At 40.7% G+C, this 60,948-nt stretch overlaps 1 long non-coding RNA gene across 1 annotated transcript; it reads left to right on the forward strand.

Moving 5' to 3' along the window:
• The first annotated feature begins 38,300 nt into the window (after nt 1–38,300).
• On the forward strand, nt 38,301–48,216 carry LOC142176533 (uncharacterized). The gene is made up of 2 exons (XR_012705193.1): nt 38,301–44,268; nt 47,936–48,216. It is a non-coding gene; the product is annotated as an uncharacterized LOC142176533 (long non-coding RNA).
• Nucleotides 48,217–60,948: the final 12,732 nt, after the last annotated feature.

Below are 60,948 nucleotides of genomic sequence, written 5' to 3' on the forward strand. Positions count from 1 at the left end.
TAAGTGTTAAAACAGAGTAAATATGGCTGAGTACGAAAACAATGAAATATAACATGGCTGAGTTCAAGTATAAAGTCAAAACAGTGAGAAAATACCAAAAAAATCCCTGAAGAGTTCAAATAGTTGGTACGAAACACAAATATGGCACTCAACCCAAATAATGATGATAGCAAATAGATTTCAGTCAAATACGCGGTAAAATCAACAATCGGGATGGACCAAGTCACAATCCCCAATAGTGCACGACCCCACTGTCGACGCCCCCTTTTTCTACCGGTCGAAATCGGGTATACGACATTGGGAGGACAACTCTATCCCCTTTAGAGAATTGGGTTTTGGAATTTGGAAGAGTCGCCACCTATTGATTATCGTGCATTAGGACACTTTAAGAAAGAATTGAGATGAAGAACCAGAGTTTGGGTAAGGGCTAGAAATTATCTCGAGGGGAAGGTGTTAGGCACCCCTCAAGATCCACTGGTGTGGTCCCGGCCATGTTACAATTGTGACTTTACAAGTAAACAATCAAGGCTCAAATAAGTACTTGCATACAATATTGCAATTAGGTTGAAAACTTTTGAAGGTAAGTAGAGAGGGCAGAAATTTATGAAAAAGGATTTGAATAGTTTTACAAGAAAAGATGAAAGCAAATAAAGGGAAGGGGGTCCTAGGTTTATGATTAATATGGATCACTTCAATGTAATATCCAACAATCACTCCTCAGAAAAGGGGTCGCACGTGATATTAGCGCATCGGTCATCATCTCCATATTCTACCCATCCCACCCCGTTAAGGTATTAAAGCGCGGAAGGTTTCGTTACTTATTGCATGCTAGTACCCGTCCCAATCCTATCAGTCCCGGAGGTATTTAGGACTACTAATCCTAAAGGGAAAGGGATTTGGGTCCTTTTGAGGGCTTTCAAAGGAAAAAAAACTAGGCGTCAATCAAAACACATAATGCAAGTAAAAGGGGAAGCAGATAAGCAAGTAAGGCTCAAGTAAACCTCTTTAAGTCAGACAAGCCATAGAGTTTAGCATGTCTTGCATGTATTGGTTTGGTCTTTAAAATTAAAGTGATAAGCAGACTGGTTCAACACATACTTTTAGACAGGAAGTCCGCATTAGGCTCGCTCGAATGCAGTTCTTAAGGACTAGTCTACTTTCAACTATGTGTTGGATAGAACTAACGATTTCGAAAAGCGAACTGGTTATGAAGAGTTACCAAATTTTTATCAGAGTGAAATGAGTTTCAGAAAAAGAAAATGTATTGTTTTGAAAAAGATTCAAAAGAAAAGAAAGGAGCTTTAGAAGACATGCAGACTAGTTGGAAAAAAAAAGAGTTTCACGAACCTTATCAGAAAAAAGTGAGTTTCAGAAAATGCCAGTTTGGTTTAGAAAATGTTTGTTAACTGACGAGGTTCAGAAAATCATAGAAGACTGCCATTTTTACCAAAGTATATATTAATTTAAACGGTTGGTGCTGTTTTGAACAAATGAGATAGTTCCGACTCGAAGTTCCTATAGGCATGCTTTTTATACGTTAACTGATTTTAACACTTTTTTAACAGGAGTCTTACAAACATGGTATCTATATGCAACTTTATAATTAAGCCTATAGTTTGCCTAATGATATCATTATGTGCAGAAATGTAAACCCCTATGAGTACGGTATCTATATGCATAGTTGCAGAAAGTTTAGAAGTTAAATCCTATATGCATGGTCTCTACGTGTGAAATTGCACAGTGTAGAAATTAAACTAATATACATGATTTCTACCCTTTTGTGCATGAAAAGTAACCCCCTCCCATTTTCACTAAAATCCCATGAATTTATACAAATTATTATAGACCAGTGAAAAATAAGACAGAAGTTAAAAATGCATCAGAAATTACAACTACATCCGAGCAACCTGATTCAGACTTAGTATCTAACAATATGAGACTGAACCACTTCTGAGATCTAGATTTCCAAAGTCTTCTCTTATCTAGGGTGTTTTAGAGATCCAAGGAGTTTCAGGAACTCCAGGCAGTGCTTACACCCAAGATGTTAATTAGAAAGAGTTACAGTGCAGTATGGAAGAGCCAGCCCTCAGGTGTCCAAGTTCAGAGGGAGCTCATGGATACCAAAGCAAGGCTCACAAGAGAAGGGCAGAACTTAGGTTCTAAGAATGAGTGTAAGTGCAAGAGAGGGGATTGGGGAATGCCATGGCAGGCTGGTGGTCATGCCTAGCCACAAGGTAGGCTGGCACACCTCTGACCAAGCCTGTTCAGCCAACAAATAAGAGCACAAACCTATTGAAGGCCAGACTATAGTCTGGGCAGTGATTAGGACACTGCTAGACCAATGTCTCAAGCTCATAATACATATAAGGGGGAAAAGGAATGGGAATTGAAAGAGTTTAGGACTCAGGGAGTCCAGTCCATATACATGAACAACAATGTCAAGGGTTGTCATGTTTTCTGAACCATAACTCAGCAGACAAAGGGTTCAGGGATGGGGATTCATATAGGAGCAAGAATAACAAGCTTGCAGAAAGCAGTAAAATAAACAAAGAAAAGACTGAAGCATAAACACATAAGAGAGGGGGCAGAATTTAAACAAGAAGAGACATACCGATTGCAGAAAAGTAAGCACAAAGAAAAGCAGGATACTTGCAGCCAAAACACAATCAGAGAAGAGAGCTTATGAGTTCAGAGAAAACTCGAATGCATTTTTTTAGAAAACCTAAGTGTATTTGAGAGAAGAAGTGGTGACTTATGTTGTGTGTTCGAACTTGTTTTTTTGAAAGAGAAGATGTACATATATTTATAGTTTTGAAAACGAGTAAAGAATAAGGTGACAAATAAGGTTTCAACACAAACATGGAAATAAACACAGTCAGAATCAATTAACACAGGTATTCCCCTTTAATCAAGGGATTACTGCTCAAACGGACACTAACAAGGTTAATATAAGGAAAGAAGATCAATTTGTAAGCAGAATGATTGTTACCATAAAAGGAGCAGTAAAACCATATAGTAAGGGATTAAGTCTAAATACAAGAATGTACTTATTTTGGAAAGGATCTGGTAAGGCCAAACAAAGAGAGAGAATCAATTAACCCTTAAAGAGAGGAAAAGTTTTGAAAATCAATCACGAATTTGAAAATCAATCACAGAAGGGACTCAGTATATAAATGAAGTGCACAAGTAATAAGCATGTGAGGCCAAGCTATGGCGAGAAGGAACAACATACAGTAATAGCATAGAGCAAGCATTCATAGCATGATAGTCACGTAGGTCAGGTTTCAGTGATTTAGTAGTAGAGGAAAAGATCAGAAGCATGCGAAGAATCAAGTAAAAACCTTTCTGAAAACATAGTCAAGTTTGACAGATAGTCGGAACTCAGAACAAAAAGGAATCATATAAGTAAGAGAGATGCTGAAACAAAAAGAGTCAGGCTGAGCAACTTCAGACAAACGAATTGCACGAATAAACTCAAGGGACTCGAATAGGCCCCAAAGAACTAGGGTTTTCGAAAATTAGTCGAGTTTAGAGGCGATAAAAAAGTGAAACTAACAAGCGAATTCAGAATCTCAAATAAACCCCAAAAATTAGGGTTTTCAACGCTAATCAGGTGTAAACAAGGTAAATCAAACTAATACAAACAAACAGACTAAGAAACTCAAACATAATTCCAAAAATTAGGGTTTTCAACACTAACTCAAATAGAAAAACAACACAAGCAAAACACAGCAAAACATGTCGAGAATCAGAGAAGAGATTCGAAATAACTTAACATGAAACCCTAGTTGAAGAATAAAGAGTTTTGAAAGCAAAATTAAAGAAACTTCGAGAAAAAATGCTTAGAAAGTTCAAAACACACATATATCCGGAGCAGATCTGAAATAAAATCGGAGGAACCTTAGAGATTAGGGTTTCATAAGAAACCCAGGTGATGAGGAAGGCTTTGAAAACCATCGATCTAAGCAGGAGAGTCGAAGGTCGAACTCGGAAAGCCATGGCTGGCCGGACAAAGGTTGAAGACGACCGGAGAACAGTCATCAAGCAAAGGCTTGGTCGAAACCTTTCAAGATCTGGTCATAGGACCTCAGAAACGAGCACGTAGAAGCCATGAGAGGCTGGTATAGGCCTCCGATGAGCCTGAGAAGCCATGGATTAGGGTTTCAGTGAGAGGCGGGGACTAGGGTTTGAGGTGAATTAAGAGAGAGTTGACAGAAAGAAGGGATTTAAAGGCGGCATCTCTAAAAGAATTAGGTAGGGTTCAGGGTCGTTTGGAGTAAAAAAGGAAAGAAGCAACAGTGGCCGTTGTTCTAAATGATCAACGGCCGGGATTAAAAGGTGTTATGGGCTGGGTCGGTTGAATAGGTGCTGGGTCGGGTTAGAGTGGTAATTGGGCTGGTCCGAATTTGAGTTTGAAATTGGGTCAATTTTAGGCTAAAATCGAAATGTAATGGGGCTACAATTGAAACGAACTGAGGCCAAAATTTAAATAGCCAGTTTTCCCTTTTTATTTTATACAAATAGTAAAAAAATGATTTTGAAAGCAAATTAAAAGCATTGGATCCGTTAATAGTATATATATATTAATTAAAAAATATTGGAACCAGTTTCGTAATTATAAAATGCTATTAAATCTTAAAGTAGGCTAAAATTGCAATTATATGCAATTTAGCTTTTAAAATACCAAATTAATTTGTAAAAGATATATGAAAAGTAACCTACCTATATTTTGGTATAAATATGAGAATAAAATAAGTTATTCACCCAAGTGATAATTTTGGGAATAATTATTGAGCAATAAATCAATTTAAAAATCTTTTAAAAAATTGGAAAAATACTAAAATACTTGGGCATACTTATATATGTATGTATATGATATTTTGAAAGTATTTTGTATAGAAATACATAGGGAAATATTGGGTATCAACAACTTCCCCTCTTTACCCGAGGAGGATGAAAGAGTTGTCGGGTAAAGATATGATGGCCAATTTTGACCGGAAGTGGCAATTTGAAAGGAGTTTTGACCGAGCTCTGGTCTTTGAGCTGCCTACATATCCCTAGTCTTACAGGAATCAGGCCATATGTAGTTCAGGAACCATTGACGGAATATGCCGATGGAGATTTGAAACGGACGAACGCGATATTTAGATTGAGAGAGGTTTCTGAAAATCGATAGGCTGCGGGAACCGGAGCGAGATAGCTCCTGATGAGACGGCCGTTGCTAGTCGGTTTACCTGCAAATGAGCAATACGAACATATATTGTGCATAAATTTAAACATGATGCAAATTCCTATTGGACCATGAATGCTATCTTTGGACGGTTAGGATGACGTCCTTGGACCATGACGTCCTAGGCTATGAAGAGTGTAAATAAAACTTCGCAGGCCATGAAATGATGTTCTCGGGCCATGTAGATGATGCCTCCGAACTATGATGCCTTTGAATAATGATATGCAAAAGATAAAATGGGGTCCTCGGGCCATGGCATGGCATTCTCGGGCTATGCAAATGGTGCCTCCGAACAATGACGCCTTTGGACAATTTGGCGATCTTTCAGCCCATGAAATATAGAAGGTGGCGATCTTTCAGCCCATGAAATGTAGGATTTGGCGATATTTTAGCCGATGCAAGACGTAAATAAAAGGTGGCGATATTTCAGCCATGCGAGAGAGATAAGGTGGCGATCTTTCAGCCGATGCAAGAAAATAAAGTGGCGATATTTCAGCCATGCAGGATGGAGACAGAGCTTAGTCTCGGAAGGAAGAAAGGTAGCCTTATGCAATGTAGGAAATGCAGATGGAGGTAGAGCTTAACCTCGGAAGGCAGAAAGGTAGCCTTATGCAAAATGCAGATAGAGACAGAGCTTAGTCTTGAAAGGCAGAAAAGTAGCCTTATGCAGATGATGATGGAGGTAGAGCTTAACCTCGGAAGGCAGAAAAGTAGCCTTATGCAAAATGCAGGGCTTAGTCTCGAAAGGCAGATAAGGTAGCCTTATTCAATGCAAGGAAATGCAAGATGGAGACAATGCTTAGTCTCGGAAGGCAGAAAGGTAGCCTTATGCAATGCATAGAAATGCAGGATGGAGACAATGCTTAGTCTCGGAAGGCAGAAAGGTAGCCTTATGCAATGCAGAGAAATGCAGGATGGAGACAATGCTTAGTCTCGGAAGGCAGAAAGGTAGCCTTATGCAAATGATGAGAAATGCAGCATGGAGACAATGCTTAGTCTCGGAAGGCAGAAAGGTAGCCTTATGCAATGCAAAGATATGCAGATGGAGGTAGAGCTTAACCTCGGAGGGCAGAAAAGTAGCCTTATGCAATGCACGAATGTAAAAGGACGATTAGTAGTAAGATCTCTTAGCTGATAGCCGATTATGACAATATGACTGCTGGGGAGATTGTGTACGGATGGCAATTGCGAGCACGTGATGGTTCTGAGAAGTTGCATTCTTGGGAAAGTGTGAGTGCATAAATATCTAATGATATTGCGAATAGTACCTGCATCCAAAGAAAAATCGTGAGTTCTGTAAGCGAAAAAGGTAAGTTCGTCTTCCTCGGGCTCTTGACGTTGTGTGTCATTAGGGTAGCGTCGCTAAACAACAACAATCCGGATAATAGTTATGCATGATTTAGTAAATATAACGTAAGTATATAATCGAAAATAGTTTTCTTTAGACGAACCAACGACTGCGACATGGTTCCAGACATTGCAACCTCTTTCGCTCTGGAATTTTGAGGGTCCTCCTCAAAATTCTGCCCCAGTTTGCTGAGCGGACATTTCTAGCGGTTGTGCTGCATGACTAACAAAAATCATCTTCGGAATTTTGAGGGTCCTCCTCAAAATTCTGCCCCAATTTACTGGGCTGGCGCTTCTGGCGATGCATTGACTAAAATCAACTTCGGAATTTTGAGGGTCCTTCTCAAAATTCTGCCCCAGTTCCAATAGTGGGGGGGAATGGAATTTTTATTAAATTGTGATCGAACCCATAGGGCTGCCTACGTATCCCCTCTTAAACGGGAATCAGGTCAGGCGTAGTTCAAATTACATCATAAAGGGAATCATAAATGGTTACACATAGTATCATTTCACTGCATCTGAATTGATTGGCTTCGGCCAGACTTCTCCATCCATTTCTGCAAGAATAAGGGCTCCTCCAGTTAGAACCCGGTGAACCATGTACGGACCCTGCCAATTGGGAAAGAACTTCCCCTTGGCTTTATATTGATGTGGGAATATTTTCTTCAACACCAGCTGCCCCGGTGTAAACCTCCTTGGTTTAACTCTTTTGTTGAAGGCTCTGGACATTCTGTTCTGATACAACTGACCGTGGCAAACTGCATTCATCCTTTTCCCATCTATAAGGGCTAAGTGCTCGTAGCTACCTATTACCCATTCTGCATCATCCAACTCTACTTCTTGTATGATCCTTAAGGAGGGAATTTCTACCTCGACGGGGATGACCGCCTCTGTACCATAAACCAGCATGTAAGGAGTTGCTCCGATCGATGTGCGGACTGTGGTGTGATATCCCAATAAGGCGAATGATAAATTCTCATGCCATTGTTTGTGCCTTTCGAACATCTTCCTTAGTATATTCTTGATATTCTTGTTGGCTGCCTCCACAGCTCCATTCATCTGAGGCCTGTAGGCTATAGAGTTCTTGTGTTTAATCTTGAATGTATCACGCATTGCTTTTATCAAGTCGCTGTTGAGATTGGAAGCATTATCGGTGATCATTGATTCCGAAATTCCGAACCGACAAATAATGCGGTCGCGGACGAAATCCGCCACAACCTTCTTAGTGATCGCCTTGTATGATGTTGCTTCGACCCATTTGGTAAAATAATCGATTGCCACTAATATGAACTTGTGCCCATTTGATGCGGCAGGCTCGATAGGTCCGATAGCATCCATTCCCCAAGCGGCGAATGGCTATGGTGAGCTTGTTGCAGTAAGCTCATTTGGAGGCACCTTTATCATATCTGCGTGTATCTGACAGTGATGGCATTTGCGAACATACTGGATACAGTCTGTTTCCATAGTCATCCAAAAATACCCTGCTCGGAGTATCTTCTTTGCTAAGACAAAACCATTCATGTGCAGCCCGCAGGTCCCTGCATGCACTTCGTCTAATAGCCTGGATGCTTCTTTTGCTTCGACACACCTTAGTAAACCCAAATCGGGAGTCCTCCTATATAGGATTCCTCCACTGTGAAAGAAGTTACTGGATAACCTACGAAGTGTGCGCTTCTGAATAGCGTTGACAAGTTCTGGATATTCCCCTGTTGTCAAGTACTCCTTGATGTCATGGAACCATGGCTTTCCATCCGCTTCTTCCTCAACGTGGGCGCAATAAGCTGGCTGATCATGAATCTTTATTAGGATGGGATCAATGAAATTTGTATCTGGATGCTGGATCATGGACGATAAAGTAGCTAATACATCAGCAAACTCGTTCTGGACTCCGGGGACGTGCTGAAATTCTGTCTTTGTGAACCTTTTCCTCAACTCTTGTATGTGATGCAAGTAGGGAAGTATCTTAGAGTTCTTGGTTGCCCACTCTTCTCGAACCTGATGTATGAGCAAGTCTGAATCCCCGATCACTAGCAACTCCTGAACGTTCATGTCAATGGCCATTTTGAGCCCCAAGATGCAGGCTTCATATTCGGCCATATTATTGGTGCAAGGGAACTTGAGCTTGGCGGATACCGGGTAGTGCTGGCCGGTTTCTGATACTAGGACTGCTCCTATGCCAACTCCTTTAAAATTTGAAGCTCCGTCGAAAAACAACCTCCAACCATCATAGGATTCTGCAATATCTTCTCCTATGAAAGATACCTCTTCATCGGAAAAATACGTTTTTAGGGGCTCGTATTCTCCGTCCACGGGATTCTCGGCGAGATGATCCGCCAAGGCTTGCCCTTTGATTGCTTTCTAGATCACATAAACAATGTCGAATTCACTTAGCAGGTTTTGCCAATTGGCGAGCTTGCCAGTGGGCATGGGTTTTTGGAAGATATACTTCAAATGGTCCATTCTGGATATGAGATAAGTAGTGTAAGCATAGAAGTAATGCCTCAACTTCTGCGCGACCCAAGTCAGAGCACAACAAGTGCATTTTAAAAGAGAATACCAGGCCTCGTACGGTGTGAACTTCTTACTGAGATAGTAGATGGCTTGCTCCTTTCTCCCTATTTCATCATGTTGTCCCAGAACACAACCGAATGCTCCATCCAATACCACAAGGTAAAGCAATAGGGGTCTTCCTGGCTCAGGCGGAACAGACCGGCGGCGTTGACAGGTATTCCTTAATTCTATCAAAAGCTTTCTGACAATCGTCAGTCCACTTGGTGGCAGCGTTCTTTTTCAACATTTTAAAGATAGGTTCACAAATGACTGTGGACTGAGCTATGAACCGGCTGATATAGTTGAGTCTCCCCAGGAAACTCATCACGTCCTTCTTGTTCTTTGGCGGCGGTAATTCTTGGATAGTTTTGACCTTTGACAGATCCAATTCTATTCCTCGACGACTCACGATGAAACCCAATAATTTACCAGCAGGAACCCCGAATGCATACTTGGCGGGATTCAGTTTCAGATTGTACCTCCTTAGTCTGTTGAAGAACTTTCTTAGGTCTTCCATGTGATCCCTGGCTTTCTTGGATTTGATGATGACTTCATCCACATATACCTCGATCTCCTTGTGTAACATGTCATTAAAGATGGTAGTCATGGCTCTCATGTAGGTGGCACCAGCATTCTTCAAACCGAATGGCATCATTTTGTAACAGTACATTCCCCATGGCGTGATGAAAGCCGTTTTTTCTGCATCTTCCTCATCTATCCATATCTGATGATACCCAGCGAAACAATCAACAAAAGATTGCAACTCATGTTTGGCGCAGTTGTCGATAAGAATGTGTATGTTAGGCAAGGGGAAGTCGTCTTTGGGACTGGCCCGATTAAGATCCCGGTAGTCAACACAAACTCTAACTTTCCCATCCTTTTTTGGCACTGGCACGATGTTGGCTAACCATGTCGGATACTCTACTACCCTGAGAACCTTGGCTTTGACTTGCTTGGTAACCTCTTCTTTGATTTTCAAACTCATGTCGGGTTTGAATTTCCTGAGCTTCTGCTTTACCGGCGGGCATGTTGGATCTGTTGGCAGTTTGTGAGCTACAATGGATGTGTTGAGACCACTCATATCATCATATGACCAGGCGAATATGCCTTCATATTCCTTTAAGAACTCTGTGTACTCTTTCTTTTCTGATGGTGACAGGTGAATACTGATGCGCGTTTCTTTGACATTCTCTGTATCTCCCAGATTAACGACCTCAGTTTCGTCCAAGTTAGACTTAGGCCTATTTTCAAAATTCTCAACCCCTCTGACGACCTCTTCTGGTATATCATCCTCTTTTGAATCTGTATCTGTTTGTTGCGTTGTCTCGTTGCAAGTCACAATCGTTGGTTCATTGTCAAGGCAAGTAATAGTAATGCTGTGTAAAATAAAGTGAATGATAGAAAAAATAATAAGAGCGAGATATATAATAAACTGAAATGCTTCGATTGAATTCATAATTGTTTTGAATATCAGAGCTCTTTTCAAAATTAAAGACAATGCGGAAATAAAATCAGCTAGTAAAAAGTAAAAATGTGATGCATGGTGCTTTTGTTTACCCTTGCTACCCCGAAGCTTTCCGGGCCCTGGTGGTTCTGATTGACCAATTGCTGAGGCGTTCTCCTTGGTTCACAACTTGTATAGAAGGGTCTTCCTCCCCTTCCTCCTCGAAAATAACACAGCAGTCCATATCATCGTCTTCCAGAAACAGATTCCTTGTTCCGAATAGGACTCGGAGAAGGAGGAGGTGGAGGGCCCTTGGATCTCGTACTGTATGATGATGGTTCCAGAATGCACGAACTAAGCTTTGGGGAGGGGAATAATAAAAGAAAGAAAAATAAAAAAGGTAACAAGTTAGTGCGGGTTATGAAGAAAAAAGGTTGCAATATTTAAACACATTGTGCAAGAATATAAATCGCATCCTAATTTGGGTGCCTCGTTGTGCCCGAGGTAGGCCTAGCGACAAATTAATTTGGAGAACTTATAATGCTAAATGCCTCATTTTATTGATAAAAATAAGACGAATCCCAAAACGACACTAAAATAGCGGAAAGTAAAAATGTCACTAATGGCCATTGGCCTTATTACATTAAAAGCGAAAAAGAAAGACTCCTAACTACTTGGTCCCAGAAGGACCTTCTTCAGGTTGAATGTTCTCGTTGATCAAGTCCTCCAGCTCGCGCAGATTTTCCAGTAAAAATGCTATCGCCAGACGTTCTCCTTTGCCTTCCTCAACATTTTGACAGTCGACGACTCTTTTCCTCACTTTCCCTTCCAATTCAAGCAAGCTGTACTCCAGATATTCTAGCTTCTCACTAGCCCTGGTGACTCTCTCTTTCCATTCGTTGATTTGGTTGCTCGATGGGAGGTTTCTCCACCAAGTCTGCAAGAGTGAAGGTATGTTTACCATTTCGAAGTCAGGAACTTTGTCATTCATTTTCTGCAAAACAAAAGGGTTAAGACCTCACCCCCACCGGACTCGACTATTTAATACCAATAATCAGCATAAAAAACATTTAATTCTCCAAATAAATGTACAGAATATGGTGGTGTCCGTTTGGGTTTCAAGGAAACCCAGTGGACTTCGGACAAGGCTATCTTAATGAGTCATTATGTGGACAGCATAACTGACTCGGCTAGGTTTGACCATGATGCATGCACAGTTAAACAGAGTGAGGTTTCTATTAGGGTATTAGACAGGTACCCTTGAGCGGACAACTCAAGAGGGAAAGGCACGGAACCGTCGACTGCACCGCTGATCGACTGGTTTTACCGCAAATACGCCTTTGCCAAATTTAAAGGGTGATAATATTGGAAGAGCGCAACCACTCATTATAAGCGTCGCTATGGTATTTGTTTGGCACGAGTGGAATATGATGTTGAAGATGCAGTTTACAAGAATGAAACAAATTGACATGTATTTCCATGTTCATAAGATAAATGATCACAATAATTGCAGTAATCATAACAGTATTGAAATAAAGCAGTAAAGGAAAGCAGTTAAAGGAAAGAAAAGACATGAAGAGCCAAGTCAGTTTCGTAGTGAAAGAATAAAATACAGTAAATAAAGCAATTAATGAGATGGTAAAGTCACAAGCAACATGCAATAGTAAAAGCCTAAAGATCTCCCCAGCAAAGTCGCCATGTTGTCGACGCCCCCTTTTTCTACGGGTCGAAATCGGGTATATGACATTGGGAGGACAACTCTATTCCCTTTAGAGAATTGGGTTTTGGAATTTTGAAGAGTCGCCACCTAATGATTATAGTGCATTAGAACACTTTAAGAAAGAATTGAGATGAAGAACCAGAGTTTGGGTAAGGGCTAGATATTATCTCGAGTGGAAGGTGTTAGGCACCCCTCAAGATCCACTGGTGTGGTCCCGGCCATGTTACAATTGTGACTTTACAAGTAAACAATCAAGGCTCAAATAAAGACTTGCATACGATATTGCAATTAGGTTGAAAACTTTTGAAGGTGAGTAAAGAGGGCAGAAATTTGTGAAAAAGGATTTGAATAGTTTTACAAGAAGAGATGAAAGCAAATAAAGGGAAGGGGGTCCTAGGTTTATAATTAATATGGATAACTTCAATGCAATATCCAGCAATCACTCCTCAGAAGAGGGGTCACACGTGATATTAGCGCATCGGTCATCATCTCCATATTCTACCCATCCCACCCCGTTAAGGTATTAAAGCGCGGAAAGTTTCGTTACTTATTGTATGCTAGTACCCGTCCCAATCATATCAGTCCCGGAGGCATTTAGGACTACTAATCCTAAAGGGAAAGGGATTTGGGGCCTTTTGAGGGCTTTCAAAGGACAAAACACTAGGCGTCAATCAAAACACATAATGCAAGTAAAAGAGGAAGCAGATAAGCAAGTAAGGCTCAAGTAAACCTCCTTAAGTCAGACAAGCCATAGAGTTTAGCATGTCTTGCATGTACTGGTTTGGTCTTTAAAATTAAAGCGATAAGTGGACTGGTTCAACATATACTTTTACACAGGAAGTCCGCATTAGGCTCGCTCGAATGCAGTTCTTAAGGACTAGTCTACTTTCAGCTATGTAATGGATAGAACTAACGATTTCGAAAAGCGAACTGGTTATGAAGAGTTACCAGTTTTTTATCAGAGTGAAACGAGTTTCAGAAAAAGAATGTACTGTTTTGAAAAAGATTCAAAAGAAAAGAAAGGAGCTTCAGAAGACATGCAGACTAGTTGAAAAAAAAAGAGTTTCACGAACCTTATCAGAAAAAAGTGAGTTTCAGAAAATGCCAGTTTGGTTTAGAAAATGTTTGTTAACTGACGAGGTTCAGAAAATCACAGAAGACTACCATTTTTACCAAAGTATATATTAATTTAAACGGTTGGTGTTGTTTTGAACAAATGAGACAGTTCCGACTCGAAGTTCCTATAGGCATGCTTTCTATATGTTAACTGATTTTAACACCTTTTTAACAGGAGTCTTACAAACATGGTATCTATATGCAACTTTATAATTAAGCCTACAGTTTGCCTAATGGTATCATTATGTGCAGAAATGTAAACCCCTATGAGCACGGTATCTATATGCATAGTTGCAGAAAGTTTAGAAGTTAAATCCTATAGGCATGGTCTCTACGTGTGAAATTGCGCAGTGTAGAAATTAAACCTATAGACATGATTTCTACCCTTTTGTGCATGAAAAGTAACCCCCTCCCCTTTTCACTAAAATCCCATGAGTTTATACAAATTATTACAGACCAGTGAAAAATAAGACAGAAGTTAAAAATGCATCAGAAATTACAGTTACATCCGAGCAGCCTGATTCAGACTTAGTATCTAACAATATGAGATTGAACCACTTCCGAGATCCATATTTCCAAAGCCTTCTCTTATCTAGGGTGTTTCAGAGATCCAAGCAGTTTCAGGAACTCCAGGTAGTGCTTACACCCAAGATGTTAATTAGAAAGAGTTACAGTGCAGTGTGGAAGAGCCAGCCCTTAGGTGTCCAAGTTCAGAGGGAGCTCATGAATCCCAAAGCAAGGCTCGCAAGAGAGGAGCAGAACTTAGGTTCTAAGAATGAGTGTAAGTGCAAGAGAGGGGATTGGGGAATGCCATGGTAGGCTGGTGGTCATGCCTAGCCACAAGGTAGGCTGGCACACCCCTGACCAAGCCTGTTCAGCTAACAAATAAGAGCACAGACCTATTGAAGGTCAGACTATGGTCTGGGCAGTGATTAAGACATTGCCAGACCAATGTCTCAAGCTCAGAATACATATAAGGGGGGAAAGGAATGGGAATTGAAAGAGTTTAGGACTCAGGGAGTCCAGACCATATACATGAACAACAATGTCAAGGGTTGTCATGTTTTCTGAACCATAACTCAGCAGACAAAGGGTTCAGGGATGGGGATTCATATAGGAGCAGGAATAACAAGCTTGTAGAAAGCAGTAAAATAAACAAAGAAAAGACTAAAGCATAAACACATAAGAGAGGGGGCAAAATTTAAACAAGAAGAGACATATCAGTTGCAGAAAAGTAAGCACAGAGAAAAGGAGGATACTTGCAGCCAAAACACAATCAGAGAAGAGAGCTTATGAGTTTAGAGAAAACTCGAATGCTTTTTTTTAGAAAACGTAAGTGTATTTGAGAGAAGAAGTGGTGACTTATGTTGTGTGTTCGAACTTGTTTTTTGAAAGAGAAGAGGTACAGGTATTTATAGTTTTGAAAACGAGTAGAGAATAAGGTGACAAATAAGGTTTCAACACAAACATGGAAATAAACACAGTCAGAATCAATTAACACAGGTATACCCCTTTAATCAAGGGATTACTGCTCAAATGGACACTAACAGGATTAATATAAGGAAAGAAGATCAATTTGTAAGCAGAATGATTGTTACAATAAAAGGAGCAGTAAAACCATAGAGTAAGGGATTAAATCTAAATACAGGAATGTACTTATTTTGGAAAGGATCTGGTAAGGCCAAACAAAGAGAGAGAATCAATTAACCCTTAACGGGCGAGTAAAAAATCAGAATTTCATAAGGAAAAGTTTTGAAAATCAATCACGAGTTTGAAAATCAATCACAGAAGGGACTCAGTATATAAATGAAGTGCACAAGTAATAAGCATGTGAGGCCAAGCTATGGCGAGAAGGAACAGCATACAGTAATAGCATAGAGCAAGCATTCATAGCATGATAGTCACGTAGGTCAGGTTTCAGTGATTTAGTAGTAGAGGAAAAGATCAGAAGCATGTGAAGAATCAAGTAAAAACCTTTCTGAAAACACAGTTGAGTTTGATAGATAGTCGGAACTCAGAACAAAAAGGAATCACATAAGGAAGAGAGATGCTGAAACAAAAAGAGTCAGGCTGAGCAACTTCAGACAGACGAATTGCACGAATAAACTCAAGGGACTCGAATAGGCCCCAAAGAACTAGGGTTTTCGAAAATTAGTCGAGTTTAGAGGTGATAAACAAGTGAAACAAACAAACGAATTCAGAATCTCAAATAAACCCCAAATATTAGGGTTTTCAGTGCTAATCAGGTGTAAACAAGGTAAATCAAACTAATACAAACAAACAGACTAAGAAACTCAAACAAAATTCCAAAAATTAGGGTTTTCAACATGCTAACTCAAATAGAAAAACAACACAAGCAAAACACAGCAAAACATGTCGAGAATCAGAGAAGAGATTCGAAATAACTTAACATGAAACCCTAGTTGATGAATAAAGAGTTTTGAAAGCAAAATTAAAGAAACTTCGAGAAAAAATGCTTAGCAAGTTCAAAACACACATAGATCCGGAGCAGATCTGAAATAAAATCGGAGGAACCTTAGAGATTAGGGTTTCATAAGAAACCCGGGTGATGAGGAAGGCTTTGAAAACCATCGATCTAAGCATGAGAGTCGAAGGTCGAACTCGGATAGCCATGGCTGGCCGGACAAAGGTTGAAAACGACTGGAGAACAGTCATCAAGCAAAGGCTTGGTTGAAACCTTTCAAGATCTGGTCATAGGACCTCAGAAATGAGCACGTAGAAGCCATGAGAGGCTGGTATAGGCCTCCGATGAGCCTGGGAAGCCATGGATTAGGGTTTCAATGAGAGGTGGCGGCTAGGGTTTGAGGTGAGTTGAGAGAAAGTTGAGAGAAAGAAGGGATTCAAAGGCGGCATCTCTGAAAGAATGAGGTAGGGTTCAGGGTCGTTTGGATTAAAAAAGGTAAGAAGCAACGGTGGCCATTGATCTAAATGATCAACGACCGGGATTAAAAGGGGTTATGGGATGGGTCGGTTGAATAGGTGTTGGGTTGGGTTAGAGTGGTAATTGGGCTGGTCCGAATTTGAGTTTGAAATTGGGTCAATTTTAGGCTAAAATAGAAATGTAATGGGGCTACAATTGAAATGAACTGAGGCCAAAATTTAAATAGCCAGTTTTCCCTTTTTATTTTATACAAATTGTAAAAAATAATTTTGAAAGCAAATTAAAAGCACTGGATCCGTTAATAGTATATAAATATTATTTAAAAAATATTGGAACCAGTTTCATAATTATAAAATGCTATTAAATCTTAAAGCAGGCTAAAATTGCAATTATATGCAATTTAGCTTTTAAAATACCAAATTAATTTGTAAAAAATATATGAAAAGTAACCTACCTATATTTTGGTATAAATATGAGAATAAAATAAGTTATTCACCAAAGTGATAATTTTGGGAATAATTATTGAGCAATACATCAATTTAAAAATCTTTTAAAAAATTGGAAAAATACTAAAACACTTGGGCATACTTATATATGTATGTATATGATATTTTGAAAGTATTTTGTATAGAAATACATAGGGAAAAATTGGGTATCAACACCCACGCTCGTCATCAAACGTGTGCCCTCACCCCAATATAGCACTACGATGTGCAATCTGGGGTTTCAACCCCTCAGAACATCATTTACAATCATTACTCACCACGAACCGGTCAAATCTCTAGCTCGTGATGCCTTTGCCCCTCGAATCGGCCTCCACGCGCGTCGAATCTATCCAAAAATTAGAAAAAGGACGTCAAAATATGCTAAGGGAATGAAGCCCAAGCAAAACAATAAAAATATAACACAAATCCCAAAATTACCGAAACCCGACCCCGGGCCCACGTCTCCAAATTCGATAATTTTTATATCAATAGATTTTTTATCTCTCCACGAGTTCATACATATCAAAAGTTCTAAAATCCGACCTCAAATGGTCCTTCAAATCCTCAATCAAAGGTCTAAATTTTTAAGCCCTAGTTCTTCAATTTTTGGCTTAATTTCCATGATTTTCTAGGTGTAATTCACATTAGAATCGAGTTTTAAGTTCAAGAATCTTACCTCCAAGTGATTCCCCTTGAATCCCTCTTTAATCCCCTTCGAAAAGCTCCAAAAACGACCAACAATGGAAGAAAATAATCCCACATTCGCGGACAAGACGACCTTTTAAACCTTCTGCCCAGGCCTAAATTCCTTCTTCGCGAACACGGTCAAAGCCTCGCGTTTGCGAAAAACAAAATAACTTTGACCAAAATCCTCTTATGCGAATGCAACAAGACCCTCGCGAATGCGATGATTCCTCTAACTTACCCTTCGCGAACGCACACCCTCTCCCGCGAACGTGATGCACGAGCATCTAGCCCTTCGCGAACGCGGAGCCTCCGTCGCGAACGTGAAGGCTAAAATTCCACCGAATTCCACTGACTCTTTGCGAACGCGATGGTCCACTCGCGAACGCGAAGAGTAAAAACCTACAACAGCTGAACCTGCAATTTCTACAACTCCAAACTTCACGAAAAGGTTTGATTGACCACCCGAAACGCACCCGAGGCCCCCGGGACCTCAACCAAAGGCACAAACATATCCCAATACCTTATCCAAACTTGTTCCAATCTTCAAAACACCTCAAACAACATCAAATCAACCAAACACATCAGATTCAAGCCTAACTTTCAAAAATCTTCCGAATTCCGCTTTTGATCAAAAACCCAACCAAACCACATCCGAATGACCTAAAATTTTGCACACACATCCCAAATGACACAACGGGACTATTTCAACTCTTGGAATTCCATTCCGACCCCTATATCAAAATCTTGCCTACCAACCGGAAATCGCCAAAATATCAACTTCACTAATTCAAGCCTAAATCTACTCCGAACCTCCAAAACTCATTCCGATCACGCTCCTAAGTCCCAAATCACCTCCCGAAGCTAACCGAACCATCGTAACTTACATCCGAGGCCTCTAACACATAAGTAAATATCTAGTTGACTTTTCCAACTTAAACTTCCTTAAAAGAGACTAAGTGTCTCAAACCTTACCAAAATCATCCAGGATTCGATCCGACCAACCCGATACCACATAACACGGATAACAAAGCATAACGAAGCAGAAAGGGGGAAAACAGAGCGGTAATTCATGAGACGACTTGTGGGATCGTCACAAAAAAGCCAAGGAATTTTGCTCCAAGCAGACGGAGGGTATCCATTGTGAAGAGGAAATAACCCAACGAGAGTTTTGTACTTGACAAGGCACTAAAAAAGAGTGGAAGGCATATTAGTGATATCAATGCCAAAGCCAAAAAGAATGTTGTGCATGATTTTATTTTTCATTCTCAAGTTGAAAGCGTTGTACTTGGCATTTTCACGGATTGGGAGGCCCTCTTTCATCTACCCAAACACATATACCATTCGATACCCTTTTGAGCATGTACTGATTTCTTTAACCTCCTTCTTTTGGAATCAAGTTAGAGTCATACGGAAAAAGTTCATGACCCCATAGGTTTATTTTAGAAAGTTCATTCCAAAAGAAAAATTCAAAAAAAGTAGAGAAAAATAGAGATAAAGAAAAAAAAAGAAAAAAAGAAAAAGGCAAATAGTAACAAAAAGTAGTCATGTGAACTACGTTTGACCTGATTCTTGTCACCACAAGATACGTAGGCAGCCTTACAGTTTGGTCATACCAAATAAAATGTTTCATAATCCCATGAAGTCGAGAGTAGTACAGTCTTTCGTAGAAATTCCATCTCAAAAAGAAAAAGAAAAGAAAAAAAAGAGAATCAAATTCTCTTGTTTTAGAAATTGGGGCAAAGTTTAAAATAGATTCCAAAAGTTGTAAATAAATTAACCATGTTATCTTAGTTGTTTTGAGCCTTTATGACATCCTTTCTTTCTAACCCTGTCCAAAAGCCATATTATAGTCCGAAAAAAGACCTCCCGGATAATCTTTGAGAGTGTCGAGCTAGACATGTCGGGAGCATATGATGTTTTTACTATGGTCAATGCCTTGTCATATACAGAATCAGAGGAAATAAAAAGAAAAGAACAAAAATGAGAGTGTCTTATCGGTGAAAACCTTCACAGGCACCATAAGGCGATGGTAAGTTGAGAGGAAGAACAAAATGGGAGAGGCCTGATGGTGAAAACCCTTTGAGCACTACAAGTCGGGTAAGGACCGTGAATCAGATAGGATAATCGGAGCATGGAAGCCCAGTTTCACGGCTAAAAGGTACAACAAGAGTCGAACATTAGACTTGCTTGACAGATTAGGCCACTTAATCCAAAAGTTCATGTCATGGTCACTGGAGTTGGTATCCACATCTGATAAGTTTCTACTTTCTAGTTTTCTTATTAGGAATCATCTCTTTCCATTGTCTTTTACTCTATTCATTTTGTCTTGTTTACTTCCTCTTCCTGAGTCTATTTGGTCAGAACAAGTGAGAAATGACTTCAAAATTTGCCACCAACTTTTCAACTGCACAAAACAGGATCTGGCTAGCACATCAAAGTGACATAAGTCAGGAAAGAACAACATATGCAGTGAGTTGGTAACAATCAACATGCTTTAGGATTCATGAGAAATACAAAGGTTTGGTATATGTCAATTCATGAACAATGCAACAGATAGAGGGTGTTGGGTCTGAACAGATCAAAGGTATTTTCTGTGATAAGTTTGACAGAGAAAGTGGTTAACCAATAACAAGCAAGGTCTTCCAAGAGGAAATCAAAGTTATCATAGCAAGTGAAGGAGAAATAGACCTCAAGGTCAAGGCCAGTTGTTGATACCCAATTTTTCCATATATATTTTCAATATGCAAAATAACTTCAAAATACCATATATATGCATATATAAGCATGTCCAAGGATTTTATTATTTTTCAACAATTTTAAAGGTTTTTAATTGATTTATTTCCTCCTTTGTTTATCCATAAAATCCCAATAATTATTTCCAAAATTTACTATCTTGATAATTCATCTATTGGATTTTTATATTTATGCCAAAATACGGCTAAAGTAATTTTTACAATTTCATTTAGTATTTTTAAAGCTAAATTGAACATAATTGCAATATTAACCATTTTAAGACTTAATTGTGTTTTATATTCATAAAATTGAGTCTTGTATTTATTGTTAATTATGTACTGAAAATCATTTTAGCCCTTTCAATTTAGTTTTCAGAAACTATTTACTATTTTACAAATTTAAAAGGGAAAACTAACTATTTAAATAACAGCCCCTTTTGCATTTCAATTATAACCTAAATTGAACCCCAATTCCCCAGCCTAATTTTAATTTAAACCCGACCCTTACCCAATTAAATCCTACCCAAATCCAGATCCCCACCTACCCCTTTTAATCTAGGCCGTTGATCATTCAGATCAACGGCCACCATTTCGCCTTACCTTTTTTAACCCAAAACTACCCCCAACCTAATTCATTTGTTACCTACTCGCTGCCCTTGAATCCTCTCTCCTCTCAAACTCTCTCTGAAACCTAAGGCTAAACCTAGCCGCCACCACCCAAATCCACCCTAAACCCTTTTGATTCGCACTCAACCCATGGGCTCCCATGGTTGTTTGAAACATATATTGATCTCTTACATCTCCTGTGTGCCTATTTTCGTGATTTCATGGAAAGATCTCGAAGAGATCTAACCCAGATCCTGCTCGACTTCTATCTTTGGTATTTTCCGGCCATCCATGGCCGATCGAGTCAGATCCATGGCTTTTCCGGCTAGATCGGTAACTTTTCGAAGTTTTTCTCACTTTTCTGGGTTCTCTGAATCCCTAACCTATTAAGATGTTTCGATTTTCTTTTAGACCTACCTTATATTTGTGTATGCTATGAACCTCTTAAGTGTTTTCCTCAAAAGATTTCCGATTTTTTCCAAGCGACTCTCCGTCTTCAAAAATTAGGGTTTCTTAAACTCTTTCTTTTAAAAAAATCTCTTCTCTGATTTTTAGTGTTGTTTTATGATTTTACTGTGTTGAAACAATTTATTTACGCTTTTCTTCTATATGATTTAACATGTTGAAAACCCTATGCATCTTTGATTTTATCCGAGGTTTTGGAACTGCCTTTATTTGTTCTGTATGAATACTGGGTTCGATTAAATTTTTTGTGTTTGAATCCTTTTCCTTGTTTGACTTATTCTGATTTCTTACCATCTTTTAAACTCGACTATTGTTAAAACCCTAATTTCTTAAAAGGTTTTCTCATTTATTACTGTGAGTTCTTTACTTGTTTCTGACTCTCTTTACCTGTTAGGCTGGTTTCTTCACTTTGGTTCTACGTGTGAGCCATGACTGCTTGACCGTGTTGATTACCATGCTTTGAATAGTCCCTAGCCTATTCATGTCACTCATGTATGTTTATGTTCATCTAGTTTGCTCCTTTTTGTTAATATGTTTGACCCTACATGTCTAATACGCATGTTCATTCCCTTCTATTTATATGTTGAAGTGCAGAATCATGACCACTTCTTGATTGATCTTGATTTCCTTAAGTGACGGTTTAACTGCAAGGTTTTCTTATAAACCCTAATTTTACTCGTTTGTTTAAGTTGATTGATTATTTCCTTTATTTGCTGTGATATTTCACCCTGCTGAATCCTTTTCCAAAATTAAGTATATTTTGTACTTAGACTCAATTGTTTACCCTATACCTTTACTACCCCTTTTATGGCAAGAATCAATCTTTCTCAAACTGATTTGTTTTCTTAATTGTCCTTGTTAGTATTTATTTGAACAGTAATCCCTTGATTAAAGGGAAGTACTTGTATTAATGGGATTCTGATTGTGATTATTGCCATATTTGTGTCAAACCTTTACTTGTTACCTTATTTTCTACTCGTTTTCAAAGCTATAAATACCCTAATGCTTTCATTAACAACACGAACAATTGAGTTCAGAACACACACTTACACACTAAAAAATCTCTCTTTCTCTACTACTACTTGTGCTAATGCTTTGTCTAGTCGACCAAAAGCCAAGGCTAGACTGTGGAATCCTACTTGCCTTATCTTTCTGCACTTTGCTTCTTTAACTGGTATGTCCTAGTTTAATTTCAAAGCTTCAACAACAACGTGCTTCTTTATTTGTTTCAGTTTCCCTCATTTTTTCTGCTTGTGGTCCTGTGAAGTTACATTACCAGCATGCTATAATATTTCCACTTCCTTTTAGATTAATGCATGTGTGTCTCCAAGCATGCCCTATCAATCACTTGTTGTATACTTATCATCCCAAGCCCCTTATCTCTTTAATGTGTTTATGTTCTTTCTGACTAGCCTGTGATCATGCCAGTATCAGCTATTGTTGTGCATGTCCTACTAGTCCTAAGACCCTTGATGGGGTTATATGTTGCAGTCAATGTCTGTGTATCCCAAGTCTCTTGACCCCTTTGTGTGACTACTGATTTTGTATGTGATCCCATCTTAGGAGTTTTGAGTTTTATTTACTACTACAACTGATTTCAATCACCTCTGTTACTGACTGCTTTCAAAATAGACTATCAATCCAGCTTTTTTAGAACAAATCCCTTTCAACATGTGTTCTGAACTTTCACTATACTCTTAGAATCTAGGTTCTGCCCCTCTTGTGTGAGCCTTGATTTGGGACTCATGAGCTCCCTCTAAACCTGGACACATAAGGGTCGGCTATTCCACACTACACTTACTCTGTTTGATTATGCAAATCTGGGTGTGAGCACTGCCCGGAATCCCTTGAGGTCCTTAGGAAACTCTGACACACCCATGCATGAGAAGGTTTTGGGACAACATTTGGCATTTGAGGTGATTTATTCCATAACTCAGAGAGGAAGTGAGAATCAGGCTTCCTATGGTTGTAACTTCTTATTTTTGCAATTCTTATGTAATTCAATCATTTGGTCTGTAATAATTTGTAAACAAGTATAGGGTTGGCTGGTGAAAAGAGATGGGGAAATATGCATGCTATATTTATTAAAGGGTAGAAAACATGTTCCTAGGTTTACATTCCTACTTGCTCAATAGAAATCATGCGTAGGACTCATTTCATGCATTAGAGACCACGCTCCTTAGGACTTACACTTACTGTTTTCAGCATGTCCATTTCACTAACATATCACTTATAAAATCTTGCATTAATACTGGTGTCTCTGCAATCATGTTCCTACTGCCATGTACACTTAGAGATCTCGTTTAGGCTAAACAACACTAACAAACATATCATCTCTGCATATTCTAGGAATCATGTTTAGACGCTATAATATTTGTGCATATAGAAATCCTGCTTAAGATTCTGCATACACATCATTCTGCATCTCTGTACATTAGATACCATGTCTTTAGGATTTCATGCATAAAAGGGAATAAAATAATTTTACTCAGTCCTTTATGACCAACTGGCAATAATTCTATGTGTTGAACACCTAGGACAACATGCTTTAGGTAATAAAAGTAATCTCCATACTATCTTAATAATTTGGAACAACTGTTGCACCTCGTTTTGCGCCTAGGCAAGCCTTAGGTAATAATGATAAAAGTGGAATTGCATTTGTTTAATTATCAACTGCTACAACCAACAGGTATTCCTGATTCAGACTTCTTATCTAAGTCATGTAATAAATTTGGTTCTGCTTCAACAACTTAGACATCCTTCCTTAGGATTTTAAATTCAGACCTTAATTGTGTATAAGTCATGCTGTTTACGTGCATTATTTGTGGAGGTATAACTGAGCCTTCTATCTGCTTACATGTTTCCCCCTAATTACAGTCTTATATTTTGTATGTCGCTTTAGCATTTTTACCTTTAAACCTGAGGTCTGCCTAGAACCTCCTTCTTTTAGGAATATGAGTCCTAAAATTCCTTTAGGGCTAATAGGAAGGGACGGATAGTAGCATGCAATAAGAGTCGAGACCAATCATCGCTCTAATTACCTTTACGGGGTGGGAAAGAGTAGATATGGATATGATGACTGGTGCGCTAATACCACGTGTAGCCCCTCTTTTGAGGAGTGTTATACCGGGTATTGCATCGATGTGATTCATATTACAAACAAACCTAGGACACCCCCTCCCCCCTTTTCTTACATTCATAAGTATGCTTTAGATTGTAATTCTTTTCAAAATTTAGCCTTTCAATAATTATTTTCAATCTTTTGTGTATTTAAACTTAAATCCTCTATATTTGAGCCAATACTTGTCTATTTGTACAAATTCATAAAAACTGTCTGGCCGGGAACCACACTAGTGGATCCTGAGGGGTGCCTAACACCTTCCCCTTGGGATAATTTCAAGCCCTTACTTTATCTCTGATTACCAAACATAGTTAGAAATGAACCTTATAGGTGTCCTAATTCGCCTTAAATCATTAGGTGGTGACTCTTCAAAAATGAAAACCCCATTCCCAAAAGGAATGAGTTGTCCCATACCGAATGTCATAAACCCGATTTTCCGATGTGAAGAGGAAAAAAAAGGGCGCGACACCAGTGGCATACGTCAGGAAAGAACAGCAAGCGCACTAAGTTGGTAACAATCGACATGCTATGGGATTCATGTGAAATACAAAGGTTCGGTATATGTCAATTCATGAACAATGCAACAGATAGAGGGTGTTGGGTTTGAACGGATCAAAGGTATTTTTTGTGATGAGGTTGACAGAGAAAGTGGTTAACCAATAACAAGCAAGGTCTTCCAAGCGCAAATCAAAGTTATCATGGCAAGTGAAGGAGCAATAGACCTCAAGACCAAGGCCACAAACCAACTACCATATTTATAAACTCATAAGTTTTCTTTGTTTGAAACAGGGATGAAAATTGTGTCCAAATCAAAGCTTGAAAGTTTGATTTTTTCAAGTGTCGTGCCCAAATTTTGTCAGCACAAAGGCGGTTTGAGAAGGGGGAAGAAAAATTTGTTGGATCTGCAGGAACCCTCTATGAGGAAAAGTATGGTTCACAGGCAAGGAATTTTGTTCGTTCTGCAGAGTTCCTCCATGTCACGACCCTAAACACGGACCCGGTCGTGATGGCGCCTCTCGTGAAGACAAGGCCAATCGACACACTCCCAATTCATTTTTAAGCAATTAAATAATAAAACTATGTCTTTAACATCATAATAATAATCCCAAAATAAGGTGAATAATACAGTTTGCGGAACTAGACATAACCCGGCATCGGGGTGTCACCAGTCATGAGCATCTATCATAAAAACTACAAGTCTAAAAGAGTTTACGCAACTATTACATAAGCAAAACAGAAGAAAATAAGATAGAGGGAGAAGCACTGGGCTGCGAACGCCGGGCAGCTACCTAGTGAATCTCCGGAATCTGCTGGAAGCTCTCTCAACCCTCACAAGTAGGACCTGAAGTGCCTGAATCTGCACACGGGATGTAGGGAGTAAAGTGAGTACTCAACTCAGTTAGTAATAATAATAATAAATGAAGACTGGGTGATAAGAAAACACATAAAGGCACATTGACGACTATAAAGAAGTAGTCAAATCCAGTAAAAATAGTGAAACCATGTAAAGTCACCGTAGTTCAGTTTAAAACTTCTTTAAAATACCCTTTTAACAGTTAAGCAAGTAATTGACGGGCAGCTAGAAAGGAAAAACACATAAAGAACCGTCCCTCGGGCACAGTACCAACAGAATCAGCCCATCGGGCAACACATGAAAACAATACCAGCCCCTCGGGTTATATCTCATATCACAATGGGTGCCCGTGCTCACTGGGGTGTACAGACTCCGGGAGGGTCCCCTTACGGCCCAAGTGCAATAACAAGCCATCTCGTGGCATAATCATTAGGCTCTCGGCCTCATATCAACAAGCCACCTCGTGACGTACAAATCTCAGGTCATCGGCCTTATAATCATGAATCACCTCAATAACCTCACAATACAGGCCCTCAGCCTTACTCAGTCAGAATCTCATAAGCCACTCGGGCATAATAAAACATGGTGCTTAGCCCAAAATATCATTATAAACATCATTTTTAGTGTTGAAACAGAGTAAACATGGCTGAGTTATGAAAACAGTAGAATATAGCATGGTTGAGTACAAGTATAAAGTCAAAACAGCAAGGAAATATCAGGAAAAGTCCCCTAAAGGTTCAAATAATTGGCACGAGGCCCAAAACATGATGATAGCAAATAGTTTTCAATCAAATACGCGGTAAAACAGTCATACGGGATGGACTAAGTCACAATCCCTAACGGTGCACGACCCCACACTCGTCATGTAGCATGTGCGTCACCTCAATATAGCATTACGATGTGAAATCCGGGGTTTCATACCCTCAGGACAACATTTACAATCATTACTCACCTCTATCCGGTCCAAATCTCTAGCTCGCGATGCCTTTGCCCCTCGAATCAGCCTCCGAATGCTCCAAATCTAACCAAAATTAGGGCAAAACCATCAAAATATGCTAAGGGATCAAATCCCACTCGAAAGAAATCAAATTACAACACAAATCCCGAAATTAGCCAAACCCGACCCCCAGGCCCACGTCTCGGATTCCGATAAAAATTACATCAATAGACTCCTTATCACTCCCCGAGTTCATTCATATGAAAAGCATCAAAATCCAACCACAAATGGCCCTTCAAATCCCAAATTCTAGGTATCCAATTACAAGCCCTAGTTCTTCAATATTAGGCTTAACTTCCATGATTAATTAGGTAGAATTCACATTAGAATCGAGTATTAAGTCCATTAATCTTACCTCCAAGTGTTTCCCCTTGAATCCCTCTTCAATACTCTTCAAAAAGCTCCAAAATTGCTCAAAATTGGTGGAAGTTAGTCCCAAAATCGCGGACCAAATGGCTATTTAAACATTCTGCCCAGGCATCCAATCCTTCTTCGCGAACGCGGTCAAAGCTTTGCGTTCGCGAAGCAAAAACTGACTTTGACCAAATTTCTTTCATCGCGATCGCAACGCCCAGCTTGTGAACACGAAGACCTAGCTCCCTTACTCACTGCGAATGCGACTCCCCTTCCGCGAACGAGAAAAACAATTCCACCTGAACCCAGCTGCCCAACTTTCCTCTATGTGAACGTGTCTGATACCCCGCGAACGCGATGCACAAGATCCCAGCCCTTCGCGAACACGAATCCTCCCTCGCGAACGCGAAGGCTAAATCCTCAGCCTCATTTTCTAACCCTTCACAAACATGAGGGCCTACTCACGAACGCGACGGGCCTGCTCATGAACGCGAAGAGCGATGCGATAGATGAGAATTCCTGAACAAACCGGCAGTAATAACCTGCCAAATCAAGAAAGTTGTGAATCTCTGTAGCTGAGGACGGTCTGGGACAACTCTGAATTGCCTCTATCTTCTTCGCATCAACCTAAATACCCTCATTGGACACCACGTGCCCCAAGAAAGCCACTGAACTGAGCCAAAACTCACACTTGGAGAATTTTGCATAAAGCTTCTCCTCCCTCAATCTCTGCAACACAACTCTCAAATGTTCCGCGTGCTCCTCCTGACTACACAAATAAACCAGAATATCATCAATGAAGACTATGACAAACAAGTCGAGATAAGGCTGGAACACGTTGTTCATCAAATGCATGAACGCTGCTGGGGCATTGGTTCGCCCAAAAGACATCACTAAGAACTCATAATGACCATATTGGGTCTTGAAAGCTGTCTTAAGAATATCCGAGTCCCTGATATTCAACTGTTGATAAGCTGAACGGAAATCAATCTTAGAGAACACTCTCGCTCCCTGAAGCTGGTCGAATAAATCATCAATGCGAGGCAAAGGATACTTGTTCTTAATTGTTACTTTGTTCAACTACATATAATCAGTGCACATCCTCATCGTGCCATCCTTCTAATTCACAAATAGAACTGGTGCACCCCAAGGTGACATACTAGGCCGAATGAACCCCTTATCAAGGAGCTCTTGAAGTTGCTTATTAAAATCCTTCAACTCCGCTAGTGTCATACGATACGGCGGAATAGAAATGGGCTGAGTGCCCGTCACTAGGTCAATACCAAAATCAATATCCTTGTCTAGTGGCATGCCCGACAGGTCTACAGGAAACACATGGAAAAACTCCCTCACAATTGGAACAGAATCAATACTGGGAGTCTCTACACCGACATCCCTCACAAAGGCTAGATACAAAAGACAACCCTTCCAAACCATATGTTGGGCCTTCAAGAATGAGATTACCCTACCGGGAACATAATCAGTCAAACCTTGCCACTCATCCGTGGCACACCCGGTATAGCCAATGTCACTGTCTTAGCATGACAGTCCAGAATAGTATGACACAGAGATAGACAATCCATGCCCAAAATAACATCGAAATCCACCATACAAAATAGTAAAAGATCCACTCAGGTCTCCAGACACCCAATAGTTACCATACACAATCGGTACACATGGTCTACAATAACAGTATCGCCCACCGGGATAGATACATGAACATGTGAAACAAGAGACTCCCGGGGCGTATCCAAATAACGAGCAAAGTATGATGACACATAAGAAAAGGTGGAACCAGGATCAAATAATACAGAGGCATCTCTGTGGCAAACTGAGACAATACCTGTAATGACAGCATCAAAAGCAATAACATTGGGTCTAGCTGGAAGTGCATAAAAAGGTCCTGACCACTACCTGATCGACCTCTCTCTCTAGGGCGACCTCTAGCTGACTGTACGGGTAGTGGTGAAGTAAATGGTGCTGAAGCCGATGGCTGACTCCTCTACTGAGATGAACCCCCAAGACGACGAGGATATTGCCTCTATATATGACCCATCTCTCCACACTCATAGCAACTCCCGGGTGCTGGAGATGGGGACTGAAGGGAACCCCTAGCACTGGAATGACTAGCAGATGCACTCGGCATAAAAGAGCCCTGAACTGATGGAGCATGGGACGAACTCTGAGCTAGAAGGGCACTAAGTGATGACTAGCCCTGATGAGAACTGTGAGAACTATGACCCGATGCGATAACCTGGACGAGATGGTTGAGCATGCCTGAATGGACAACATTTGTGGTGCTGAAACTGACCTCTCGAAGGAGCACCACCATAACTACAAGATCCTCGAGGCCTCTTGGCCTCCCTCTCATCTTACCCCTAGTGATGAACTGACTCAATCTCACGAGCAATGTCTACAACCTCCTCAAAAGTAGCACCAAACACCCTCTCCTTGGTCATGAGAATACGAAGTTGATAAGTGAGGCCATCCACAAACCTCCTAATCCTCTCTCTATCTGTCAGAACCAACCAAATAGCATGACGAGCTAACTCGGAGAACCTCATCTCATACTGCATCACAGTCATCTCTCCTGACGCAATCACTCAAACTGCCTGTGCAGCTCCTCTCTGAGAGACTGCGGCATATACTTCTCCAGAAAATGAACGGAGAACTGCTACCAGGTAATAGGTGTTGCACCAACAGGCCTACGCCTCTCATACGCCTCCCACCAAGTGAAGGCAGCTCCAGAAAACTGAAAAGTAGTGAAAGCGACCCAGATGGACTCCAGAATACCCGTTGTGCGAAAAATTCTCTAAAACGTATCCAAGAAACTCTGGGCATTTTCGCCCTCTGCACAACTGAAAGTCGGAGGATGAAGTCTACCAAACCTCTCCAACCTACGTTGCTCGTCCTCTGGCATGGCAGGAGCTACATAGTCCTAAGCAGTTACAACCGGCTGGGCTGGATGTGCCCCCGGTGTCTGAAGTCCCCGCACGACCTGCTCAGGTGTGCGAGCGGTGGGAGTCTGAGTGCCTCCCCTGGCCTAAAAAGTAGCAGCGGCTGTAGTAACTGAGACCGCCTGAGCTAGGCCAGTGCATACCGACAGAATCTGAGCCAAGGCCTCCTGAAGACCCGAAATCACAATGGGCACAGATGGTGCCTGAGCTGGTGCTGCTGGAGCGTCCACTGTTGGGACTTGATCCTGAACTGGGGCAGCTGGTGGATCTGCAGGTGCTGCTCTAGTTGTTGTGCGGGCCACACCCTACCCCTACCCCTACCCCTACCACGGCCGCGTCCTCATCCTCTAGTGGCCACAACTGGTGGTACTGGTGGTCGTCCATCTTGACTGGTAGCGCGTGTCCTCACCATCTGTGAGAGAATAGAATAATAGAAGTTTAGTACTCGGATCAACAGATTCGCACGACAAGAATTTCAAGAATATGAAGTTTTTCCTAAAGGTTCTGTAGCCTCTCGAGGATAAATACAAACGTCTCTGTACCGATCCGCGAGACTCTACTAAACCTGCTCATGACTCGTGAGACCTATGTAACCTAGGCTCTAACACCAACTTATCATGACCTTAAACCCATACCCGGTCGTGGTGGCGCCTCTCGTGAAGATAAGGCCAGCCGACACATTCCTAATTCATTTTTAAGTAATTAAATAGTAAAACTAAGTCTTTAACATCATAGTAACAATCCCAAAATAAGGTGAATAATACAGTTTGCGGAAATAGACATAACCCAGCATCGTGGTGTCACCAGTCATGAGCATCTATCATAAAAACTACAAGTCTGAAAGAGTCTATGCAACTATTACATTACCAAAGCAGAAGAAAATAAGATAGAGGGAGAAGCACTGGGCTACGAACGTCGGGCAGCTACCTAGTGAATCTCCGGAATCTACTAGAAGCTCTCTCAACCCTCTCAAGCAGGACCTGAAGCGCCTGAATCTGCACACGGGGTGCAGGGAGTAAAGTGAGTACTCCAACTCAGTGGGTAATAATAATAAATGAAGACTGAGCGATAAGAAAACACATAAAGGCACATCGACGGCTATAAAGAAGTAGTAAAATCTAGTAAAAACAGTGAAACCATGTAAAGTCACTTAGTTCAGTTTAAAACTTCTTTAAAATACCCTTTTAACAGTTAAGCAAGTACTTGATAAACACATAAAGAACCGCCCCTCGGGCACAATATCAACAGAATCATCCCCTCGGGCAACACATGAAAACAATACCAGCCCCTTGGGCTATATCTCATATCACAATGGGTACCCGAGCTCACTGGGGGTGTACAGACTCTGGGAGGGGCCCCTTACACCCCAAGCACAATATCAAGCCATCTCGTGGCATAATCAGTAGGCTCTCGGCCTCATATCAATAAGCCACCTCGTGGCGTACAAATCTCAGGCCCTCGGCCTCATAATCATGAATCAGCTCAAGAATCTCACAACATAAGCCCCTCGACATTACTCAGTCAGAATCTCATAAGCCACTCGGGCATAATAAAACATGATGCTCATCCCAAAATATCATTAAAATATCATTTTTAGTGTTGAAACGGAGTAAACATGGCTGAGTTATAAAAATAGTAGAATATAACATGACTGAGTACAAGTATAAAGTCAAAACAGTGAGAAAATATCAGGAAAAGTCCCCTAAGAGTTCAAATAGTTGGCACGAGGCCCAAAACATGATGATAGAAAATAGTTTTCAATCGAATACGCGGTAAAACAGTCATACGGGATGGACTAAGTCACAATCCCCAATGGTGCATGACCCCACGCTCGTCATCTAGCGTGTGTGTCACCTAAATATAGCACAACAATGTGAAATCCGGGGTTTCATACCCTCAGGACAATATTTACAATCATTACTCACCTCTATCCGGTCCAAATCTCTAGCTCGCGATGACTTTGCCTCTCGAATCGGCCTCCAAATGCTCCAAATTTTAATAAAATCAGTGCAAAACCATCAAAATATGCTAAGGGAACAAAGCCCACTCGAAAGAAATCAAATTACAACACAAATCCCTAAATTGGCCAAACCCGACCCTAGGGCCCATGTCTCGAATTCCGATAAAAATTACATCAATAGACTCCTTATCTCTCCTCGAGTTCATTCATACCAAAAGAATCAAAATCCAACCACAAACGACTCCTCAAATCCCAAATTCTAGGTCTCCAATTACAAGCCCTAGTTCTTCAATATTAGGCTTAAATTCTATGATTAATTAGGTAGAATTCACATTAGAATCGAGTATTAAGTCCATGAATCTTACCTCCAAGTGTTTCCCCTTGAATCCCTCTTTATTCCTCTTCAAAAAACTTCAAAATCGCTCAAAAATGGTGGAAGTTAGCCCCAAAATCGCTGACCAAATGGCTATTTAAACATTCTGCCCAGGCATCTAATCCTTCTTCGCGAACGTGGTCAAAGCCTCACGTTCGTGAAGCACAAACTGACTTCGACCAAATTTCTTTCATCGCGATCGCGACTCCCAGCTCGTGAACATGAAGACCTAGCTCCCTTACTCACCGCGAACGCGACTCCCCTTCCACGAACGCGAAGAACAATTCCACTGAACCCAGCTGCCCAACTTTCCTCTACGCGAACGCATCTGATACCCCGCGAACGCGATGCACAAGATCCCAGCACTTCGCGAACGCAAAGCCTCTCTCATGAACGCAAAGGCTAAATCCTCAGCCTCACCTGCTAACCCTCCGCGAACGTGAGGGCCTACTCGCGAACGCGAAGGCCAAATGTCTGCAACACTCTAGCAGATTTTCTGCAACTTTCCAAAACACGAAGTGGTAACTCATGAGATGATGGCCGAGTCGTCACACTCCAGGAAGAGAGCATGGCTCAGGTAAGTTCATTCTCGGCTTCTCAGGACCCTCCTGGATATTGGGACTTAGTTTTAAGACCTTCATTAGATAATGAGATTTAGCATAAGTTTCACCTTTAGAAAGTTGAATTTAGCTCTAAAGTTTTCACTCTTAAGATGAGATTTAATTTTAATTTTCAGGGTCCTCCTGGATAATGGGATTTAGCTTTTGAGTTCTTATAGCTCTTTTGATAACAAGATTCTATTAACACTCATAGAAGTTCCCAGTACCAAACTCGAGCAGAAAAGTTTCTTTTATTTTGTCTGTTTTGTTGTAATGGCAGGCGCTCACCTAGATAACAAGGGAATACAGTTCAAGTTTTAGCAATCAGGCACTCACTCGGAAAACAAGGGAATACATTTCAAGTATTGGAAATCAAGCACCCACCTGGAAAACAAAGGAATATAGTTCAAGTTTTTGGCAATCCGGCACCCACCTGGAGAACAAGGGAATACAATTCAAGTTTTGGCAATCAGGCGCCCACCTGGAGAATAAGGAAATACAGTTCACGTTTTGGCAATCAGGCGCCCACCTGGAGAACAAGGGAATACAGTTCAAGTTTTAGGCAATCAGGCGCCCGCCTGGAGAACAAGGGAATACAGTTCAAGTTTTGGCAATCAGGCGACCACCTGGAGAACAAGGGAATACAGTTCAAGTTTTGGAAATCAGGCACCCACCTAGAGAACAAGGGAATATAATTCAAGTTTTGGCAATCAGGCGCCCACCTAGAGAACAAGGGAATATAGTTCAAGTTTTTGGCAATCAAGCGCCCACCTGGAGAACAAGGGAATACAGTTCAAGTTTTGTTATCAGCCACCCACCTGAAGAACAAGGGAATATAGTTCAAGTTTTGGCAATCAGGCGCCCACCTGGAGAACAAGGAAATACAGTTCAAGTTTTGGCAATCAAGCGCCCACCTGGAAAACAAGGGAATACAGTTCATGTTTTTGGCAATCAGGCGCCCACATGGAGAACAAGGGAATACAATTCAAGTTTTGGCAATCAGGTACCCACCTGGAGAACAAGGGAATATAGTTCAAGTTTTTGGCAATCAAGCGCCCACCTGGAGAACAATGGAATACAGTTCAAGTTTTGGTAATCAGCCACCCACCTGGAGAACAAGGGAATATAGTTCAAGGTTTGGCAATCAGGCGCCCACCTGGAGAACAAGGAAATACAGTTCAAGTTTGGGCAATCAGGTGCCCGCCTGGAGAAAAGGGAATACAGAATATGTTTTTGGCAATCAGGCGCCCACCTGGAGAACAAGAGAATACAGTTCAAGTTTTGGCAATCAGGCACCCACCTGGAGAACATGGAAATACAATTCAAGTTTTGGCAATCAGGCGCCCACCTGGAGAATAAGGGAATATAGTTCAAGTTTTTGGCAATCAAGCACCCACCTGGAGAACAAGGGAATACAGTTCAAGTTTTGTAATCAGCCACCCACCTGGAGAACAAGGGAATATAGTTCAAGTTTTGGCAATCAGGCGCCCACCTAGAGAACAAGGAAATATAGTTCAAGTTTTGGCAATCAAGTGCCCACCTGGAAAACAAGGTAATACAATTCATGTTTTTGGCAATCAGGCGCCCACCTGGAGAACAAGGGAATATAGTTCAAGTTTTGGCAATAAGGCGCCCACTTGGAGAAAAAGGGAATATAATTCAAGTTTTTGGCAATCAAGCGCCCACCTGGAGAACAAGGGAATACAGTTCAAGTTTTGGTAATCAGCCACCCACCTAGAGAACAAGGGAATATATTTCAAGTTTTGGCAATCAGGCGCCCACCTGGAGAACAAGAAAATACAGTTCAAGTTTTGGCAATCAAGCGCCCACCTAGAGAACAAGGGAATACAGTACAAGTTTTGGCAATCAGGCACCCACCTGGAGAACAAGGGAATACAGTTCAAGTTTTGGCAATCAGGCACCCACCTGGAGAACAAGGGAATATAGTTCAAGTTTTTGGCAATCAGGTGCCCACCGCCCACTTGGAGAACAAGGGAATACAGTTCAAGTTTTGGCAATCAGGCGCCCACCTGGAGAACAAGGGTATACAGTTCAAGTTTTTTGGCAATCAGGCGCCCACCTGGAGAACAAGGGAATACAGTCAAGTTTTGGCAATCAGACACCCACCTGGAGAACAAGGGAATACAGTTCAAGTTTTGGCAATCAGGCACCCACCTGGAGAACAAGGGAATATAATTCAAGTTTTGGCAATCAAGCGCCCACCTGGAGAACAAGGGAATATAGTTCAAGTTTTTGGCAATCAAGTGCCCACCTGGAGAACAAGGGAATACAGTTCAAGTTTTGGTAATCAGCCACCCACCTGGAGAACAAGGGAATATAGTTCAAGTTTTGGCAATCAGGCGCCCACCTGGAGAACAAGGAAATACAGTTCAAGTTTTGGCAATCAAGCGCCCACCTGGAAAACAAGGGAATACAGTTCATGTTTTTGGCAATCAGGCGCCCACCTGGAGAACAAGGGAATACAGTTCAAATTTTGGCAATCAGGCACCCACCTGGAGAACAAGGGAATATAGTTCAAGTTTTTGGCAATCAAGCGCCCACCTGGAGAACAAGGGAATACAGTTCAATTTTTAGTAATCAGCCACCCACCTGGAGAACAAGGGAATATAGTTCATGTTTTGGCAATCAGGCGCCCACCTGGAGAACAAGGAAATACAGTTCAAGTTTGGGCAATCAGGCGCCCGCTTGGAGAACAAGGGAATACAGTATATGTTTTTGGCAATCAGGCGCCCACCTGGAGAACAAGGGAATACAGTTCAAGTTTTGGTAATCAGGCACCCATCTGGAGAACAAGGAAATACAATTCAAGTTTTGGCAATCAGGCGCCCATCTGGAGAACAAGGGAATATAGTTCAAGTTTTTGGCAATCATGCGCCCACCTGGAGAACAAGGGAATACAGTTCAAGTTTTGTAATCAGCCACCCACCTAGAGAACAAGGGAATATAGTTCAAGTTTTGGCAATCAGGCACCCACTTGGAGAACAAGGAAATATAGTTCAAGTTTTGGCAATCAAGCGCCCACCTAGAAAACAAGGGAATACAATTCATGTTTTTGGCAATCAGGCGCCCACCTGGAGAACAAGGGAATACAATTCAAGTTTTGGCAATCAGGCGCCCACCTGAAGAACAAGGGAATATAGTTCAAGTTTTTGGCAATCAAGCGCCCACCTGGAGAACAAGGGAATACAGTTCAAGTTTTGGTAATCAGCCACCCACCTAGAGAACAAGGGAATATAGTTCAAGTTTTGGCAATCAGGCGCCCACCTGGAGAACAAGGGAATACAGTTCATGTATTGGCAATCTGGCACCCACCTGGAGAACAAGGGGATACAGATAAAGTTTTAGCAATCAGGCGCCCACCTAGAGAACAAGGGAATACAGTTCAAGTTTTGGCAATCAGGCACCCACCTGGAGAACAAGGGAATATAATTCAAGTTTTTGGCAATCAAGTGCCCACCGCCCACTTGGAGAACAAGGGAATACAGTTCAAGTTTTGGCAATCAGGCGCCCACTTGGAGAACAAGGGAATACAGTTCATGTTTTTGGCAATCAGGCGCCCACCTGGAGAACAAGGGAATACAGTTCAAGTTTTTGGCAATCAGGCACCCACCTGGAGAACAAGGGAATACAGTTTAAGTTTTGGCAATCAGGTGCCCACCTGGAGAACAAGGGAATACAGTTCAAGTTTTGGCAATCAGGCGCCCACCTGGAGAACAAGAGAATACAGTTCAAGTTTTTGGCAATTAGGCGCCCACCTGGAGAACAAGGGAATACAGTTCAAGTTTTGGCAATCAGGCAACAACCTGGAGAACAAGGGAATACAGCTCAAGTTTTGGCAATCAGGCGCCCACCTGGAGAACATGCGAATACAGTTCAAGTTTCTGCAATCAGGCGACCACCTGGAGAACAAGAGAATACAGTTCAAGTATTGGCAATCAGGCGTCCACTTGGAGAAAATGGAATACAGTTCAATTTTTGGCAATCAGGCGCCCACTTGGAGAACAAGGGAATAATGTTCAAGTTTTTGCATGAGGCGCCCACTTGGAGAACAAGGGAATATAGTTCAAGTTTTGGCAATCAGGTAACCACTTGGAAAACAACTAAATCCATTTCATAATATTCAGCATGAGGCGCCCACTTGGAGAACAAGGGAAGTCATTTCAGAATTCAATTCAAATTAGAAGTAGTAGAAGCTCATGGCAAGAATGCGAGTCAACAGTCCGAGATGATTAACAGAAGTAATCTCAATCCAAAATAAAACAGAAAAAGAAAAAAGAAAAGGAAAGTGAATACAAAATGTAAAAGCTGGTACAAGAGGTAGATTGCTCAAGACATGACTGAAGTCACAAGCATGGTGTGTCCGATTTTGATCCGAAAAGCTGAAGAAGAATGAACTAGCACCTGCAACTAGCAAGCGTCATGGTTCAAATCTAAAGTCTACATGAAGAACCATTCAAGACTCAAGATCAAGCTTCAGAAGACTTATATATAGGAATCTTGTAACTCATAGTTGACAGGCATAGTTAGTTTTTTTCAATTTTGATTTTGGTGTAATAACAGGACTGCAGACCGGAACCTCGACGGAACAACACCTCGATCGGCTCTCCACCTTAGTATACTTCATCACTATTCCTACTTCTGAACTACACGTGACCTGATTCCTTTATAGCCAAGGATATATATGCAGCTCAGATATCAGGGCTCAGTCACATTCTCCTTTTTTTTTTAACTTTTGGTCTCTCTAAATAAGGGTCAGGTCAAAAAACATGTCTAGTCGTTCTTTGTCTGAAAATACTTCGCGTTTTCAGTCAAAGAGGGGAAGCTGTAGACATGTAATTTTTGACCCTCCCCAAGATTTTACATATTTTAGCATTTAAATACTTATTTAGGTCTAAGATGGTTAGTTCAACTAATTTTAACTCTTTTACTTTACTTTGTCACAAAATAAAAATTACAGAAAATATTTTATTTTATGTACATTTCATAAAATTAAAAAAAATACAAAAAATAGTACCTTATTTTTATCTTTATATAATCATGAAAATACAAAAAATAAATATAATAGTTTCATTTTATAATATAGTTTAGTTTAATAATTAGAATTAGTTTTGCATTATGTAGTATAGTTATCTTATATTAAAGGAATTTAGCTATGGTTTTGAACAATAATTTTGGAGTCTTAGAGCCCAATTTTAAGACCCAACAAGACATGGACTTACCCTAATCTCCTAAATTAAGCACAATACCCAATAGCCATTAAACCTAATACCCTAAAAAACCCTTCTTCCTTTAATAGACATCCTAGAAATTCCTAGAGAGAGAAAAAAAGATTCGCCGTTCTTTTTCTGATTTGGACTAACCTATACAAAAAAAAAATCTGAAGAAGCAATAGTGCAACAGAGGACCCCCCCCCCCCCCCAGCCTGAAATTCATCTTCTTCACTCCACCCCAAACGACCCATCTTCAACCTAAGACCCTGAACATCCGTCGTTTAACACATAAGAGATCCCCCCCCCCGTTCTTCATCTTCTTCAGCGTTAAGGGACCCCTATCGAGAACCCCCTGGACATCTTCTTCTTCATCTCACCCCACATTTCTTCAACAACCAGTCCGTTGCCACCACACCCCAACCAGCGGCAACTCCAAAAAATAGCCCCCATAACCGTTACCCCTTCTTCTTCAGAAAATCGAACACCAAAAACGACCACTGGACAGAAGCCAGTGGATACTGACCCCCTTTTTCATTTCTGCTCAAACGCATACAGCAGCAGCCACACCTCGTAAATAGCTCTCAAACTATTCAAGTACGAGCAGCTATTTGGTCGTGGTTCGAGTCGCTGAAGTTGGGTTCGATTGCCATCGAGTTCGAGTTCGTCAGACTTTCCATTCGTTAGCTTTAGTTATGGTTCTCTATTTTGGTTTGGGTTCGATCTCCTTTACTGGGATTTTGGGAATGAAAACGTGGATCTAGTTCTTTACTGTTGTCATTCGAGTTCGGTCGCTATTCGAGTTTCACTCATAGCTGCGCTTTCCATCTATTGTAGCTGCTGTACTTTTTCGTTAATCGAAAGTTTCTTCAAAAGCAAAAATTACTGTTGTGGTTGCTTATCAACGGTGACATCAAATTCATGGTTGTTTCTCTTAGCCTTTATGTGGCTTCTCAAGTTGGCTTTTGAATACTAGGTACACACCAGATCTCTACATTAACATTTGAGTTACATAATTGGAATTGCTAGATTTCATGAGTTGATATTAATTGATGCAATGCATTTGAAACATGTGTTTACTAGTAACTATGAGCTTTGTTCTCTGTTCTTCCTTTCACTATTCGAATAAAAGAGTGTTGTGCGTGTTCTAACACTGTCTTAATCAAGAGGATTGCTACAGCCTACAGTGTTATTTTCTTTTAAAAACCCAAGACTAATTTGTTGAGTCTAATTAAAATACATAAAAATAGATAAACTTTTTAAAAAGGTCATAAACATTTTATGAATCTAATTAACTGTTTGCATTTTGTGATCTCCAACCCTGTTTCTTGGCTTTGCCACTTGAAGTATAAATTATTAAATCTATGCATAGGAACATATATGGTTCATTTCTTTCTACTAGTAGCTTTGAATTTGTATGACATATTTAAGGCTTTGCGGTTATATGTTTGGTTTCATTCCTTTGTGATTGATACATGACAAGTTACATGACCAAAATCAAGGTACACGTTCGCGTGACTTTGGTCAAATAATCTTAATAATAATAAAATGTTATTAGTTGTGTACACATTCGCGTAACACGAGTACGTTTTTAAAAAAAATGAATATTCGTAGAAAATGTTTTAGGTGAGACTTAATCTATCTAAAAACAAACCCGGAGTATGTGTTCGCACAACTTTGACCAAAATTGCTTAATAATAATAAAGCATTATTAATTGTGGACACGTACGTGTGACATGATTTTTTATATGCAAAATGGAATGAGTACACGTACGTGTGACTTGCTTTAGGATAAATTCTTAATTAAAAGTGGTAAAAGGTAAAAATGTACATATGTTCTTAAACATGTAATTAGACAATTTAATTAAGCCAAGTATGATTAAAGCGACCGTGCTAAAACCACGGAACTCGGGAATGCCTAACACCTTCTCCTGAATTAACAGAAGTCCTTAGCCGGATTTCTGTGTTTTGTGGACTGTAAAAATGAGTCAAAATTCCTCGATTCGGGATTTTAAACCGGTGACTTGGGACACCATAATTATCCCAAGTGGAGACTCTGATTAATATAAATAATCCCATTTTGATTGTCACTTAAATTGGAAAAACTCCCTTATACCCTTCCGGAGTAGTAAAAGGAGGTGTGACACGTGGTATTAGGTTGAATAGGCACCAGGTGCCAGTCATGGCCCTCTGATATGGGTCATGATAAAGTGGTATCAGAGTAGTTCTGTCCTAGGGTTGTCTGCAAGCCGTGTCTAGTAAAGTCTTGTTTATAAATGTGTTGTCCACCACGTTATATAAGCAAGAAACTACAGGGCATTTAGGGACCGGCTACCCTTTCTTCTTGATATTAGATCGTGTAATAGAGCAAAGTTATAGGGAACAAAGCCCTTGATCTTTGACTTGTTTTATATATGCAGCAATGTCTATGACTTGGAACGCTACGGCTAGTCAAAAGGGTAAAGTAGTGGCATATGAGGGCATGAGTAGAGTACCAATGTCTAGTGAGGTCCAAAGTGAGGCCCTGAGGGGAAATATGACACCCTCGCATAGTTCTCCGATTTTGTCAACACCCGAGGAGATGATGAGGAACCCAGTACCTCCACCTATTGTTCTGGATGAGGATATGGATATGCGGAGTGCAGTACAGTTGTTGACTAGGTTGGTAGCCACTCAGGCTCAGCACTAGGTAGGTACAAATGTTGGTCACGTTAACAGGGTTATTAGCGCGAGAGTTTGAGTCTTTATCAACCTGGACCCTCCAGAGTTTACTGGATCCAATAAGGATGAGGACCCGCAAAACTTTATTGATAGGATGCAGAGGACTTTGAGGGTAATGCATGCATCGGACACTGAGTTAGTAGAGTTGGCCTCATACCTATTGCGAGATGTTGTGGTTCAGTGGTAAGAAACTTGGGAATTGTCTAGAGGGACAAATGCATCTCCAGCACTATGGGAAGAGTTCTCAGGGGATTTCTTGTGTCATTACTTGCCAATAGAGATTCATCAAGCAAGGGTAGACAGGTTCTTGTCTCTTAAATAGGGGAATATGAGTGTGCAAGAGTATAGTCTCCAGTTTGATTCCTTGGCAAGGTATGCCCCCTAGATTGTGGCTGAAATGAGTGATCAAGTGTATCGGTTTGTCATAGGACTTGGGCCGCACCTGATTAATGAATGCTCCACAGCCGCTCTGCTCGATGGTATGGATATTTCTGGCATCCAGGCTTATGCTCAAAATTTGGAGGACTGATAATGACAACAATACGAGAATCGTGATGAGGGTCAGCGTAAGAAGGCCAGGTCTGCTAGGCGACCTGAGGATTTTTCGGGCGATCCTATGTCACCATATCCTATTGAAAGTATCTGACAACTGCAGAAGTCGTATTATGAGGGATCTGTCTATTCTGAATCAGGTCAGGGCTCGAGAATTTTGGGTTTTTAGAATCGGAGGGATTCAGCGTAGATGAGGGCGCCTCCTCCACGGTGCAGTCAATGCAGTAGAGCTCATTCTGGACAATGTCGTCAGGGATCTAATATATGTTATACATGTGGAGACCCTAGTCATTACATGGGGGATTGCGCTATGAATAACATAAGCGGGATGGTTCAGCCCACCAGATCTATACAGTATCCTCCTCTTCTCAAGAGAGAGGCCATCGGGCATCAACTGGTAGAGGTAGAGTCAGGGATGGAGCATCTAGCTCTGACGGTAGTCAGAACCGCATATATGCTTTGGCAGGTTGTCAGGACCCAGAGGCTACACCGGATGATGTGTCAGGTATTGTGATTATTGGTAATGTTCGATCTTATTAACGCAAATTGTCCATTTAATATGATTAATGTAAGAGTAAGTTGGCATTGCGCCAGAAGGGTTAAGGGAAACCAAGGCTAGCTTTGAAAGGAAAGCATGAACCCAGTTATTAAGATTACAACTAATAGGTGACAGCACCTAGAAGATATATTAACAGAATCATAGGTGACGAATTGATTAGGAAGTAGTTTTAGGGAGGGACGACGTCCTGACCCCGTGAGAGCTTGCTATTTGTTTCATTGGAGTTTAGCCCGGGAAGATATATACATTTATAATAGATGGATATGTATGTACATCTTGCAAGTTTAAACATTCGAGGACGAATATTTCTAGGGGGAAGGATGTTACATCTCGCATTTTCGTACGTTAAAGTTTCGTCTTCCGTTAATTGACGTAGACTCGGGGATGAGATTATCTTGAGGTTAACGTATTTATGCTAATTATAACAAGCAATAAGTAAGTGTCAAGAAGGATAAAGGGTACACAAATTAAAGAAAACGAGTTTCGTTGAAAGTGGCCAATTTGGGATAAAATACGGGTCGAGCGATAATACCCGATAATTATGGACTAGTATCATACAAGGTACCATATGGACGTGATAGTATGATGTATAAAGTATATTAAAAATAAGTATAATTTTAAGTAATTTGAAGTAATTTTTAAATTATGCGAGTAATTGGTTAATTACCGGGTAACGGGACATTACCCAGTTAACTAATAAATGGATAAAAATTAATAAAATACACCCCCAAAAACTTGGCAAAAAGCCACAAATCTAGAGAATGACTAAGTAGTCATATAGTCTTAGGTGTCTATCTAGGATTTATTTGGAATTAATAAGTAAAGACTTATGATAAGTGTTATCTCATTCTTTCATTTGGACAAAAGAAGGAAAAATGTTCCTAATGCAATATCATTTTCCAAGTTCCAGTTGCTTCTAAGACCAGAAGTTAAAGTCCATATTTTGTTCTTAATTCAAAATCAAGAAACATATGTCTTTCCTAGTTCAATACTACAAGGACAGAAGCTAAAAGTCCATCCAATTTTTGCGGTTATATAGAAGTACGGTGAAATCTTCTCCAAAAGTATTATACGGAGTTTTTCCTACTCCAGGTATGTTAAATCTATCCTTTTTCCTTTTGGCATGACTCCAACTATGGCGTGTAAACAAACTCAATACTAAAACATGATATTATTCCTAGTAAATACAGAAAGCTTTTGTTCATTGTCTTTTATAATGTAAACTCTTACTCATGGCACTGATGCTTGATTCTTATTGACCGCATGTGGATGATGTTAGTTCATATATATATATATAGTGCTAACTTCTATGATATTCTTAATCCATTAGTTGTTATTATAGATGCAAGAATGTTGGTTTCTTAATTTTTGTTTTAAGGATCGGATAACTTCTATTTCCAAATACGGTGTTCTTTCCTTAACAAGTAATCAAAATAAATAATCTGATAGTTAGTTTTCAATTGAGGAATATATTTATGTCCAAATAGAAACCTACACCAAATGTTGCATGCCAAATGATGCAACAATGCTGCCATATTGTTTTTTAAAATGGTGGTGTTAGGGTCAACTTGCGATTATTCTATCGGGTATTTACTATTTTTCATAATTAGTGGTACATGTCGGGAGTAAACGACTATAAGTCACTTTGAAAGATATTCTAATTATCCTAAAAGGCTCTTCAGATATTGTATTTATATATGTAACTAGTGGTGACGTTGTAATATTTACCACCGAGCTACGACCGATTGGGCAGTTATACATCTACCACCGAGCTACGGCTGGTCGGGCAGTTACCACCGGTTGGATAGTTATGTATTATTATTTATTTATCATCGCTTGGGCAGTTATGCATTTACCACCGAGCTACGGTCAATCGGGCAGTTACCACTGATCAGTTGGGCAGTTAACGTTACAAAAATGAGGTAACTAGAACTATTGTATTGTAACTTTATTTATATATACGATATGGATTTTATTCTATATGTTACGGCCCTCAGCGACAAGTCAGAAGTTATAAGTTGACTCTTATCTCTCCCCCGAGATAATATCTTATTATTATTACATTTCATTGCTGCCTTACATACTCGGTACATTCTTCGTACTAACGCCTTTTTTTTTCTGGGGCACTGTGCTTCATGCCACGCAGGTGTAGATAGGCAAGGTGAGGATCATCCATTGTAGGCTGCCTCCAGATATCAGCTTTTGGTTGGTGAGCTCCACATCTTCCTAGAGTATTGTCAAGTCACGTTCTATATATGTTACTTTGTTTTATAAGGATGTTAGGGACCCTGTCCCAACTTATATGTTATGGTCATGTTTTCTTAGAGGTTTTGCAGACAGTGTCCTGTGTATAGCTTTAGCTATGACATGTCAACGGCCTTGTCAGCCCCTATGTATCTATATAAATCTTTTTGAATTAGTTATATGAGTTAAGTTCTAATATTATTAATTACATATATAGATATGGCCTATCATGGCCCGTGATAAGTTTTGTAGAAGAAAAAAGGAATAAGGTACGTGGCTCTCAGTTGAGTAGGCACCGGGTGCCAGTCATGGCCCTCTGATACGGGTCATGACAGTTTGTTTGATATGACATTTGTTACCGGTATTGGGTTGGTTATCGAGCAACTATTGCGATCGGAAGTTATTGCTATGAGTATTTGAGTTATGTGGTATATCATGTGATTGTGTCTTGGGTTATGGTTATGGCTTGATGCAGCTTGTTCCGACTTATACGGTGTGTAAATGCGAGATTCGGGTCTTATAGGAAATTTGGATGTTGGAAATCGGATTCTAAGGTTTATAGGCTAAAGTTAAATTAAGGATCTTCAGTTAAGTTGTGTCATCGGGCTTATACGGATTAGGGTGATGTGGGATCACCCCGGGTATATGCATGGTAAGGTTACACGACGATTTGATGGCTTTGGAATGACTTTTGGCACGTTCGAGGATGAACGTATGCTTAAGTGCGGGAGAATGTAACGACCCAGCCAGTTGTTTTGAGCATTTGCATTTTGTTTAGCTATTTGAAGTCTTGAGTAGCATCGTATGATGTATATGACTTGTGTGAATCATCGGTTTTTGTTTTTAAATTATTCGGAATTGATTTGGAATAATGATTCTCAATTAGGAAACTTTAAATTAGAAGAGTTGACCAAGTTTGACTTTTTAGTATTTGACCTCGGTTCGGAGTTTTGATAGTTTCGTTAGGTCCGGATGGTGATTTGGACTCGGGTGTATTTCCGTATTTGCATTTGGAGATTTCTAGAAGGTTTCGGCGCGACTTGGCAAAAGTTGAAAACTTGAAGGTTTGGAAAGTTCATAAGTTTGACCGGGAGTTGACTTTGAGGATATCAGATTCGGATTGTGGTTTCGGGAATTGGAATAGATTTTTCATTTCATTTGGGATTTGTGTTAAAAATTTGAATTCATTCCGAGTTGATTTGATATGTTTCGGCACTAGTTTTGGAAGTTGAAAGCTCATTAAGTTTGATTTGAGGTGCAATTCGGCGTTTCGATGTTGTTATGCGTGATTTGAGGCCTCGAGTAGGTCCGTGTTATGATATGAGATTTTTTGGTATATTCGGACGGGGTTCCGAGAGGCACGAGAGAGTTTTGGTCATGGTTCGAATCATTTTGGAAATTTTGGTTAAGACTGGTTTGTACTGGTTCTGGTGTTTCCGCATCTGCAGAAAGATGGACGCAGATGCGAGCTCGCAGATGCGAACAATTGGTCGCACAAGCGGGAGAAGACAGTGTTTGGAGTCTTCGCAGATGCAAAATTTGAGTCGCATCTGTGACTTCGCAGAAGCGAGGGTCATGGGCGCAGAAGTGAGGTATTACGCATGAGCAAAAAGGAGCTCGCACCTGCGATGGCCGTAGAAGCATAAATTGTGCCACAGGTGCGAGGGTTTGCAAGTTAGTCGTGGTCACAAAAAAACATTTGTGGTCGCAAAAACGACGCCGCAGAAGTGGTTCATTTGTTCGCAAAAGCGAAAATGGCTTTGCAGAAGCTTTAAATCGAGGGTTTGGTCATTTTATTCATATTTGGAGCTACAGACCTCGGATTGAGACGATTTTTGGAGCATTTTTTACCATATGGATTGGGGTAAGTGTTCTCTACTCATTTTTGGTTATATTTCATGATTGTATCTTTGTTTTTGGCATTTGATTGAGGATTTCAAGAGAGAAATTGGGGGTTATTATCTATAGTTTCATACAGTGAAGTTTTGAGTTTTGAATATCTCGGATTTGAGTGAAACTACTATGGTTAGACTCGTAATTGAATGGATTGTCGGATTTTGTAATTTTCATCGGGTTCTGAGGCCCGGGCTCGAGTTTGACTTTTTGAGTGACTTTGAGTGTTTGATTAAAGATTCAACCTTTATCATTTGGAATTGTTTCCTTAGGCTTTATTTGATGTATTTGAGTTACTTTTGGCTAGTTTCGAGCTGTTTGGAGGTTGGTACGTACATGATGGAATTTTTTAGTATCATTTCGCTTGCTCGGTATTGGATTTGGCTTGTTCGAAGTAAGTAACACGTCTAAACTTGGTGCTGAGGGTATGAACCCCTGAATATACGTGATATGTATTTGGTGTTAAGGTGACACACATGCTAGGTGACGGGCATGTACCGTACGAGTTGTGACTCGGTTATTTCTGTGGTAGTGTGTAGTTCTCTAATCTTATTTGTATCTATGAAATTTCTACGTGCTAGAGTAATTAAGTGGCGATCCATATTAGAAATAATTTCTAGGTTATATGTTTATCCTGTTGGGACCCACTGAGGTCGTTTATGCTATTGAGTTATTTGCTTACGTTGCAATTACATACTCAGTCTTACACATTCATCTGCATATCATATCTCAGTCTCTGTTACCATTTATTGATACATCACATCATTATTTTGGGCTTGATTTTCATAACATAGTGAGCCCGAGAGACTTGAGAGATTGATGGTTGAGTGAAGCCGAGGGCCTGTTTGTGAGGATGTTTATAGGATCGGGCTGCACGCCGTAACAGGTATTATTGATTCATGATGGGATCGGGTTTCACGTCGCATAAGGTATTATCGATATATGTGGATCGGGTTGCACGCCGCAACAAGTCTTATGGCTATATAAATGTGGATCGGGATGCACGCCGCAACAGGTTATATTAGCGCTTGGGCTGGATCTGCCCCTTCGGAGTCTGCACACCCTTAGTGAGCGCAATTACTATTGATTTTTGGGCTGGATTTTCCCTATACATTACTGAGTAATTGAGTGTGAGGATTTATTTATGTTTGGATTGGATCTGCCTTGTACCGTACTGAGTGACTAAGTGTGCTGAGTATTGAGCGTGATGAGTGAGAGTGTAAGATAGTGATATTGTGTACTCTGAGATTGTGAGTACATGAGTTTATCACTAAGATGCATTGCATTTGACATGGATACTTGAGATATAGACATAGAGATGCATTTCCTCATGCTACTTGGTTTTGGTGACATTCATGATTTCACTTGCATATTGACATGTAGGCATAGAGATGTACTTTTCTCATGCTATCCGAAAATGAAACATCTTATTTATTGTTGAAAGGTTTTTGGGAAAACACACAGTTTCAGACTTACTCATATTTTTGGCGATTGGGAAAAAAATTGAGTTTTACTGACATCTTTGAAAAACATGCCTATTTTTCCGTAAATGTGAACGAGTTGAGCATCATACCTCTGAGTTATTTCTTGTACCATTTTTATTATGTTGCTGGTTATTGGAGTTTTACACTGACCCTTGTCCCAACTCGTCACTACTTTCAACTTAAGGTTAGGTTTGTTACTTATCGAGTATATGGGGTCGGTTGTACTCATACTATACTTCTGCACCTTGCATGCAGATGTTGGATGTTGATGTTGGTTTGCATGGCGGGAGCTGGATTTGAAGATGTACATGTGTTTCGGTCATAGCTGCCTTTTGATCTTGGTAGCTTTAGAATTATAAATCTGTTTATGTATGTTTCAAACATATGATGTATTTATTTCGTACCAGCTTTGTAAACTCTAAATCTTAGAAGCTCATGATTTGTACTACCAGTCCTTGGGAATTCTTTGTATAATAGTTCAATTGTATTATCATTTCTTCCCTTAATGAAATTCATTTGAATTGGTTTATTGTTAACTAGATTACCTAGCGGGTTAGGTTAGGTGCCATCACGCCTAGCTGGATTTTGGGTCGTGACAAGTTGGTATCAGAGCTCTAGGTTTATAGGTTCTACGAGTCATGAGCAAGTGTCTAGTAGAGTCTTAATGGTATGATGACGTCCATACCTATCTTCGAGAGGCTAAAAGTCATTTAAGATAAACTTCCCATCTTTGTTTCCTTATCGTGCAGCATTGGTTCAGTTTGAAGTGTGATTCTTTGAATTCCTTCCATGAACCCGTATGCGTATGTGAGCGCTCGGTATCAGGTGTACATCGATGGCTTGTGATTCCATGGATGAGGTGCGAGATGAGATTTATGTGTGTTGATGAAGGGCCAGTCTGGAGAACTTGAGGTCAGTTTTAACTGTAGCTTGAGCACGGGGATTTCAGTTGTGTGAGCACGTGCTTTTGGACTTATGTCTAGTAGTGTCCCTATGAGTGAAATTTGTTGCTTGATGAGTGGCTGGATGACTATATTATGAGTATGATGTGATTGTGGATGTGTTCAAATGGTTTGAATGTGACGCAAAGAGTTTGCTTAGGATGTGAAAAGGACTATTGGGTGCTTGATTGATGTGATGTATAATTTCGAGTTAAGAGTGTGTTGAAAGATTTTTCATGTTGTTTAATTGTGGAACGAAGTAGATCTTATGTCTTCTTGTTGAGTTCAGACTCGGGAAGATTAAGTAATTGCGTAGTAGTTGTGGTTGTAAAAGGATATAGAGAGATGTCAGTTTAAGGCTAAGTAGATGGGTTATAAACTTCAAGGTAATCTATGGATGTGTGATCCTTATGATGTTGTGTGGAGACTTTCTTTTCTACCAATAGGTTATATTTGTGCGATTTTAGTTTGGATAGGTTATAATAGTTGACCTGACCGTGGAGTAAATAACGAAATCTCTGTGAGATTTACATCTTTCTATACATTATTTGACTGAGTACAAGTTAAATTTTAAATCCGCTAGACACTTGTTAGTTGCTCTAGTAGAAGGATAGGAAAGCTACTAGTGTCCTATGCAACACAATATTGTTGATATTAATATGACGCTTGGTCTGATTATAGCAATACTAACCGCATTTAATGAACACGCTGAAAAAATCATTGGATGGTCTGTAAATAATCTTTTCAATCAAAATGGAGATAAGTTTTATCTCTCAAAGCTCAAGAAAAGTGTCACATGGCTTTCGTTTGTCTTTCATGTTCAACCTACACCGATGGTACATGGAAATGATATTAGCTAGTTTATAAGACTGATTGATAGCCCGTTTGGCCAAGCTACAAAAATCAGCTTATTTTGGGAAGTGCTTTTTTTCAAAAGTGCTTTTCTCAAAAGTACTTTTGGTGAGAAGCAGTTTGTGTTTGGCTAATTAGTTTGAAAAGCACTTCTGAGCAGCAATTAGTGTTTGTACAATCTTTAAAAAACTGGTTCTAAGTGTATTTTTCTCAAAAGTACTTCTCAAAAAAGTACTTTTTGAGAGAAGCTACTTTTTTCTGCTTCTCCTCAAAATCACTTTTCTTCCTTCCAGAAGCTTGGCCAAACACCTCAATTTTTTGCCAAACAGGCTATGAGGATACTCCTGTGGAGTTTGTAGATGAGGGATTTGATAAAATTCCTCTTGATTAGTTGACATAACTGTAGGGGCGGATCCATAGCTTGGATTATGGGTACGTGAACCTATAGTTTCAAGGTCAAATTAGGTATTTTATGTATATATTTTTAGTATTGGTATAATATTATCTACTGACACCTTGTATACGGGTAAAATCGGGGCTAGTGATCACCCCGATTTCCCGATGGGGGATACAAAGCAAGGACATAACTATACGGAATCAGGATCGAAGCCAGGAACCTCTTGTACTAAGGCCCGAATGAAGCACCTACTATCGGGGCCATCAAGACAACTCTCCTCTAATTCAGTTTGGGCTCCGAGACCTCAGAAAGCATTACCGGACGGTTGCGCACGATTAATGAAGGCCGTGATATCCGTGCTCAACCGGATATCATGGCGTGGATTTCGGCCCGTATCGGCAGCAGATCAGTGATTAGCAAAAATGAATATTTTTACCTTTCTTAGAATTGTACATAGGATAAACTCCCCTACTATATAAAGTGGGAGTTTATTATTCAATAGCAAGAATGTAACATGCATTCCAGGGCAATATACACTTGTTTTCTCTTGCTTCTAAGTTGTTCAAAGCTCTTGTTCTTGTTCATAGATCTTCATAGATATTTGGCTCCAAACCGAGGCCAGAACAATCACTAGCTCATACTCGAGCTTGGATTTAACATTACAATTGGTTTGATTGTTTTTTACCTTTAATTCGTTTAACTTTATTGATCAATTGTATTGGATTAATCCAGATATCCTTAAAACCGCATATAAATTCAGTTGTTATCTATTTTTAAGGGTAAACACACCTTTTTTAAAAAATATTGAATGGTGCACTTGGTTGAATACTGAGTTATTTACCCAAAGGAATAGGGATTGATTCTCATTTTATACTTTTTTTCTCCTTTCTTTAGTGGTACACCCATGTTCTAGAAATCCTAGATCCGCCTTTGGACATAAGTATGTTAAACCACTATAAACATCAACTGTTTGATGGTGTTCAGAGCTCTCTGCAATTTTCTCCACCAGCCCTCGCCAGATGGTTCAACTTCTGGAGTCCCGTAGGAAACTGTGAGTGACCTATTACATAATGTTGCTCCAACCGTCCCGCAGCTAGCTTGTGTGCCAGCAACCGTGTCATTACTCATCACAACATAACTCTCCTCAAGCCCACATGAATTTGAGTCGCCTTTGTGAAGTTTATTGGTTTGGATGTGGCGAAACAAAAAGTTTCCCCAAGATCAAACTTGAAAGAAGTGAAAAAAATTCTCCGACAAAGAATGTTAAATTGATGTTATATACCTTTAAAACCTAATATTTTACACATATACAAAATATAATTTTTCCAAGAAGGATGGTCGCCCCTGAGTTAGTTACTGTTGTTTTATATGCAAAAACCTTGGCAAGTGGTTGATGTTAGATGTTTAGCTTGCACTTTTTTGTCTCCCTCTGAATTGGGCAATGTTTATTTCTTAAAGACAAGGATTGTTATTATGGCCAAAAAGAGTAGAGTGTATGATATGATTACCATTTTTGCTGTTAAAAAAATCTATACACTCTCCATACAACAAGAAAAATAAATCAAATGACAAAAAAACATATATTTGCTATGTATTAAATAGTGTGGCTAATATGTTAGTTAAAAAAGGAATTTTTACCTCCTATAGCAAAGGTTAACACCTTATTTATTTTAAATAAATATCATTTAAAAAAATTATATTCTATGGATACCTTTTAAGGTTTATAGCAAAATATTTAATTTTGGTTACCTCCTAGCCCTAAGCCACTAAATACTCTAATCAGTTACACTATTTTCTTTCTCTCTCTACTTTGATACATCCCATTCTCTTCCCCCATCCCATTAAAATTTTTGCTCTCCTCCTCCTTCTAACACACAACGACAACAAACCCTAACCCACACAAAACAAGAGCAAACCATCATTCTTTTTCGCTAAGTATTTAGAGATTATTATAAGAGAGATATCGAGCAGCACAGGTCAGAGCTAAAAGGAAAGGATGGTAATTACAAATTGAATCTGCAAAAAAAGATAACAAGGACTGGGACAAACGGGCTCGCCTCCACCATGATAGAAGGGATGAAGAAGATCGGAGCCAAAGATCACGTATTTTATGGTTGCCTGATTTAGGACTTTATCTCTAAGACTTGTGGAGGTACATAGATTTGAAGCAGTCACTTCCTCCAGGTTTGAGCGTGTAAGATCTTTGAAGATGGAAGGACTATTTGGCTACAAGACGGAAATTAGGGTTTGTTGTAGAGCAAAGACGACGGAGTTTGGGGCTGAGCAACTTGATTTTCTGTTAATATATTTTCAACGTATCACGTGTATTTTCATGTATTTCATTGTATTCATTGTCTTTTTTTCATCGTAATTCAATGTATCTCGCTGTATTCCGTGTATTTTATTGTATTCACTGTCTTTTTTTCATTGTATTTCAATGTATCCCGATGTATTCTATGTATTCATATGTTTTTTCAATTAATATAATTTATGTATTTAGATGTATTATATAATTTCTCTGAAGATTGTTATGTTTTGGGGTTTTTCCAGTTGAGAATCTTTTTATAATTGAAAATACAAATTTTGTGTGTTATAATTGAGTTTGTTGAATTATATTAGTAGTCTATTATGTTAATTGATACACTTTCTATTTAAAAATAGTGTAATCCCTTGTTTCATGCCGTGAATACAGTCGAATACAGCCGAATACGGTAATCTGTCCAGCTGTAATCCCATGTTTCACGCCATGAATACAGGCGAATACACTCGAATACAACAACTAATTAGCTGGACTTCCCTGATTCACGCCTATTTTTGCTACTGTATTCATGACTACAATAGCTTAAATACATCAAATACATCATATAACCACAGAAAATTTATCTATAATCCGTAATATAGCAAATAATATCTATAGATGGCTAATTACTACTAATAGATAGTGCTTTATGAAAACTTCTCTTTAAAAAAGCGTTGGGGTCCCTTTTTTTTAACCTCCTTACTAATTTTATTTGTTGTACTCATTTCATCTCTGAAAACAAGCAAACAAGCCCATGATAAAAACTCTCATCCCCGGAATTTATCACTTAAGCCTATCCTAGAGTTTATATAACTAAGAATAGACAAGTATGGATTTGTCTAGCATGTGCGTCACCTCAATATAGCATTACGATGTGAAATCCGGGGTTTCATACCCTTAGGACAACATTTACAATCATTACTCACCTCTATCCGGTCCAAATCTCTAGCTCGCGATGCCTTTGCCCCTCGAATCGGCCTCCGAATGCTCCAAATCTAACCAAAATTAGGGCAAAACCATCAAAATATGCTAAGGGATCAAATCCCACTCGAAAGAAATCAAATTACACCACAAATCCCGAAATTGGCCAAACCCGACCCCCAGGTCAGGCCCACGTCACGGATTCCGATAAAAATTATATCAATAGACTCCTTATCACTCCCCGAGTTCATTCATACCAAAAGCATCAAAATCCAACCACAAATGACCCCTCAAATCCCAAATTCTAGGTCTCCAATTACAAGCCCTAGTTCTTCAATATTAGGATTAAATTCCATGACTAATTAGGTAGAATTCACATTAGAATCGAGTATTATGTCCATTAATCTTACCTCCAAGTGTTTCCCCTTGAATCCCTCTTCAATACTCTTCAAAAAGCTCCAAAATCGCTCAAAAATGGTGAAAGTTAGTCCCAAAATCGCGGACCAAATGGCTATTTAAACATTCTGCCCAGGCATCCAATCCTTCTTCGCGAACGCGGTCAAACCCTTGTGTTCGCGAAGCAAAAACTGACTTTGACCAAATTTCTTTCATCGCGATCGTGACGCCCAGCTCGCGAACGCGAAAACCTAGCTCCCTTACTCACCGCGAATGCGACTCCCCCTCCACGAACGCGAAGAACAATTCCACTTGAACCTAGCTGCCCAACTTTCCTCTATGTGAACGTGTCTGGTACCCCACGAACGCGATGCATAAGATCCCAGCCCTTCGCGAACACGAAGCCTCCCTCGCGAACGCGAAGGCTAAATCCTCAGCCTCACTTGCTAACCTTTCGCGAATGCAAGGGCCTACTCGTGAACGCGAGGGCCTACTCGCGAACACGACGGCCAAATGTCTGCAACACTAGCAGATTTTCTGCAACTTTCCAAAACATGAAATGGTCCGATTGACCACTCAAAACTAACCCGAGGCCCCCGAGACCTAAACCAAACATGCCAACATATCCCATAACATCATTCAAACTTGTTCTAATCTTTGGAACACTCAAAACAACATCAAAACACCAAATTCGCATCGGATTCAAGCCTAAGAATTCCAAAATCTTCTAAATTACGCTTTTTATCAAAAAGTCTATCAAACCACATCTGAATGACCTGAACTTTTGCACGCACATCCCAAATGACACAACGGAACTACTATAACTCCTTGAATTTCATTCTGACACCTATATCAAAATCTCACCTACCAACCGGAAAACGCCAAAATTCCAATTTCGCCAATTCAAGCTTAAATCAACTCCGGACCTCCAGAACACGTTCTGATCATGCTCCTAAGTCCCAAATTAACTCCCGAAGCTATCCGTACCATCGGAACTCACATCTGAACCCTTTAAAACATAAGTCAACATCCGGTTGACATTTCAAACTTAAGCTTCCTCAAAAGAGACTAAATGTCTCAAACCTTCTCAAAACCTTTCTAAACCCGAGTCAACCAACCCGATCACATATAGAACCGATAAACAAATCAACAAGAAGCAGAAATGGGGGAAACGGAGCGGTAACTCATGAGATGATTGGCCGGGTCGTCACATCCTCCCCTTCTTAAAAAACCGTTCGTCCTCAAACTAGTCAAGAAACATATTTAAAACCTCAAACAGGCGAGGATATCTGCTTCGCATCTCCCGCTCGGTCTCCTAGGTAGACTCCTTCACGGGCCGACCTCTCCACTACACTTTCATTGAAGCTATATCCTTTAATCTCCACTTTCGAACCTAACGCTCCAAAATAGTTGTTGGCTCCACATAATAAGTCAAATCATCATCTAACTGAACTGTGCTGAAATCAAAAACATGAGACGGATCCCCAATATACTTCCGGAGCATAGAAACATGAAATACCGGATGCACATTCGACAAGCTGGGTGGCAAAGCAAGCTCATAAGACACCTCCCCAATCCTCCGAAGCACCTCAAAAGTCTCAATGAACCGAGGACTCAATTTACTCTTCTTCCCAAATCACATAACACCCTTCATGGGCGAAACCTTCAATAGAACCTTCTCACCAACCATGTAGGACACATCCTGAACCTTCATGTCAGCGTAACTCTTTTGTCTCGATAGTGCTATACGAAGCCTCTCCTGGATTACCTTCACCTTTTCTAAAGTATCCTGCACCAAGTCTGTCCCCAATAGCCTAGCCTCACCTGGCTCAAACCATCCAACTGGAGATCTACACCGCCTCCCATACAAAGCCTCATATGGAGCCATTTGAATACTCGACTAGTAGCTGCTATTATAAGCAAACTCTACAAGCGGTATAAACTGATCCCATGACCCTCCGAAATCAATGACATAAGCACGCAACATGTCCTCCAATATATGAATAGTGCGCTCGAACTGCCCATCCGTCTGAGGGTGAAAAATTGTGCTCAACTCAACCTGAGTACCCAACTCTCGCTACACAGACCTCCAAAATTGCAAAGTAAACTGAGTGCCCATGTTTGAAATGATGGAAACTGGGACACCATGCAAACGAACAATCTCTCAGATATAGATCTCTGCCAACCCTTCTGAAGAATAGGTAGTACACACAGGAATAAAGTACAAGGACTTGGTCAGCCGATCCACAATCACCCAAATAGCATCGAACTTCTTCAAAGTCCGTGGGAGTCCAACTACAAAGTCCATGGTGATCCGCTCCCACTTCCACTCTGGAATATCCATCTGCTGAAGCAAGCCACCCGGTCTCTGATGCTCATATTTTACCTGCTGACAATTGAGACACCGAGATACAAACCCACAATGTCCTTTTTCATTCTCCTGCACCAATAATGATATCTCAGATCCTGATACATCTTCGCGGCACCCGGATGAATGGAATACCACAAGCTACAGGCCTCCTCCAGAATCAACTCTCGAAGCCCATCTACATTGGGCACACATATCCGGCCCTGCATCCTCAACACCCCATCATCACCAATAGTCACACCTCTAGCATCATCGTGCTGAACTCTGTCCTTAAGGACAAGCAAATGAGGATCATCATACAGGCGCTCTCTGATGCGATCATATAAGGAAGACCGAGAAACCACACAAGCCAATACCTGACTGGGCTCCGAAATATCTAACCTCACAAATCGATTGGCCAAGGCCTGAACATCAACGGCAAAAGGTCTCTCCCCAACTAGAATATATGCCAAACTCCCCATACTCACTGCCTTTCAACTCAAAGCATCGGCCACCACATTGGCCTACCCCGGATGGTACAAAATAGTAATATCATAATCCTTTAGCAACTCCAACCATCTCCGCTGCCTCAAATTGAGATCCTTCTGCTTGAACAAGTGTTGGAGGCTACGATGATTAGTGAACACCACATAAGACACACCATACAAGTAATGCCTCCAAATCTTCAACGCGTAAACAATGGCAGCCAACTCCAAATTATGAGCGGGGTAGTTCTTCTCATGGGGCTTCAACTAACGAGAAGCATAAGTAATAACTCTACCCTCTTGCATCAATACACACCCAATACCAACTCTCGAAGCATCACAATACACGGTATATGAAGCTGATGGCAAAACTAACACTAGAGCTGTGGTCAAGGCCATCTTGAGCTTCTGAAAGCTCTCCTCACACTCATATGACCATAAAAATGAAGTACCCTTCTGAGTCAACTTGGTAAAGGGCGATGCGATAGATGAGAATTCCTGAACAAACCGGCAGTAATAACCTACCAAATCAAGAAAGTTGCGAATCTTTGTGGCTGAGGACGGTTTGGGCCAACTCTGAACTGCCTCTATCTTCTTCGCATCAACCTAAATACCCTTATTGGATACCACATTCCCCAAGAAAGCCATTGAACTGAGCCAAAACTCACACTTGGAGAATTTTGCATAAAGTTTCTCCTCCCTCAATCTTTGCAACACAACTCTCAAATACTCTGCGTGCTCCTCCTAACTACACAAATACACTAGAATATAATCAATGATACTATGATAAACGAGTCGAGATAAGGCCGGAACACGCTGTTCATCAAATGCATGAATGTTGTTGGGGCATTGGTCCACCCAAAAGACATCACCAAGAACTCATAATAACCATATCGGGTCTTGAAAGCTGTCTTAAGAATATCCGAGTCCCTGATCTTTAACTGGTGATAAGCTGAATGGAGATCAATCTTGGAGAACACTCTCACTCCCTGAAGCTGGTCGAATAAATCATCAATGTGAGGTAAAGGATACTTGTTCTTAATTGTTACTTTCTTCAACTACCTATAATCAGTGCACATCCTCATTGTTCCATCCTTCTTATTAACAAAAAGAACTGGTGCACCCTAAGGTGACACACTAGGCCGACTGAACCCCTTATCAAGGAGTTTTTGAAGCTACTTTTTAAACTCCTTCAACTCCGCTAGTGCCATACGATACGGCGGAATAGAAATGGACTGAGTGCATGTCACCAGGTCAATACCAAAATCAATATCCTTGTCTGGTGGCATGCCCGACAGGTCTGCAGGAAACACATCGGAAAACTCCCTCACAATTGGAACAGAATCAATACTGGGAGTCTCTACACTAACATCCCTCACGAAGGCTAGATACGAAAGACAACCCTTCCAAACCATAAGTTGGGCCTTTAAGAATGAGATTACCCTACTGGAAACATAATCAGTCAAACCTTGCCACTCATCTGTGGCTTACCCGATATAGCCAATGTCACTGTCTTAGCATGACAGTCCAGAATAGTATGACACAGAGATAGCCAATCCATGCCCAAAATAACATCGAAATCCACCATACATAATAGTAAAAGATCCACTCAGGTCTCCAGACACCCAATAGTTACCACACACAATCGGTACACACGGTTTACAACAACAGTATCGCCTACCGGAGTAGATACATGAACAGGTGAAACAAGAGACTCATGGGGCGTATCCAAATAACGAGCAAAGTATGATGACACATAAGAAAAGGTGGAACCGGGATCAAATAATACAAAAGCATCTCTGTGGTAGACTGAGACAATACCTGTAATAACAGTATCGGAAGCAATAACATCAGGTCTAGCTGGAAGTGCATCGAAACGGGCCTGACCACCACCTAATCGACCTCTCTCTCTAGGGCGACCCCTAGCTGACTGTACGGGTAGTGGTGAAGTAAATGGTGTTGAAGCCGATGGATGACTCCTCTGCTAAGATGAACCTGCAAGACGACGAGGATATTGCCTCTACATATGACCCATCTCTCCACACTCATAACAACTCCCGGGTGCTGGAGACGGGGACTAAAGAGAACCCCTAGCACCGGAATGACTAGCAGATGCTCCTGACATAGAAGATCCCTGAACTAATGGAGCACGGGATGAACTCTGAGCTAGAAGAGCACTAAGTTATGACTGGCCCTGATGAGAACTGTGAGAACCATGACCCGATGATGCCCCACGATAACCTGGGCGAGATGGCTGAGCCTGCCTGAATGGACAACCTCTACCATGCTAAAACTGACCTCTCGAAGGAGTACCACTGTAACTACAAGATCCTTGAGGCTTCTTGGCCTCCCTCTCATCTCACTCCTAGTGATGAACTGACTCAATCTCACAAGCAATGTCCACAACCTCCTCAACAGTAGCACCAAACACCCTCTCCTTGGTCATGAGAATACGAAGCTGATAAGTGAGGCCATCCACAAACCTCCTAATCCTCTCTCTATATGTCAGAACCAACTAAATATCATGATGAGCTAACTCGAAGAACCTCATCTCATACTGCATCACAGTCATCTCTCCCTGATGCAACCACTCAAACTGCCTGCGCAGCTCCTCTCTGAGAGACTGTGGCACATACTTCTCCAGAAAAAGAACGGAGAACTGCTACCAGGTAAGAGGTGCTGCACCAACAGGCCTACGCCTCTCATACGCCTCCCACCAAGTGAAGGCAGCTCCAGAAAACTAAAAAGTAGTGAAAGCGACCCAGCTGGACTCCAAAATACCCGTTGTGCGAAGAATCCTCTAACACTTATCCAAGAAACTCTGGTCATCCTCGCCCTCTGCACCACTGAAAGTCGGAGGCTGAAGTCTTCCAAACCTCTCCAACCTACGCTGCTCGTCCTCTGGCATGGCAGGAGCTACATAGTCCTGAGCAGCTGCAACTGGCTGGGCTGGATGTGCCCCCCGGTGTCTGAAGTCCCAGCACGACCTGCTCAGGTGTGCTAGCGGTGGGAGTCTGAGTGCCTCCCCTAGCCTAAGAAGTAGTTGCGGCTGTAGTAACTGAGACCGCCTAAGCTAGGCTAGTGTATACCGACAGAATCTGAGTCAAGGCCTCCTGAAGACCCGAAATCATGGGCACAGCTGGTGCCTGAGCTGGTGCTGCTGGAGCGTCCACAGTTGGGACCTGATCCTGAACTGGGGCAGCTGGTAGATCTGCAGGTGCTGCTCTAGTTGTTGTGCGGGCCACACCCTACCCCTACCCCTACCCCTACCACGGCCGCGTCCTCATCCTCTAGTGGCCACAACTGGTGGTACTGGTGGTCGTCCATCTTGACTGGTAGCACGTGTCCTCACCATCTGTGAGAGAATAGAATAATAGAAGTTTAGTACTCGGATCAACAGATTCGCACGACAAAAATTTCAAGAATATAAAGTTTTTCCTAAAGGTTCTGCTGCCTCTTGAGGATAAATACAAACGTCTCCATACCAATCCGCGAGACTCTACTAAACCTGCTCATGACTCATAAGACCTATGTAACCTAAGCTCTGACACCAACTTGTCCCGACCCTAAACCCGGACCCGGTCGTGATGGCGCCTCTCGTGAAGACAAGGCCAGCCGACACATTCCTAATTCATTTTTAAGCAATTAAATAGTAAAACTAAGTCTTTAACATCATAATAACAATCCCAAAATAAGGTGAATAATACAGTTTGCGGAAATAGACATAACCCAGCATCAGAGTGTCACCTGTCATGAGCATCTATCATAAAAACTACAAGTTTGAAAGAGTCTATGCAATTATTACATTACCAAAATAGAAGAAAATAAGATAAGAGGGAGAAGCACTGGGCTGCGAACGCCGGGCAGCTACCTAGTGAATCTCCGGAATCTACTAGAAGCTCTCTCAACCCTCGCAAACAGAACCTGAAGCGCCTGAATCTGCACACGGGGTGCAAGGAGTAAAGTGAGTACTCCAACTTAGTGAGTAATAATAATAAATGAAGACTGAGCGATAAGAAAACACATAAAGGCACATCGACGGCTATAAAGAAGTAGTAAAATCTAGTAAAAACAGTGAAACCATGTAAAGTCACCTTAGTTCAGTTTAAAACTTCTTTAAAATACCCTTTTAACAGTTAAGCAAGTACTTGACAGGTATCTAGAAAAGATAAACACATAAAGAACCGCCCCTCGGGCACAATATCAACTGAATCAGCCCCTCGGGCAACACATGAAAACAATACCAGCCCCTCGAGCTATATCTCATATCACAATGGGTACCCGTGCTCACTGGGGGTGTACAGACTCTGGGAGGGTCCCCTTACACCCCAACCAAAATATCAAGCCATCTCGTGGCATAATCAGTAGGCTCTCGGCCCCATATCAATAAGCCACCTCGTAGCGTACAAATCTCAGGCCCTCGGCCTCATAATCATTAATCAACTCGAGAATCTCACAACATAAGCCCCTTGACATTAGTCAGTCAGAATCTCATAAGCCACTCGGGCATAATAAAACATGATGTTCAGCCCAAAATATCATTAAAACATCATTTTTAGTATTGAAATGGAGTAAACATGGCTGAGTTATAAAAATAGTAGAATATAACATGATTGAGTACAAGTATAAA

This window comes from Nicotiana tabacum, chromosome 22, assembly GCF_000715075.1.
Source record: "Nicotiana tabacum cultivar K326 chromosome 22, ASM71507v2, whole genome shotgun sequence".
Lineage (NCBI taxonomy): Eukaryota > Viridiplantae > Streptophyta > Magnoliopsida > Solanales > Solanaceae > Nicotiana > Nicotiana tabacum.